At 36.9% G+C, this 72,089-nt stretch overlaps 1 protein-coding gene and 1 non-coding gene across 2 annotated transcripts; one reads left to right on the plus strand and one right to left on the minus strand.

Moving 5' to 3' along the window:
* The first annotated feature begins 10,435 nt into the window (after positions 1 to 10,435).
* LOC112704420 (small nucleolar RNA R71) lies at positions 10,436 to 10,543 on the plus strand. Its single transcript, XR_003155046.1, has one exon. It is a non-coding gene; the product is annotated as a small nucleolar RNA R71 (small nucleolar RNA).
* An 18,556-nt stretch (positions 10,544 to 29,099) lies between these two features.
* LOC112702984 (probable GTP diphosphokinase CRSH, chloroplastic) lies at positions 29,100 to 31,845 on the minus strand. The gene is made up of 4 exons (XM_025754251.3): positions 31,144 to 31,845; positions 29,976 to 30,920; positions 29,550 to 29,834; positions 29,100 to 29,312 (listed from the first exon to the last, which is right to left on the minus strand). Exons 1-4 carry the CDS (start codon positions 31,549 to 31,551, stop codon positions 29,178 to 29,180), a joined length of 1,773 nt encoding a protein of 590 aa, XP_025610036.1. The 5' UTR covers positions 31,552 to 31,845; the 3' UTR covers positions 29,100 to 29,177.
* Between the last annotated feature and the right edge of the window lie 40,244 nt (positions 31,846 to 72,089).

Below are 72,089 nucleotides of genomic sequence, written 5' to 3' on the forward strand. Positions count from 1 at the left end.
CCTTCCATATAGATGTCCATGAGGACTTGGTCCAACATTTGATCAAAGTTGACCCTTCTTGTGAAAGGATGAAGGTCTCCCTGCATCATTGGCAAGTTGAACGCCAACCTCACATTTTTTGGACTGAAATCTAAGTATTTCCCCCGAACCATTGTGAGTCAATTCTTTGGGTTCAGGTTCATACTTTGATCATGGTTCTTAGTGATCCATGCATTAGCATAGAACTCTTGAACCATTAAGATTCTGACTTGTTGAATGGGATTGGTGAGAGCTTCTCATCCTCTTCTCCTAATCTCATGTTAGATCTTCGGATATTTGCTCCTTTTGAGCTTGAAGGAGACCTCGGAGATCACCTTCTTCTTGGCCATAACTCATAGAAGTGGTCTTGATGGACATTTGAGATGAACCTCTCCATCTCCCATGACTCGAAGGTAGAAGCAATTGTCTTCCCTTTCCTCTTTCTAGAGGTTTCTCCAGCCTTAGGTGCCATTAATGGTTATTCAAAACAAAAAGCAATGCTTTTTCCAACACCAAACTTAAGATGTTTGCTCGTCCTCGAGCAAGAGAAGAAAGAAGAGAGTAGAAGAAGAAGAGAAGTGGAAGATGGAGGCTTGAGAGGGTTCGGCCAAGGGGCGTGGAATGTATGTGATATGTGAAAATGAAGAAGGAAGGAGGGGTATTTATAGTGTAAGAGAGGGAGTTGGTTCGTGTGAGAAGGGTTGGGTTTGGGAGGGAAATGGTTTGAATTTGAGTGGGTGGGGGTATGTGGTTTGTATAATGGGTTTATGGGAATTAGGGAATAGATGTGAGTGGTGAAAAGAATATGGGGAAGAGGGTAAGATTTGACAGATGATTGGTGTTTTGAGTAGAATGTTATGGAAAAGTGTGAAGAAGAGAGAGAGTGAGTTGAGGTAGATGGGGATCTTGTGGGGTCCACAGATCCTGAGGTGTCAAGGATTTCTCATTCCTGCACCATTCTGACGTCTAAACGCCCTCTATGTGCCATTCCTGGCGTTTAAACACCGGGCTGATGCCCTTTTCTGGCGTTTAAATGCTGGGCTGAAGCCCTTTTCTGGCATTTATACGCCAGTCTGCCTGCCAGTTCTGGCGTTTAAACGCCCATAATAGTGCCAGGATGGGCGTTTAAACACCCATTTTTCTACCTTTACTGGCATTTAAACGCAAGTTTGCCTGCCAGTTCTGGTGTTTAACGCCCAGAATGGTGCCAGGCTAGGCGTTAAACACCCATTTTGGTATCTTTACTGGCGTTTAAACGCAGGTAAGCTCTTCCTCCAGGGTGTGCTATTTTTGATGCTGTTTTCTATTTTGCTTTAATTTTTGTAGTTGATTTTGTGACTTCACATGATCATCATCCTAAAGAAAACATAAAATAACAATGGAAAATAAATTGAAAGAGTAAATAATATAGATAAATAAAATTGGGTTGCCTCCCAATAAGCGCTTCTTTAATGTCAATAACTTGACAGGAAGCTCTTACAGAGCTTCACAGGTGCTCAGAGCATGATTGTGGCCTCCCAACACCAAACTTAGAGTTTGAATGTGGGGGCTTTGATAAACCACTATTTTATGGTTTATCTTATGCTCAATTGAGTGGTTTTTATCAACTTTTTACCCACTTATTCATACTATTTGCATGAGTTTACGTTTTCCTTCCGGATTTTATGCTATAATTGAAAACGTGCTTCTTTGATCTTATATTTGCTTATTATTAATCCTCTCTTATTACCATTAGATGTCTTGATATGTGTGTTAAGTGTTTTCAGATATTATAGGACAGGAATGGCTTGGAGGATGGAAAGGAAGCATGCAAACGTGGAAGGAATACAAGAAGTTGGAGAAACTACTAAGCTGTCCAGCCTGACCTCTTCGCACTCAAACCGCTATAACTTTAGCTAAAGAGGTCCAAATGATGCGGTTCCAGTTGTGTTGGAAAGCTAGCGTCCACGGCTTCAATTTGATAAATAATATGCCATAGTTGCCCTGATGCTAGGCGACGTGAACGCATGATCCACGTGGACGCGTCGCAGCTGCGAACTTCAATCCGCGCGGCCGCGTGGGCGACGCCTCCGCGTCACTTGCCTGCGACCTGTACGGACCAAAAACCACTGGAAGTGACTTCTGGGCTATTTCTGACCCAGTTTTCGGCCCGAAAAACACAGAATAGAGGCTATAAAGTGGGAGAATACATCCATTCAGATCATGCTTTCATAATTCACTTTTCATGTTTTAGATGTAGTTTTTAGAGAGAGAGGTTCTCTCCTCTCTCTTAAGATTTAGGTAGAGTTTTTAGAAATTAGGATTTAGGACTTCTCTTAGTTTTAGGAGTGACTCTCGATCCCAGGTTCAATGTTCTTTTACTCTATGTTATTTCTTATTTTCAGACATTTGAATGCTTGCTTGTATTAGTTATGTTGCCTATTTGGCTTATGCCACATTCATGATGATTTCTCTATTTAATGATATTTGAGGTATTTCAGTTTAATATTGCTTTCTTTTGTCTATGCTATTGATTATTCCCAATTTGAAGATATTTTATTCCAATAGATTTAATTTCTTTTCTTTTTGGTCTTGGTTAAGAAATCAGTAACTCAGGAGTTATCTTAGCTCAATATAATTGATAATTGTTATCTTGCTAATTAAACTGAACTTTAATAATCCCAACCTTTTCTTAGGAAATAAATAGGATTCCAAGGTCTAACTGATTAGTCCCTTGACTTTCCTTTGCTTTAGCAGAGGTTAACTAAGTGGAATTAAGATTCAACTTTCATTATTATTGATAAGAATAACTAAGTCTGGACTTCCAATTTCCCATACCTTGCCAAAAGTTTGCTTTACAGTTATTTATTTATTTTAATTGTCATTTAAATTATTTGCCATATTTATTCCTCATTCTCAAAACCCCAATTTACAATCTCCATAACCAATAATAAGAACATACTTCCCTGCAATTCCTTGAGAAGACGACCCGAGGTTTAAATACTTCGGTTATCAATTTATTTAGGGGTTTGTTACTTGTGACAACCAAAACTTTTGTACGAAGGGATTTCTGTTAGTTTAGAAGCTATATCTACAACGCGAATATTTTTATAAAATTCTTTACTAGCAAAAATCCTAACGTTAGGCTTTGCTTGACTCTGCATGGAGAGAATTGAATGAAGCTTTTCATGCTTCTTCCCCATGTTTGCAGAAGAAGATCCTTGTGCCTTAAACACAAGGTAGTCCTTATTAACTTGAAGGACTAGCTTTTCTCTGTCCACATCAATCACAGCCTTTGCTGTGGCTAGAAAGGGTCTTCCAAGGATGATGGATTCATTCTCATCCTTCCCATTGTCTAGGATTATGAAATCAGCAGGGATGTAAAGGTCTTCAACCTTTACCAAGACATCCTCTACAAGTCCATAAGCTTGTTTCTTTGATTTGTCTGCCATCTCTAGTGAGATTCTTGCAGCTTGTACTTCAAAGATCCTAGTTTTTCCATTACAGAGAGTGGCATGAGGTTGATACTTGATCCTAAGTCACACAGAGCCTTTTTAAAGGTCATGGTGCCTATGGTGCAAGGTATCATGAACCTTCTAGGATCCTCTTTCTTTTGAGGTAACTTCAGCTGAACCAATGCATTTAGTTCATTAGTGAGCAATGGAGGTTCATCTTCCCTAGTCTCATTTTCAAATAATTTGGCATTCAGCTTCATGATTGCTCCTAGATATTAAGCAACTTGCTCTTCAGTAACATTTTCATCCTCTTCAGAGGAAGAATATTTGTCAAAGCTCATGAATGGTAATAGTATGTTCAGTGGAATCTCTATGGTCTCCAGATGAGCCTAAGATTCCTGTGGTTCCTCAATAGGGGACTCCTTGTAGTCCAGTGGATGTCTGGTGCACGAAATTGTGATAATCAACAATGGCGCCAAAAACTTGGTAACGCTCTCAAATGTGAATCACACTTTGTCACAACTTCGCACAACTAACCAGCAAGTGTACTAGGTTGTCCAAGTAATAAACCTTACGTAAATCTCAGTTAGGCGGATTCAAATGGTTATAAAGGGTTCGAAATTAATAATAAATAAAGCATAAAATAAGATAGAGATACTTATGTAAATCATTGGTAGGAATTTCAGATAAGTGTATGGAGATGCTGTGTTCCTTTTGAATCTCTGCTTTCCTACTGCTTTCATCCAATCCTTCTTACTCCTTTCCATGGCAAGTTGTATGTAGGGCATCACCATTGTCAATGGCTACTTCCCATCCTCTCAGTGAAAATGGTCCAAATGCTCTGTCACAGCACGGCTAATCATCTGTCGGTTCTCGATCATGTCGGAATAGATTCCATTGATTCTTTTGCGTTTGTCAACACGCCCAACAATCGCGAGTTTGAAGCTCGTCACAATCATTCAATCCTTGAATCCTACTTGGAATACCACAGACAAGGTTTAGACTTTCCGGATTCTCAAGAATGGCCGCCAATAATTCTAGCTTATACCACAAGATTCTGATTAAGGAATCCAAGAGATATTCGTTCGTTTTGAGGTAGAACGAAAGTGGTTGTCAATCACGTGTTCATAGGTGAGAATGATGACGAGTGTCACGGATCATCACATTCGTCCTGTTGAAGTGCAACGAATATCTTATAATAAGAATAAGCTGAATTGAATAGAAAATAGTAGTACTTTGCATTAAAACTCGAGGTACAGTAGAGCTCCACACCTTAATCTATGGTGTGTAGAAACTCCATCATTGAAAATATATAAGTGATGGTCCAGGCATGGCCGAATGGCCAGCCCCCATAAACGTGATCAAAGGATCATAAGGTAATCCAAAAATAATCCAAAGATATGGTCAAAAGACGCCTAGTACAATAGTAAAAAGTTCTATTTATACTAAACTAGTTACTAGGGTTTACAGAAATAAGTCTTAGTGCAGAAATCCACTTCCGGGACCCACTTTGGTGTGTGCTTAGGATGAACTTGAGCTTTACATGTGAAGAGGCTTCTCTTGGGGTTAAACGCCAAGTTGTAACGTTTGTTTGGCGTTTAACTCTGGTTTGTGACGTGTTTCTGGCGTTTTATTCCAGAATGCAGCATGGAGCTGGCGTTGAACGCCAGTTTGTGTCATCTAAACTCGAATAAAGTATAGATTATTATATATTGATGGAAAGCCTTGGATGTCTACTTTCCAACGCAGTTGAGAGCGCGCCATTTAGAGTTTTGTAGCTCCAGAAAATTTATTTCGAGTGCAGGGAGGTCAGAATCCAACAGCATCAGCAGTCCTTTTTCAGCCTGAATCAGATTTTTGCTTAGGTCCTTTAATTTCAGCCAGAAAATACCTGAAATCATAGAAAAACACTCAAACTCATAGTAAAGTCTAGAAATGTGAATTTTGCATAAAAACTAATAAAAACATCCCTAAAAGTAGCTAGATCCTACTAAAAATTACCTTAAAAATAATGCCAAAAAGCGTATAAATTATCCGCTTATCACAATACCAAACTTAAATTGTTGCTTGTCCCCAAGCAACTGAAAATCAAATAGGATAAAAAGAAGAGAATATACTATAAATCCCAAAATATCAATGAATATTAGTTTTAATTAGATGAGCGGGACTTGTAGCTTTTTGCTTCTAAACAATTTTGGCATCTCACTTTTTCCTTTGAAGTTCATAATGATTGGCTTCTATAGGAACTCAGAGTTTAGATAGTGTTAATTGATTGTCTTAGTTAAGTATGTTGATTCTTGAATACAACTACTTTTACGAGTCTTGGCCGTGGCCCTAAGCACTTTGTTTTCCAGTATTACCACCGGATACATAAATGCCATAAACACATGACTGGGTGAACCTTTTCAGATTGTGACTCAGCTTTGCTAAAGTCCCCAGTTAGAGGTGTCGAGAGCTCTTAAGCACACTCTTTTTGCTTTGGATCACGACTTTAACCACTCAGTTTCAACCTTTTCACTTGGACCTACATGCCACAAGCACATGGTTAGGGATAGCTTGATTTAGCCGCTTAGGCCTAGATTTTATTTCCTTGGGCCCTCCTATCCATTGATGCTCAAAGCCTTGGATTCTTTTTACCCTTGCCTTTTGGTTTTAAGGGCTATTGGCTTTTTCTGCTTGCTTTTTCTTTTTCTTTCTAAAAATATTTTTTTGCCACTATTTTTTCGCAAGCTTTGTTCTTCACTGCTTTTTCTTGCTTCAAGAATCAATTTTATGATTTTTCAGATCATCAATAACATTTCTCTTGTTCATCATTCTTTCAAGAGCCAACAATTTTAACATTCATAAACAACAAGATAAAAAATATGCACTGTTCAAGCATTCATTCAGAAAACAAAAAGTATTGTCACCACATCAATATAATTAAACTAATTTCAAGGATGAATTCGAAACTCATGTACTTCTTGTTCTTTTGTATTAAAAACATTTTTCATTTAAGAAAGGTAAAGGATTCATGGAATTATTCATAGCCTTAAGACATAGTTGCTAAATACTAATGATCATGTAGTAAAGACACAAACATAGACAAACATATAGCATAAAAACCGAAAACAGAGAAATAAGAACAAGGAATGAGTCCACCTTAGTGATGGTGGCGTCTTCTTCTTGAAGGACCAATGATGTCCTTTAGCTCTTCTATGTCTCTTCCTTGCCTTTGTTGCTCCTCCCTCATTGCTCTTTGATCTTCTCTAATTTCATGGAGAATGATGGATTGCTCTTGGTGCTCCACCCTTAATTGGTTCATATCATGATTCAATCCTTCTAGAGAAGTGTTGAGTTGTTCCCAATAGTTGTTTGGAGGAAAGTTCATCCCTTGAGGCATCTCAGAGATTTTTTAATGATGAGCTTCCTCATGCGTCTCTTGAGATCCATGGATGGCCTCTCTTGTTTGCTCCATCCTCTTCTTAGTGATGGGCTTGTCCTCTTCAATAAGGATGTCTCCTTCTATGACAACTCCAGCTGAGTAGCATAGATGGCAAATGAGATGAGAAAAAGCTAGCCTTGCCAAGGTAGAGGGCTTTTCAGCTACTTTGTAGAGTTCTAGAGAGATGACTTCATGAACTTCTACTTCCTCTCCAATCATGATGCTATGGATCATGATGGCTCGATCCATAGTAACTTTGGATCGGTTGCTAGTGGGGATGATGGAGCATTGGATGAACTCCAACCATTCTCTAGCCACAGGCTTAAGGTCCAGTCTTCTCAATTGAACCGGCTTGCCTTTTGAGTCTCTTTTCCATTGAGCTCCTTCCACACATATGTTCCTAAGGACTTGGTCCAACCTTTGATCAAAGTTGACCCTTCTAGTGTAGGGGCGTGCATCTTCTTGCATCATAGGCAAGTTGAATGCCAACCTTACATTTTTTGGACTGAACTCTAAGCATTTTCCCCGAACCATTGTAAGATAATTCTTTGGATTCGGGTTCATACTTTGATCATGGTTCCTAGTGATCCATGCATTGGCATAGAACTCTTGAACCATTAAGATTCTGACTTGTTGAATGGGGTTGGTCAGAACTTCCCAACCTCTTCTTTGGATCTCATGTCGGATCTCTGGATACTCATTCTTTTTTAGCATGAAAAAGACCTCAGGAATCACCTTCTTCTTGGCCACAACTTCATAGAAGTGGTCTTGATGGACCTTTGAGATGAATCTTTCCATCTCTCATGACTCGGAGGTGGAAGCTTTTGTCTTTCCTTTCCTCTTTCTAGAGGTTTCTCCGGCCTTAGGTGCCATAGATGGTTATGGAAAAACAAAAAGATATGCTTTTACCACACCAAACTTAGAATGTTGCTCGCCCTTGAGCAAAGAAAAGAAAGAATAGAAGAAGAAGAAGAAGATATGAGGGAGAGGAAGAAGCATGTGTATTCAGCCAAGGGGGAAGAGATGGTTGTGTTGTGTGAAAATAAAGAAGGATAGAGGGGTTTATATACTTGAGGGAGAGGGTAGTAGGTTCGGTCATTAGGGAGGGTTTGGGTGGAAAAAGGGATTTTGAATTTGAAGGTAGGTGGGGTTTATGGGGAAGAGTGGATGGATATGAGTGGTGAACAGCTGATGAGGAAGAGAGATTGAGGTGATTGGTGAAGGGTTTTTTGGGAAGAGTGTTATTGGATTGTGTGAAGAAGAGAGAAGGTGAGTTGAGGTAGGTGAGAATCCTGTGGGGTCCACAGATCCTGAGGTGATCCTGTGGGGTCCACAGATCCTGAGGTGTCAAGGATGAATCATCCCTACACCAATTAGGTGTGTAAAATGCCCTCTGCATGCAATCCTGGCGTTTAACGCCAGATTGATACTTGTTTTTGGCGTTAAATGCCAGCTCTATGCTTGTTTTGGGTGTTCAACGCCAGTCTGCAGCATGTTTCTAGCATTGAACGCCAGTTCCATGCTTGTTTCTGGCGTTTAACGCCAGCTCTCCTCAGGGTGTAATCCTGGCATTTAAATGCCAGACTGTTGCTTGTTCCTGGCGTTCAATGCCAGATTCATGATCTGTTCTGGCGTTAAACGCCAGCCAAATGCTCCTTACTGGCGTTTAAACGCCAGTAAGCTCTTCCTCCAAAGTGTGATGTTTCCTCTGCTGTTTTTTATTCTATTTTTAATTTTAGTATTTGTTTTGTGACTCCACATGATCATGAACCTAATAAAACATAAAAATATAGATAAATAAAAATTGGGTTGCCTCCCAATAAGTGCTTATTTAATGTTAATAGCTTGACAGTGAGCTCTCATGGAGCTCACAGATCATCAGAGCATTGTTCAGACCTCCCAATACCAAACTTAGAGTTTGAATGTGGGGGTTCAAAACCAAACTTAGAGTTTGTTGTGGCTTCCCAACACAAAACTTAGAGTTTGATTGTGGGGGCTTTGTTTGACTCTGTATTGAGAGAAGCTTATCGTGCCTCTTTTTTATGTTCACAGAGGGATACCCTTGGGCCTTAAACACAAGGTAGTCCCCATTCAATTGAAGGACTAATTCTCCTCTGTTAACATTAATCATAGCTCCTGCTGTGGTTAGGAAGGGTCTTCCAAGGATGATACATTCATCCTCCTCCCTCCTAGTGTCTAGGATTATGAAATCAGTAGGGATGTAAAGGCCTCTAACCTTTACTAACACGTCATATACCAATCCATAAGCTTGTCTTACTGACTTGTCTGCCATCTGTAATGAGAATGTGGCAGCATGTACCTTAAAGATTCCCAGCTTCTCCATTACAGAGAGTGGCATAAGATTTATACCTGACCCCAGGTCACATAGAGCCTTCTCAAAGGTCATGGTGCCTATAGTATATGATATTAAGAATTTACCAGGATCTTGTTTCTTTTGAGGTAGAGTTTGCTGAACCCATGTATCTAGTTCACTAATGAGCAAGGGAGGTTCACCTTCCCAAGTCTCATTACCAAACAACTTGGCATTCAGCTTCATGATGGCTCCTAGATATTGAGTAACTTGCTCTCCAATTACATCTTCATCCTCTTTAGAGGAAGAATAGTTTTTAGAGCTCATGAATGGCAGAAGGAGGTTTAATGGAATCTCTATGGTCTCTATATGAGCCTCAGATTCCTTTAGGTCCTCAATAGGGAACTCCTTCTTGTCTGGGAGACGTCCCATGAGGTCTTCCTCATTGGGATTCACGTCCTCCCCTTCCTCTCTAGGTTCGGCCATTTTGATTATGTCAATGGCCTTGCACTCTCTTTTTGGATTCTCTTCAGTGTTGCTTGGGAGAGTACTAGGAGGAGTTTCAGTGATTTTCTTACTCAGCTGGCCCACTTGTGCCTCCAAATTTTTGATGGATGACCTTGTTTCACTCATGAAACTTAAAGTGGCCTTAGACATATCAGAAACTATGTTTGCTAAGCTAGAGGGGCTCTGCTCAGAATTTTCTGTCTGTTGCTGAGAAGATGATAGAAAAGGCTTGCTATTGCTGAGCCTATTTCTTCCACCATTATTAAAGCCTTGTTGAAGCTTTTGTTGATCCTTCCATGAGAAATTTGGATGATTTTTCCATGAGGAATTATAGGTGTTCCCATAGGGTTCACCCATGTAATTTACCTCTACCATTGCAGGGTTCTCAGGATCATAAGTTTCTTCTTCAGAAGATGCCTCTTTAGTACTGTTGGATGCATTTTGCCATCCATTGAGACTTTGAGAAATTATGTTGACTTGCTGAGTCAACATTTTGTTCTGAGCCAATATGGCATTCAGAGCATCAATTTCAAGAACTCCCTTCCTCTGAGGCGTCCCATTACGCACAGGATTCTTTTAAGAAGTGTACATGAATTGGTTATTTGCAACCAGGTCAATAAGTTCTTGAGCTTCTGCAGGCGTTTTCTTTAGGTGAATGGATCCACCTGCAGAATGATCTAGTGACATCTTAGAGAATTTAGATAGACCATAATAGAATATATCCAAAATGGTCCACTCTGAAAGCATGTCAGAAGGACACCTTTTGGTCATCTACTTGTATCTTTCCCAAGCTTCATAGAGGGATTCACCATCTTTTTGTTTGAAGGTTTGAACATCCACTCTAAGCTTTCTCATCTTTTGAGGAGGAAAGAACTTAGCCAAGAAGGCCGTGACCAGCTTATCCCAAGAGTCCAAGCTATCTTTAGGTTGAGAGTCTAACCATGTTCTAGCGCTGTCTCTTACAGCAAAAGGGAAAAGCATGAGCCTGTAGACTTCAGGATCTACTCCATTAGTCTTAACAGTCTCACAGATCTACAAGAATTCAGTTAAAAACTGATAGGATCTTCTTATGGAAGTCCATGGAACTTGCAGTTCTGTTCCATTAGAGCAACTAGTTGAGGTTTCAGCTCAAAATTGTTTGCTCCAATGGCAGGGATTGAGATGCTTCTTCCATCAAACTTGGAAGTGGATGTAGTATAGTCATCAAGCATCCTCCTTGCATTATTATTTTTGGCTGCCATCTCCTCTTCCTTTTCGAAAGTTTATGTAACGTTGTCTCTAGATTGTTGTAATTTCGCTTCTCTTAGTTTCCTCTTCAGAGTCCTTTCAGGTTCAGGATCTACTTCAACAAGAATATTCTTGTCCTTGCTCCTGCTCATATGAAAAAGAAGGGAACAGAAAATAATAATAGGGATCCTCTTTACCACAGTAGAGAGATTCCTTTATGTTAGTAGAAGAAGAAAATAATAGAAGAAGGAAAAGGGGAAAATTCGAACTCAGAGAGGAAGAGGGGGTTCGAATTTTAAGATGAAGAGAAGTGTTAGTAAATGAATAAATAAATAGGAAGAGATGAGAGAGAAGAGTTTTCGAAAATTAACTAAAATAAAAGAAAAATATTAAAGTTAAAATTCGAAAATTAAGAGAAGGAATAAAATTAAAATTAAAATTTAAAACAATTAGTTAATTAAAAGAATTTTAAAAAAAGAGGGAGGCATTTTCGAAAATTAGAAAGAGAAAAGTAGTTAGGTGGTTTTAAAAAAGATAAGAAACAAACAAAAAGTCAATTAGTTAGTTGAAAAAGATTTGAAAATCAATTTTGGAAAGATAAGAAGTTAGAAAAGATTTTGAAATCAATTTTGAAAAAGATATGATTTGAAAAAGATATTTTGAAAAGATATGATTGAAAAAGATATTTTGGAAAAGATTTGATTTTTAAAATTAAAATTGATTACTTGACTAACAAGAAACTAAAAGATATGACTCCTATAATTTAGAGATTGAACCTTTCTTAACAAGAAAGTAACAAACTTCAAATTTTTAAATCAATCACATTAATTGTTAGTAAAGTTTTCGAAATTTTGAAGTAAAGATAAGAAAAAGATTTTGAAAATAAATTTTAAAAATTTTCAAAAATAATAAAAAAATGAAAAGATTTGATTTTTGAAAAAGATTTTGAAAAGATAGGATTTTTAAAATTAAAAATTTGACTTGACTTATAAGAAATAGCTAAGTCTTAAAAATTTTTTGACTAAGTCAACTCAAATTTTCGAAATTTATGAGAAAAAAGGAAAAGATATTTTTTTATTTTTGAATTTTTAATGAGGAGAGAGAAAAATAACAAAAATGACTCACAACATGAAAATTATGAATCAAAACACATGATGCATGCAAGAACACTATGAATGTCAAGATGAACACCAAGAACACTTTGAAGATCAAGATGAACATCAAGACTTATTTTTAAAAAATTTTCAAGAAAAGAAAAACATGCAAGACACCAAACTTAGAAATCTTTAATGCTTAGACACTATGAATGCAAAAATGCATATGAAAAATAACAAAAGACACAAAACAAGAAAATTTCAAGATCAAACAAGAAGACTTACCAAGAACAACTTGAAGATCATGAAGAACACCATGCATGACTTTTTCAAAAAAATGCATAAATTTTTAAAACATGCAATTGACACCAAACTTAAAAATTGACACTAGACCCAAACTAGAAACACAAAAATATTTTTGGTTTTTATGATTTTATTAATTTTTTTCGAAAATTAAATTTGGAAAACGAAAAACAAAGAAAAAAAATTTTGAAAGATTTTTGAAAAACTTTTTGAAAAGAAAATTACCTAATCTGAGCAACAAGATGAACCGTCAGTTGTCCAAACTCAAACAATCCCCGGCAACGATGCCAAAAACTTGGTGCACGAAATTGTGATCATCAACAATGGCACCAAAAACTTGGTAGCGCTCTCAAACGTGAATCACACTTTGTCACAATTTCGCACAACTAACCAGCAAGTGCACTGGGTTGTCCAAGTAATAAACCTTACGTGAGTAAGGGTCGATCCCACGGAGATTGTTGGTCAGTTAGGCAGATTCAAATGGTTATAAAGGGTTCGAAATTAATAATAAATAAAGCATAAAATAAGATAGAGATACTTATGTAAATCATTGGTAGGAATTTCAGATAAGTGTATGGAGATGCTGTGTTCCTTTTGAATCTCTGCTTTTCTGCTGCTTTCATCTAATCCTTCTTACTCCTTTCCATGGTAAGCTGTATGTAGGACATCACCGTTGTCAATGGCTACTTCCCATCCTCTCAGTGAAAATGGTCCAAATGCTCTGTCACAGCACGGCTAATCATCTGTCGGTTCTCGATCATGTCGGAATAGAATCCATTGATTCTTTTGCGTCTGTCACCATGCCAACAATCGCGAGTTTGAAGCTCGTCACAGTCATTCAATCATTGAATCCTACTTGGAATACCACAGACAAGGTTTAGACTTTCCGCATTCTCAAGAATGGCCGCCAATAATTCTAGCTTATACCACGAAAATTCTGATCAAGGAATCCAAGAGATATTCGTTCGTTCTGAGGTAGAACGGAAGTGGTTGTCAATCACGTGTTCATAGGTGAGAATGATGATGAGTGTCACGGATCATCACATTCTTCGTGTTGAAGTGCAACGAATATCTTAGAATAAGAATAAGTTGAATTGAATAGAAAATAGTAGTACTTTGCATTAAAACTCGAGGTACAGCAGAGCTCCATACCTTAATCTATGGTGTGTAGAAACTTCACCATTGAAAATACATAAGTGATAGTCCAGACATGGCCGAATGGCTAGCCCCCATAAATGTGATCAAAGGATCATAAGGTAATCCAAAAATAATCCAAAGATATGGTCAAAAGACGCCTAGTACAATAGTAAAAAGTTCTATTTATACTAAACTAGTTACTAGGGTTTACAGAAATAAGTCTTAGTGCAGAAATCCACTTCCGGGACCCACTTTGGTGTGTGCTTAGGCTGAACTTGAGCTTTACATGTGAAGAGGCTTCTCTTGGGGTTAAATGCCAAGTTGTAATGTTTGTTTGGCGTTTAACTCTGGTTTGTGACGTGTTTCTGGCGTTTTATTCCAGAATGCAGCATGGAGCTGACGTTGAACGTCAGTTTGCGTCATCTAAACTCAAATAAAGTATGAACTATTATATATTGCTGGAAAGCCCTGAATGTCTACTTTCCAACGCAGTTAAGAGAGCGCCATTTAAAGTTCTGTAGCTCCAGAAAATCCATTTCGAGTGTAGGGAGGTCAGAATCCGACAGCATCAGCAGTCCTTTTTCAGCCTGAATAAGATTTTTGCTCAGGTCCCTCAATTTCAGCCAGAAAATACCTGAAATCACAGAAAAATACGCAAACTCATAGTAAGGTCCAGAAATGTGAATTTTTCATAAAAACTAATAAAAACATCCCTAAAAGTAGCTAGATCCTACTAAAAACTACCTAAAAATAATGCCAAAAAGCGTATAAATTATCCGCTCATCAACGTCCCATGAGGTCTTCCTTACTGTGAATCACGTCCTCCTCCTCTTCTATAGGTTCGGCCATTTTGGTTGTATTAATGGCCTTGCACTCTCTTTTTGGATTCTCTTCTATATTGCTTGGGAGAGTACTAGGAGGAGTTTCAGTAATTCTTTTACTCAGCTGACCCACTTTTGCCTCCAAATTTCTTATGGAGGACCGTGCCTCAGTCATGAATCTGAGGGTGGTCTTAGATAGATCAGAGATTATGTTTGCTAAGCTAGAGAGGCTCTGCTCAGAATTCTCTGTCTGTTGCTAAGAAGATGATAAGAAAGGCTTGCTATTACCAAACCTATTTCTCCCACCATTATTGTTATTGAAGCCTTATTGAGGCTTCTGTTGATCCTTCCATGAGAAATTTGGGTGATTCCTCCATGAAGGATCATAGCTGTTTCCATAGGATTCTCCCACGTAATTCACCTCTTCCATTGCAGGATTCTCAGGGTCATAAGCTTCTCCTTCAGAGGAGGCATCTTTAGCTTGCAATCCAATCAGATTCTGAGAAATCATATTGACTTGTTGAGTCAATATTTTGTTCTGAGCCAATATGGCATTCAGAGTGTCAATCTCAAGAACTCTTTTCCTTTGAGTCACCTCATTATTCATAGGATTTCTCTCAGAAGTGTACATGAACTGGTTATTTGCAACCATTTCAATGAGTTCCTAGGCTTCTGCAGGCATTTTCAGATGAAGAGATCCACCAGCAGAGTTGTCCAATAACATCTTGGATAATTCAAACAGACCATCATAGAATATACATATGATGCTCCATTCTGAAAACATGTCAGAAGGACACCTTTTGCTTAATTGCTTGTATCTTTCCCAAGCTTTATAGAGGGATTCACCTTCCTTTTGTCTGAAGGTTTGGACATCCACTCTGAGCTTACTCATCTTTTGAGGTGGAAATAATTTGGTCAAGAAAGCATTGACCAGCTTGTCTCAAGAGTTCAGGCTTTCTCTAGGTTGTGAGTCCAACTATGTTCTAGCTCTGTCTTTTACAGCAAAGGGGAAAAGCATAAGTCTGTATACCTCGGGATCAATCCCATTGGTCTTAACAGTATCGCAGATCTTCAAGAATTCAGATAAGAACTGATGAGGATCTTCTTATAGAAGTCCATGAAACTTGCAGTTCTGCTACATTAGAGAAACTAATTGAGGCTTAAGCTCAAAGTTGTTTGCTCCAATGACAGGAATTGAGATGCTTCTTCCATAGAAGTTGGAAGTTGGTGCAGCATAGTCACCAAGTATTTTCCTTGCATTGTTGTTATTATTTTCGGCTACCATGTCTTCTTCTTTTTCAAAAATTTCTGTCAGGTCCTCTCCAGAGAGTTGTGCTTTAGCTTCTCTTAGCTTCATCTTCACAGTCCTTTCAGGTTCAGAATCAGTTTCAACAAGAATATCCTTATCCTTGTTCCTGCTCATGTGAAAAAGAAGTGAACAGAAAAGAAGAGGAATCCTCTATGTCACAGTATAGAGATTCCTTTATATGAGTAGAAGAAGAGAAGAATAGAAAAATGAGGTAGAGAGAAAATAAAGAGAATTCGAACACAGAGAGGGAGAGAGGGTTCGAATTTTAAGAAGAAGAGAGGTGTTAGTAATTAAATAAATAAATAGAAAGAGATGAGAAAGAAGAGAAATTCGAAAATTAATTACAAGAAAAGAAAAATATTTTTATTTTTATTTTAATTATTGGTTAGTATTCGAAAATTAAGAAAAGGAATAAAATAAAATTAGAGTTTAAAACATTTAGTTAATTAAAAAAATTTTTGAAAAGAGGAAGGTGATTTTCAAAAATGAGAAGTGAAAAAGCAGTTAGGTGGTTTTGAAAAAGATAAAAAATAGTAAGTTTTGAAAAGATAAGAAGTTAGAAAAAGATTTTGAGATTAAGTTTTGAAAAAGATATGATTGAAATCTAATTTGAAAAAAAAAATTTAGAAAGATTTGATTTTAAAAATCAAAGTTGATGACTTGACTAACAAGAAACTAAAAGATATGATTCTAGAATTTAAAGATTGAACCTTTCTTAACAAGAAAGTAACAAACTTGAAATTTTTTGAATCAAATCCTTAATTGTTAGCAAGGTTTTCGAAAATATGATATAAAAATAAGAAAAAGATTTTGAAAATCAATTTTTAAAATTTTTGAAAATATTAGGAAGTAAAAATGAAAAAGATTTGATTTTTGAAAAAGATTTGAAAAGATAGAATTTTTAAATTGAAATTTTGACTTGACTAACAAGAAACAATTAAATTTTAAAAAATCTTTGACTAATTCAACCCAAAATTTCGAATTTTATGAGTGAAATAAGGAAAAGATATTATTATTATTTTTTTGAATTAAAGAGGAGAGAGAAAAATACAAGATTGACACAAGACATAAAAATTTAAGAAAAAAAATACATAATGCATGCAAGAACACTTTGAATGTCAAGATGAACACCAAGAACACTTTGAAGATCAAGATGAACATCAAGACTTATTTTTAAAAAATTTTCAAGAAAAGAAAAACATGCAAGACACCAAACTTAGAAATCTTTAATGCTTAGACACTATGAATGCAAAAATGCATATGAAAAATAACAAAAGACACAAAACAAGAAAATTTCAAGATCAAACAAGAAGACTTACCAAGAACAACTTGAAGATCATGAAGAACACCATGCATGACTTTTTCAAAAAAATGCATAAATTTTTAAAACATGCAATTGACACCAAACTTAAAAATTGACACTAGACCCAAACTAGAAACACAAAAATATTTTTGGTTTTTATGATTTTATTAATTTTTTTTCGAAAATTAAATTTGGAAAACGAAAAACAAAGAAAAAAAATTTTGAAAGATTTTTGAAAAACTTTTTGAAAAGAAAATTACCTAATCTGAGCAACAAGATGAACCGTCAGTTGTCCAAACTCAAACAATCCCCGGCAACGATGCCAAAAACTTGGTGCACGAAATTGTGATCATCAACAATGGCACCAAAAACTTGGTAGCGCTCTCAAACGTGAATCACACTTTGTCACAATTTCGCACAACTAACCAGCAAGTGCACTGGGTTGTCCAAGTAATAAACCTTACGTGAGTAAGGGTCGATCCCACGGAGATTGTTGGTCAGTTAGGCAGATTCAAATGGTTATAAAGGGTTCTAAATTAATAATAAATAAAGCATAAAATAAGATAGAGATACTTATGTAAATCATTGGTAGGAATTTCAGATAAGTGTATGGAGATGCTGTGTTCCTTTTGAATCTCTGCTTTTCTGCTGCTTTCATCTAATCCTTCTTACTCCTTTCCATGGTAAGCTGTATGTAGGACATCACCGTTGTCAATGGCTACTTCCCATCCTCTCAGTGAAAATGGTCCAAATGCTCTGTCACAGCACGGCTAATCATCTGTCGGTTCTCGATCATGTCGGAATAGAATCCATTGATTCTTTTGCGTCTGTCACCATGCCAACAATCGCGAGTTTGAAGCTCGTCACAGTCATTCAATCATTGAATCCTACTTGGAATACCACAGACAAGGTTTAGACTTTCCGCATTCTCAAGAATGGCCGCCAATAATTCTAGCTTATACCACGAAAATTCTGATCAAGGAATCCAAGAGATATTCGTTCGTTCTGAGGTAGAACGGAAGTGGTTGTCAATCACGTGTTCATAGGTGAGAATGATGATGAGTGTCACGGATCATCACATTCTTCGTGTTGAAGTGCAACGAATATCTTAGAATAAGAATAAGTTGAATTGAATAGAAAATAGTAGTACTTTGCATTAAAACTCGAGGTACAGCAGAGCTCCATACCTTAATCTATGGTGTGTAGAAACTTCACCATTGAAAATACATAAGTGATAGTCCAGACATGGCCGAATGGCTAGCCCCCATAAATGTGATCAAAGGATCATAAGGTAATCCAAAAATAATCCAAAGATATGGTCAAAAGACGCCTAGTACAATAGTAAAAAGTTCTATTTATACTAAACTAGTTACTAGGGTTTACAGAAATAAGTCTTAGTGCAGAAATCCACTTCCGGGACCCACTTTGGTGTGTGCTTAGGCTGAACTTGAGCTTTACATGTGAAGAGGCTTCTCTTGGGGTTAAATGCCAAGTTGTAATGTTTGTTTGGCGTTTAACTCTGGTTTGTGACGTGTTTCTGGCGTTTTATTCCAGAATGCAGCATGGAGCTGACGTTGAACGTCAGTTTGCGTCATCTAAACTCAAATAAAGTATGAACTATTATATATTGCTGGAAAGCCCTGAATGTCTACTTTCCAACGCAGTTAAGAGAGCGCCATTTAAAGTTCTGTAGCTCCAGAAAATCCATTTCGAGTGTAGGGAGGTCAGAATCCGACAACATCAGCAGTCCTTTTTCAGCCTGAATAAGATTTTTGCTCAGGTCCCTCAATTTCAGCCAGAAAATACCTGAAATCACAGAAAAATACGCAAACTCATAGTAAGGTCCAGAAATGTGAATTTTTCATAAAAACTAATAAAAACATCCCTAAAAGTAGCTAGATCCTACTAAAAACTACCTAAAAATAATGCCAAAAAGCGTATAAATTATCCGCTCATCAACGTCCCATGAGGTCTTCCTTACTGTGAATCACGTCCTCCTCCTCTTCTATAGGTTCGGCCATTTTGGTTGTATTAATGGCCTTGCACTCTCTTTTTGGATTCTCTTCTATATTGCTTGGGAGAGTACTAGGAGGAGTTTCAGTAATTCTTTTACTCAGCTGACCCACTTTTGCCTCCAAATTTCTTATGGAGGACCGTGCCTCAGTCATGAATCTGAGGGTGGTCTTAGATAGATCAGAGATTATGTTTGCTAAGCTAGAGAGGCTCTGCTCAGAATTCTCTGTCTGTTGCTAAGAAGATGATAAGAAAGGTTTGCTATTACCAAACCTATTTCTCCCACCATTATTGTTATTGAAGCCTTATTGAGGCTTCTGTTGATCCTTCCATGAGAAATTTGGGTGATTCCTCCATGAAGGATCATAGCTGTTTCCATAGGATTCTCCCACGTAATTCACCTCTTCCATTGCAGGATTCTCAGGGTCATAAGCTTCTCCTTCAGAGGAGGCATCTTTAGCTTGCAATCCAATCAGATTCTGAGAAATCATATTGACTTGTTGAGTCAATATTTTGTTCTGAGCCAATATGGCATTCAGAGTGTCAATCTCAAGAACTCTTTTCCTTTGAGTCACCTCATTATTCATAGGATTTCTCTCAGAAGTGTACATGAACTGGTTATTTGCAACCATTTCAATGAGTTCCTAGGCTTCTGCAGGCATTTTCAGATGAAGAGATCCACCAGCAGAGTTGTCCAATAACATCTTGGATAATTCAAACAGACCATCATAGAATATACATATGATGCTCCATTCTGAAAACATGTCAGAAGGACACCTTTTGCTTAATTGCTTGTATCTTTCCCAAGCTTTATAGAGGGATTCACCTTCCTTTTGTCTGAAGGTTTGGACATCCACTCTGAGCTTACTCATCTTTTGAGGTGGAAATAATTTGGTCAAGAAAGCATTGACCAGCTTGTCTCAAGAGTTCAGGCTTTCTCTAGGTTGTGAGTCCAACTATGTTCTAGCTCTGTCTTTTACAGCAAAGGGGAAAAGCATAAGTCTGTATACCTCGGGATCAATCCCATTGGTCTTAACAGTATCGCAGATCTTCAAGAATTCAGATAAGAACTGATGAGGATCTTCTTATAGAAGTCCATGAAACTTGCAGTTCTGCTACATTAGAGAAACTAATTGAGGCTTAAGCTCAAAGTTGTTTGCTCCAATGACAGGAATTGAGATGCTTCTTCCATAGAAGTTGGAAGTTGGTGCAGCATAGTCACCAAGTATTTTCCTTGCATTGTTGTTATTATTTTCGGCTACCATGTCTTCTTCTTTTTCAAAAATTTCTGTCAGGTCCTCTCCAGAGAGTTGTGCTTTAGCTTCTCTTAGCTTCATCTTCACAGTCCTTTCAGGTTCAGAATCAGTTTCAACAAGAATATCCTTATCCTTGTTCCTGCTCATGTGAAAAAGAAGTGAACAGAAAAGAAGAGGAATCCTCTATGTCACAGTATAGAGATTCCTTTATATGAGTAGAAGAAGAGAAGAATAGAAAAATGAGGTAGAGAGAAAATAAAGAGAATTCGAACACAGAGAGGGAGAGAGGGTTCGAATTTTAAGAAGAAGAGAGGTGTTAGTAATTAAATAAATAAATAGAAAGAGATGAGAAAGAAGAGAAATTCGAAAATTAATTACAAGAAAAGAAAAATATTTTTATTTTTATTTTAATTATTGGTTAGTATTCGAAAATTAAGAAAAGGAATAAAATAAAATTAGAGTTTAAAACATTTAGTTAATTAAAAAAATTTTTGAAAAGAGGAAGGTGATTTTCAAAAATGAGAAGTGAAAAAGCAGTTAGGTGGTTTTGAAAAAGATAAAAAATAGTAAGTTTTGAAAAGATAAGAAGTTAGAAAAAGATTTTGAGATTAAGTTTTGAAAAAGATATGATTGAAATCTAATTTGAAAAAAAAATTTAGAAAGATTTGATTTTAAAAATCAAAGTTGATGACTTGACTAACAAGAAACTAAAAGATATGATTCTAGAATTTAAAGATTGAACCTTTCTTAACAAGAAAGTAACAAACTTGAAATTTTTTGAATCAAATCCTTAATTGTTAGCAAGGTTTTCGAAAATATGATATAAAAATAAGAAAAAGATTTTGAAAATCAATTTTTAAAATTTTTGAAAATATTAGGAAGTAAAAATGAAAAAGATTTGATTTTTGAAAAAGATTTGAAAAGATAGAATTTTTAAATTGAAATTTTGACTTGACTAACAAGAAACAATTAAATTTTAAAAAATCTTTGACTAATTCAACCCAAAATTTCGAATTTTATGAGTGAAATAAGGAAAAGATATTATTATTATTTTTTTGAATTAAAGAGGAGAGAGAAAAATACAAGATTGACACAAGACATAAAAATTTAAGAAAAAAAATACATAATGCATGCAAGAACACTTTGAATGTCAAGATGAACACCAAGAACACTTTGAAGATCAAGATGAACATCAAGACTTATTTTTAAAAAATTTTCAAGAAAAGAAAAACATGCAAGACACCAAACTTAGAAATCTTTAATGCTTAGACACTATGAATGCAAAAATGCATATGAAAAATAACAAAAGACACAAAACAAGAAAATTTCAAGATCAAACAAGAAGACTTACCAAGAACAACTTGAAGATCATGAAGAACACCATGCATGACTTTTTCAAAAAAATGCATAAATTTTTAAAACATGCAATTGACACCAAACTTAAAAATTGACACTAGACCCAAACTAGAAACACAAAAATATTTTTGGTTTTTATGATTTTATTAATTTTTTTTCGAAAATTAAATTTGGAAAACGAAAAACAAAGAAAAAAAATTTTGAAAGATTTTTGAAAAACTTTTTGAAAAGAAAATTACCTAATCTGAGCAACAAGATGAACCGTCAGTTGTCCAAACTCAAACAATCCCCGGCAACGATGCCAAAAACTTGGTGCACGAAATTGTGATCATCAACAATGGCACCAAAAACTTGGTAGCGCTCTCAAACGTGAATCACACTTTGTCACAATTTCGCACAACTAACCAGCAAGTGCACTGGGTTGTCCAAGTAATAAACCTTACGTGAGTAAGGGTCGATCCCACGGAGATTGTTGGTCAGTTAGGCAGATTCAAATGGTTATAAAGGGTTCGAAATTAATAATAAATAAAGCATAAAATAAGATAGAGATACTTATGTAAATCATTGGTAGGAATTTCAGATAAGTGTATGGAGATGCTGTGTTCCTTTTGAATCTCTGCTTTTCTGCTGCTTTCATCTAATCCTTCTTACTCCTTTCCATGGTAAGCTGTATGTAGGACATCACCGTTGTCAATGGCTACTTCCCATCCTCTCAGTGAAAATGGTCCAAATGCTCTGTCACAGCACGACTAATCATCTGTCGGTTCTCGATCATGTCGGAATAGAATCCATTGATTCTTTTGCGTCTGTCACCATGCCAACAATCGCGAGTTTGAAGCTCGTCACAGTCATTCAATCATTGAATCCTACTTGGAATACCACAGACAAGGTTTAGACTTTCCGCATTCTCAAGAATGGCCGCCAATAATTCTAGCTTATACCACGAAAATTCTGATCAAGGAATCCAAGAGATATTCGTTCGTTCTGAGGTAGAACGGAAGTGGTTGTCAATCACGTGTTCATAGGTGAGAATGATGATGAGTGTCACGGATCATCACATTCTTCGTGTTGAAGTGCAACGAATATCTTAGAATAAGAATAAGTTGAATTGAATAGAAAATAGTAGTACTTTGCATTAAAACTCGAGGTACAGCAGAGCTCCATACCTTAATCTATGGTGTGTAGAAACTTCACCATTGAAAATACATAAGTGATAGTCCAGACATGGCCGAATGGCTAGCCCCCATAAATGTGATCAAAGGATCATAAGGTAATCCAAAAATAATCCAAAGATATGGTCAAAAGACGCCTAGTACAATAGTAAAAAGTTCTATTTATACTAAACTAGTTACTAGGGTTTACAGAAATAAGTCTTAGTGCAGAAATCCACTTCCGGGACCCACTTTGGTGTGTTCTTAGGCTGAACTTGAGCTTTACATGTGAAGAGGCTTCTCTTGGGGTTAAATGCCAAGTTGTAATGTTTGTTTGGCGTTTAACTCTGGTTTGTGACGTGTTTCTGGCGTTTTATTCCAGAATGCAGCATGGAGCTGACGTTGAACGTCAGTTTGCGTCATCTAAACTCAAATAAAGTATGAACTATTATATATTGCTGGAAAGCCCTGAATGTCTACTTTCCAACGCAGTTAAGAGAGCGCCATTTAAAGTTCTGTAGCTCCAGAAAATCCATTTCGAGTGTAGGGAGGTCAGAATCCGACAGCATCAGCAGTCCTTTTTCAGCCTGAATAAGATTTTTGCTCAGGTCCCTCAATTTCAGCCAGAAAATACCTGAAATCACAGAAAAATACGCAAACTCATAGTAAGGTCCAGAAATGTGAATTTTTCATAAAAACTAATAAAAACATCCCTAAAAGTAGCTAGATCCTACTAAAAACTACCTAAAAATAATGCCAAAAAGCGTATAAATTATCCGCTCATCAACGTCCCATGAGGTCTTCCTTACTGTGAATCACGTCCTCCTCCTCTTCTATAGGTTCGGCCATTTTGGTTGTATTAATGGCCTTGCACTCTCTTTTTGGATTCTCTTCTATATTGCTTGGGAGAGTACTAGGAGGAGTTTCAGTAATTCTTTTACTCAGCTGACCCACTTTTGCCTCCAAATTTCTTATGGAGGACCGTGCCTCAGTCATGAATCTGAGGGTGGTCTTAGATAGATCAGAGATTATGTTTGCTAAGCTAGAGAGGCTCTGCTCAGAATTCTCTGTCTGTTGCTAAGAAGATGATAAGAAAGGCTTGCTATTACCAAACCTATTTCTCCCACCATTATTGTTATTGAAGCCTTATTGAGGCTTCTGTTGATCCTTCCATGAGAAATTTGGGTGATTCCTCCATGAAGGATCATAGCTGTTTCCATAGGATTCTCCCACGTAATTCACCTCTTCCATTGCAGGATTCTCAGGGTCATAAGCTTCTCCTTCAGAGGAGGCATCTTTAGCTTGCAATCCAATCAGATTCTGAGAAATCATATTGACTTGTTGAGTCAATATTTTGTTCTGAGCCAATATGGCATTCAGAGTGTCAATCTCAAGAACTCTTTTCCTTTGAGTCACCTCATTATTCATAGGATTTCTCTCAGAAGTGTACATGAACTGGTTATTTGCAACCATTTCAATGAGTTCCTAGGCTTCTGCAGGCATTTTCAGATGAAGAGATCCACCAGCAGAGTTGTCCAATAACATCTTGGATAATTCAAACAGACCATCATAGAATATAAATATGATGCTCCATTCTGAAAACATGTCAGAAGGACACCTTTTGCTTAATTGCTTGTATCTTTCCCAAGCTTTATAGAGGGATTCACCTTCCTTTTGTCTGAAGGTTTGGACATCCACTCTGAGCTTACTCATCTTTTGAGGTGGAAATAATTTGGTCAAGAAAGCATTGACCAGCTTGTCTCAAGAGTTCAGGCTTTCTCTAGGTTGTGAGTCCAACTATGTTCTAGCTCTGTCTTTTACAGCAAAGGGGAAAAGCATAAGTCTGTATACCTCGGGATCAATCCCATTGGTCTTAACAGTATCGCAGATCTTCAAGAATTCAGATAAGAACTGATGAGGATCTTCTTATAGAAGTCCATGAAACTTGCAGTTCTGCTACATTAGAGAAACTAATTGAGGCTTAAGCTCAAAGTTGTTTGCTCCAATGACAGGAATTGAGATGCTTCTTCCATAGAAGTTGGAAGTTGGTGCAGCATAGTCACCAAGTATTTTCCTTGCATTGTTGTTATTATTTTCGGCTACCATGTCTTCTTCTTTTTCAAAAATTTCTGTCAGGTCCTCTCCAGAGAGTTGTGCTTTAGCTTCTCTTAGCTTCATCTTCACAGTCCTTTCAGGTTCAGAATCAGTTTCAACAAGAATATCCTTATCCTTGTTCCTGCTCATGTGAAAAAGAAGTGAACAGAAAAGAAGAGGAATCCTCTATGTCACAGTATAGAGATTCCTTTATATGAGTAGAAGAAGAGAAGAATAGAAAAATGAGGTAGAGAGAAAATAAAGAGAATTCGAACACAGAGAGGGAGAGAGGGTTCGAATTTTAAGAAGAAGAGAGGTGTTAGTAATTAAATAAATAAATAGAAAGAGATGAGAAAGAAGAGAAATTCGAAAATTAATTACAAGAAAAGAAAAATATTTTTATTTTTATTTTAATTATTGGTTAGTATTCGAAAATTAAGAAAAGGAATAAAATAAAATTAGAGTTTAAAACATTTAGTTAATTAAAAAAATTTTTGAAAAGAGGAAGGTGATTTTCAAAAATGAGAAGTGAAAAAGCAGTTAGGTGGTTTTGAAAAAGATAAAAAATAGTAAGTTTTGAAAAGATAAGAAGTTAGAAAAAGATTTTGAGATTAAGTTTTGAAAAAGATATGATTGAAATCTAATTTGAAAAAAAAATTTAGAAAGATTTGATTTTAAAAATCAAAGTTGATGACTTGACTAACAAGAAACTAAAAGATATGATTCTAGAATTTAAAGATTGAACCTTTCTTAACAAGAAAGTAACAAACTTGAAATTTTTTGAATCAAATCCTTAATTGTTAGCAAGGTTTTCGAAAATATGATATAAAAATAAGAAAAAGATTTTGAAAATCAATTTTTAAAATTTTTGAAAATATTAGGAAGTAAAAATGAAAAAGATTTGATTTTTGAAAAAGATTTGAAAAGATAGAATTTTTAAATTGAAATTTTGACTTGACTAACAAGAAACAATTAAATTTTAAAAAATCTTTGACTAATTCAACCCAAAATTTCGAATTTTATGAGTGAAATAAGGAAAAGATATTATTATTATTTTTTTGAATTAAAGAGGAGAGAGAAAAATACAAGATTGACACAAGACATAAAAATTTAAGAAAAAAAATACATAATGCATGCAAGAACACTTTGAATGTCAAGATGAACACCAAGAACACTTTGAAAATCATGATGAACATCAAGAACATATTTTTGAAAAATTTTTAAGAAAAGAAATACATGCAAGACACCAAATTTAGAAATTTTTAATGCTTAGACACTAACAAATAAAAAATGCATATGAAAAACAAGAAAAGACACAAAACAAGAAAATCACAAGATCAAACAAAGACAATCATCAAGAACAACTTGAAGATCAAGAAGAACATATGCATGAGTTTTCGAAAAATGCTAAAAAAAATAAACACATGCAATTGACACCAAACTTAAAATTTGACTCTAGACTCAAACAAGAAACACAAAAATTTTTGATTTTATGATTTTATTATATATATATATATTTATATATATTTTTTTTTGAAAAATTTTTGAAAATTAGAAAAAAAATTTTGAAAGATTTTTGAAAAATTTTTTGAAAATAGAACAAGAAGAAAATTACCTAATCTAAGCAACAAGATGTACCGTCAGTTGTCCAAACTCGAACAATTCCCGGCAACGGTGCCAAAACTTGGGTACACGAAATCGTGAGTTCACACTTTTCTCACAACTCCGCGAAGCTGACCAACAAGTGCACTGGGTCGTCCAAGTAATACCTTACGTGAATAAGGGTCGATCCCACGGAGATTGTCGGCTTGAAGCAAGCTATGGTTATCTTGTAAATCTCAGTCAGGTGGATTCAAATAGTTATGAGGTTTTGATGATTAAAAAAAAGAAATAAAACATAAAATAAGATAGAGATACTTATGCAATTCATTGGTGGGAATTTCAGATAAGCGTATGGAGATGTTTTGTTCCCTCTGAGCCTCTGCTTTCCTATTGTCCTTAACCAATCATGCGTACTCCCTTCCATGACAAGGTGTATGTTGGTGGATCACCGTTTTCAATGACTACCATCCGTCCTCTCAGTGAAAACATATCCGCTACGATTTTTCGCATGCCTAATCAGCTGTCGGTTCTCGATCGTGTTGGAATAAGATCTATTGATCCTTTTGCACACTGTCACTGCGTCCAACAGTCATGAGTTTGAAGCTCGTCATAGTCATCCCATCCCAGATCCTACTCAGAATACCACAGACAAGGTTTAGACTTTCTGGATCTCAATGCTGCCAATTGATTCTAGCTTATACGACGAAGACTCTAATCTCACAGAATGGAAGGCTCTGTTGTCAGGAGAGGCAATCATGCGTCGTGAACTAGGAGGCCAAGAGATACACACTCAAGCTCTTGCAGATAGAACGGAGGTGGTTGTCAGGCACGCGTTCATAAGGGAAGATGATGATGAGTGTCACGGATCATTACATCCATTAGGTTGAAGTACGAGTGAATATCTTAGAACAAGAATAAGCGTGAATTGAATAGAAAAACAATAGTACTTTGCATTAATTCATGAGGAACAGCAGAGCTCCACACCTTAATCTCTGAGGTGTAGAAACTCCACCGTTGAAAATACATAAGTGATGAAGGTTCAAGCATGGCCAAATGGCCAGCCCCCAAAACGTGATCAAGAGATCAAAAGTGATCCAAAGATAGTCTCAAAAATGATCTAAAGATATGAATACAATAGTAAAAAGTGCTATTTATACTAAACTAGTAAACTAGGTTTACAGAAAATGAGTAACTAAGTGTAGATAGTGCAGAAATCCACTTTTGGGGCCCACTTAGTGTGTGTTTGGGCTGAGCATTGAAGCTTTCACGTGCATAGGCTCTTCTTGGAGTTTAAACACCAGTTTTGGTGCCAGTTTGGGCGTTTAACTCCAGCTTTGGTGCCAGCTCTGGCGTTTTACACTAGAAAAGGGTCTCTGGTGGGCGTTTGGCCGCCAGTTTGGGTCATCAAATCTCGGGCAAAGTATAGACTATTATACGTTTCTGGAAAGCGCAAGATGTCTACTTTCCAACGCAATTGAGAGCGTGCCAATTGGGCTTCTATAGCTCCAGAAAATCCACTTTGAGTGCAGAGAGGTCAGAATCTAACAGCATCTTCAGTCCTTTCTTAGCCTCTGGATCAGATTTTTTCTCAAGTCCCTCAATTTCAGCCAGAAAATACCTGAAGTCATAGAAAAATACACAAACTCATAGTAAAGTCCAGAAATGTGATTTTTACATAAAAACTAATAAAAATATACTGAAAAGTAACTAAAACATATTAAAAACTATGTAAAAATAATGCCAAAAAGCGTATAAATTACCCGCTCATCAATAACAGCTGCTTACACGTCACTCTCTTTCTTCCTCTTACTCAGGGAAGAGCCCTGGAGCTTATCATATGATTAAGTCATGGGAAGAACAAGCAGATGTCACTCGTTCTTACATCGACAAAGCTGCCAAGAGGATGAAAAAATGGACAGATAAGAAGAGGAGGCATGCAAGCTATCAAGTGGGAGACAAGGTAATGATCAAACTTCTTCCACAACAATTCAAAGCCTTTCGTAAAGTTCATAAGGGTTTAATCCACAAATACGAAGGGCCATTTGAGATCATTGGACGTGTTGGGGAGGTTGCTTACAAAGTACAACTCCCTCCCTCTATGAAGATCTACCCGGTCTTCCACGTGAGTATGCTTAAACTATATCATGGAGACCAAGACGAATCGAGTGGAGGTGACTCGAGTTGTGCTCCGCACGTGGTAATTAGATCCTTTAATAAAGAAATCGAAAAGATCTTAGCTAATCGCATCGTGCGACGAAGAGGGGTACCACCAAGTATCCAATACTTAATCAAGTGGAAAAGGCTCCTGATAATTTTATCACCATTTTGCCACCATCGGCCGCTACCGAACTAACGTCATACCACCACTAACTGCCGTCGGACAAGCACCTGATCTTCGTTGACCACCTCTTTTTCTTTACCCTAAACCCTTCTTTCATATTAAGGCTAAACATCTCATCTTTGCAGACCTATTTTGGTAGCCAAAACCCACCTATTTAAGTGGTTAAACAGGCCTATCCAACGGGTTCAACCCATTTTGACAGCCCTAAGGGAGCCGAGAAAAACTGCTCATTTAGGCCCATCTTGCCTGCAACCGTTAGTAACTTATTTACATGGCAATACCAAAAAAAAAAATGAAACTTATTTACATGGCAATTATATCAGTTATCTGGGACTAGCTTAAGCTGACGACCAGGACGAGGACGATTGGTGGTTGTTATTATAATATTGGTTGTTGGATTGGTGTAAGAGAGGTCATCGTGGGTAACCTTTCATAATAATATCATAAAGTTTTGTTCATATCAATTGGATGCAGCACTAACTCGCAAGCCTGTTTCCAAACTCCTTACTATATACATGAATCAAACCACTGTCATCTGCCATATGAAGCTTATCATTCAACAATTTCTTGTATTGATCATCTCTAGCCTCTAAACAACGCACCAACTCAACCTGCAAAATCAAATTAACCAAAAGAAAAAAAGGTTACAATTGACAAGAGAGGAGAATCAGCTAGCTTTATGGCAACAAACCAGAAAATGGTATTTACGTAGAAAGAAATATCCATTCACAAATAATCTATTCACCAATTAGTATAATTGTCACAATTTTCTGAAAAGGGCACGAAGATGCAAAGAATAACATAGAATAATCAAAGATTTCCCTATTCATGAAAGAGTATGAAATCACCTGCTTTTGGAACATATGGAATTCATCAGAGCTCAGGGAGCCATCACTGTTTGAATCAAGGAGTTGCATCATCTCTCGGGCATCTTCTCCTGGTGCACCGAGCTCTTCTATTACCTCTGTAAGTTCCTCTATGCTAATTTTACCATCTCCATTCTTATCAAGAAGCCGAAACACTCTATCCCTCTGGTCAATTTCAATCCCCTTATGGTTTGTGTTTGGAAGATCTTTAAGTCGCAGAGCTGCCAGCTCAGCTGCAGCTAGCATGATTGTCTTCAGACGCCTTGCCTAAGCACCAACAAATAACTTACATGAGTTCCCAAATAGTTCTCACAGTAAATTCTTTTAGTAAGTAAAATAAGTCATTTAAGTTTAAAGAATCCATGCAAAGTTACATATTTAATTATTAGACGTGCAAAAGACACCGACCTCCACCGGATCAGTAAGTCCTGCCTTGTATAATGAATGTGATGCCGTTCCACCAACAGCTAACCTGTCCATCTGAGTTGTTCTGATCTGTATTTCCATCAATGGTCTGGTCCTACCATTGTCACTTGCATCTACCGCCACATGTAAGCTTTTATATCCATTAGGTTTGGGGCTGGCAATATAATCTTTTGTCCGATGAGGAATTTCTTTCCACATAGATTGGATGATTTGATGAGCTCTGTAGCATGCCCTCTCACCAGCTTCCGATGCACTATCTCCAGCTCCAGCTCCAGGCTTTGGATTTAATATCACTCGCAGGCCAAGCACGTCATTTACATCTTCTGGCTTCCGACCATCCTTCAAGAGCTTCTTCATCGTACTGTAACGACTTTTATACCGACCTTCAACTGATATATCATCAACCAGTGCTGTGAGCAAGGTATCGGCTTTTAGCGCTTGGAATAGCTCTTCCCTATATATATCAATAATTGATCTACCCCCTGTTTCATGACTTTGCAACCAGGTATCAACATACAGATAAGAATAAGGAAATAGGTACTGAAATGAGAGATCTTCCAATTCAAGTGATAAGTGATTAGTTCCCACAGCATGAGCAAGAGGAGCATATATTTTCATAACCTCCAGAGAAAGGATCTGCTGCTTATATCTTGGTAGATAATCGAGATGCCTCATCATGTCAAGCTTCAGAGCCAAGTCCAAAATCAGGGCCCTAATGTCATAGTAAATCAAGCAGAACTTCCTCAACGCAGCAGCATTATCATCATCCAGAACATCAACTCTGTATGGGATGTTCTTCAAACGCAAACTCTCGTGCAGCAGGTGCGCAGTGCCAGTACCGATTTGGTTGCGGATTTCATGTATAGTCACTTCACCCACCTCGAAGACCTCTCTCAAAATCCCAGCAGAGATAACCTCAGCATCCATCTGTATTCACATTAACTATAAAGAGACAATAAAAAGGGCAACGATATAACAGATTGCTCAAAAACATAAGTAGTCACAACTCAGCTAAAAGGGAAATAAATGCACTGATATGTAAAATTGCCAAACATGTTCACCTCAGCATTCCTTAACCGAACACATTCGAGAATATTGCTAAGTCCAAAACAAAGAAGTTCAATCACTATATCGATTTAATTTTGTTTACCTGGAGATCGGCGAGGACGATGGCAACGGATAAGGCTTTGGAGAGAGGGGAACGGCCATCAGGGGAAAGAGGGCAATTTTGCAAGATTGGAATGGAGAGTTTCAGGGACTTGAACAGCACACGAGATGAGCTCGTTGACAGCACGTTCATCCTTTCCGTCAGCTCATTGAATGCTCCGATGAGTTCCACCACCATCTTCCCGCCGGCGTGCTCCGGCACCGCTATCGACGGAAGAGGCAGGGCGGCGTCAACGTCGGCCGAGCATGCTTCCGGAGGCGGGAAACGGCGGCGGCGGAGGGAGAGTAGGTGGTAGGTGGGGAGAAGAGAGGAGGTGGAGGTGGAGTTGGAGAGACAAGAGTGAACGGGAACATCACGAGCAGGGTGCAGGTGCAACCGCAGTAGCTCCATTAAACTCGATCTCTCTCTCCCCTTGAAGAAGATGATTACAGTTTTCGATTACAAGTTATGTGGTGGCTACCGTTTCCGTTTCCATTTTCGTTTTCTGGCTTCAGCTTCGGTTTATTGGTTACCTCAAAATATTGACGTTATACTGGGCCATACTGAATTCTCTTTCCATGGTCTGTTTTTTACCTCATAAATAAATATACTTTTTCAAAAAAATCATATTTAATGATGTATGAATTATAAATATATATTTTTGTATTTGATTTGTTATCAAGTTTGCATAGCGCCTGAAAAAAAAATTTACACGTATCTTGTTTTTCTTTTTTGGTGACTTTTCTAGTGATTTTTCTTTTTTACTTGCATATCTTGTTTATACGGTAAACATAATAAACAATAATTTTATGTATTTTATTTGAAAACAAGTAATGGACAGTTGCTACTTATCTTATTGTGATCGATAGCGAAAAAAAAGTCAAAATTTTTTTATTTATAATGATAATAAAATATCAATGGTTAAATTTTTTTAACCAACTCAGCCAAAATTACACACACCAACTTACCAAATTTTTCTTCTCCTCATTCTTACAAATGGTTAGTAAGGAATATTATGCTAATAACAGCAGACTTTAGGGTTAACCAGGATAGAGTTTTATTTAAAGGGAGAGTCTATGGTATTAATTTTTTTTTTTTTTAAAGTCATAAGGCTCAACACATTAAAGTGGAGAAACTAACCAAACATAAAAGACATAAACGCGACAGACAAAGCAGCCGATCTACTGACACCCCCGACTAAGTTAACAACCCAAAAAAAAAAAAAAAAACACAACCATTCCACTCTATGTAGCTTAACTCCGTCTTTGTCTGAATGGAGTCAATACTTGCCCGTGTATTCTTGAAGATTCTGGCATTACGTTCTAACCAGATGTTCCAGATCACCGCAAAGAATGCCCTCATCCACAGCTTCTGTCCTTTTTTTCTGCCTTTCATGCCAATCCAACTCCCAAAGAGTTCTTTCATAGTTCCAGGAATAACCCAATCTCTACCAAATGATCGCAACCAGTAGCACCACACCTGCCATGTTACCTCACACCGAATAAATAAATGCTCCACATTTTCTACCCCCTTGTGGCACAGGACGCAAATATTATCGCTATGAATATCAACTCCTAGCATAGTTAATCTCTCCTTAGTATTAATTCGACCAACTAGCACAAACCATCCAAACATCTCAATTCTTAGGGGTACCAAGCCTCTCCATAGTGTACTGGTGAAGCTATAGCTCGTGATCTCATCTGACAACGTCTCCGTTTGGATTACTTGCAGAAAGGATTTCATGGAAAAGACACCTATGTTATCATATTTCCACACCAAACTATCCTCGTTCTCAGGTGACATCTTCACTGGCCTTAGTCGCTCATGCAGTTGATGTACAAGTTCTAGCTCCCATTGGAACAGCTCCCTTCTCCATTGAAAGTTCCATATCCACTCTAATCCATCCCAGAAGCCACAATCCCCAATCACAAATCCTTGTTGGCTTGAAATAGAGAAGAGTCTTGGGAAATTCACTTTTAGTGGACCTCCCTGAACCCAATTATCTTCCAAAAATCGGGTTTTCTTACCGTTGCCGACTTCCATTGCTAGACCACTAACCATTTTATCCCGCACCCTTTGCTCTTTGAAATTTAGCTGGCAGATGTCCTTCCAAGGCCCCCTTTTGACTGGTACAGTCTGATTAGCTAGCATTACATTAGGGGACATCTTGTTGCAAGAACATACAATCTTTTTCCACAGCAGGCATTCTTCCTTTGAAAACCTCCACCACCATTTAAACAGTAGTGCTGTGTTCCGAAGCACCACATCCCCCACCCCCAAGCACCCCCTTTTTCGGAGCCTGGACCAACTCCTATTTGACCATCGGGATGCCATAGGTACCATCCTCCTTGCACCACATAAAGTGCCTTTGTAAAGCAATCAGCTTGGTTGCCACCGTCCGTGGCATCTTATACAAGCTTAGGTAATAAATGGGCAAGCTATTCAGTACTGATTTAATAAGAACAAGCTTACCTGCTTTATTCAACATCTTTGCTTTCCATAAGCTGAGCTTCTGTTCCACCTTATCTATGATTGGTTTCCAGGTCTTTACTAACCGCGGATTAGCTCCCAAGGAAATCCCAAGGTATCTCACAGGCAACTCTTTCTTTTGGCACCCCAGTAGGTCACACGCACGATCTATCCACCCCTACTCACAGTTCACCGGGATCAGATTCGACTTCTCAAAATTAATGCTCAACCCAGACATCAACTCAAAACACCGCAACAACCGTTTATATTTTACCACTGTTTCCGTCTCTGGTGGGCAAAATAAGATTATGTTATCTGCAAATTGTAGGTGTGACAACTCCACATGGTCCCCCCTACTAGTAATGGTGCAATGCGCCCGTTCCTAACTGCGTCCCCCAGCATCCGATGCAATACATCCACGACTAGTACAAAAAGAAGTGGAGAAAGGGGGTCTCCTTGTCTTAGTCATCTTTCCATCTTGAAGGGTTTAGACGGTGTCCCGTTTATCAGAACTGACATAGTAGCCGTGGTAACACACTCCTTTACCCAATTCCTCCACCTTTGGCCGAAACCCATCTTCTGTAACACAATATCAACGAAACTCCATCGTACTCTATCATAGGCTTTTTGAAAATCCAGCTTAATGATAACCGCTTTCTTTTTACGCTCCTTCAGCCAATGGACTGTCTCACAGGCTATGAGTGCTCCATCATGAATTTTCCTACCCTTTACAAATGCAGTCTGAGTCTCACCTACCAACCCCGGCATCACTGACCTCATCCTCCTCACCAACACCTTCGAGATCACCTTATACAAACAGCTTACCATACTAATCGGCCGAAAGTCCTTCACCTCCTTTGCACCTTCAATCTTTGGGGCTAATGTCACCCAAGTGACGTTTGCATCTGTAGGTAGCTGCGCAGTTTGGAAAAAACCTAGTACAACTACAATGAATTCCGGACCAATGCCATCCCAGCACTTCTTTATGAAGTTCATATTATACCCATCACTCTTTGGGGCCTTAGATGATCCGCAGTCCCACACTGCCTCCTTAATTTCCTCCTCTGATGGCATGACCTCCAATGTCACAGCCTCATCTCTACCAATCTGTTTTACCAACCCATCCCTGAATCCAATCCTCGAAGCATATTCCTGTCGATATAAATCCTTGTAAAACCCCCTAATGGCCCCTTTAATCCTTGCCTGATTCTGCACAAGTCGTCCATTTAACATCAGAGCCTCAATCCTATTAGACCTTCTTCTAGCAGAGGCAATGGTATGGAAGTACCTAGTATTCTTGTCCGTGTCTGCCGCATGCTGAGAACGAGACATCTACTTCCAGTGAATTTCCTTCCTGACGTACCATTTTTCACAAAAGCACACCAGCGCCTTTCGTCTAGCCTCCGTTGTACCATCATATATCCCAGAACTTACTAAATTGTCCAGCCTTGTGATCTCCTCCTCAAACATCACCAGTCTCTTATCCATTTCTCTAAAAGTATTATTGTGCCATTGCCGCAGAGGACCTGATAAAGCCTTCAGCTTCCACATGAATTGAGCATCTCCCAAGCTTCTCCACTCATTTTTCACCATACGCAGAAACCCGTCATGCGTAAACCAGGAATCCAGACTTCTGAACGGTCTAGGGCCTCCTGTTAATCTTGTACCTTCCACAATTAATGGGCAGTGATCAGACAACCCCCGCAGACCACCTTTTAGCCGAATGTCCGGGAACTTCTCAGTCCACTCCACATTGACCAGCACCCTATCAAGCCGACTACAGGACCGACCCCGAAACCATGTATATTGCCTATCAATAAGGGGTAAATCTATCAGCTGCATATCATTCACCCACCTCTTAAACTCCTCCGACGATGCCGGCAAGCTAGTTATCCATTTTCACTCATCTAGTTGCAGAATTTCATTAAAATCCCCTAAAAAACAGAAAGAAACCTGATACAAGCCCGCAACATAACTCAGTTCCTCCCATACCTCTCGCTTCTCCTCCCTCCCATGTGCCCCGTACACCAAACAGAAAGCATACAGGAAATTGGATTTTGGTAAAACCCCTTCCACGCACAACCACCGTTCACCTTTATGACAATTCTAAACTTTAAATTCTACCTCATCCCACATTAATAGTAGACCTCCCGCCACCACTTCCGATTCCACAAACTCCCAGCCAACAGAACTATGACCCCATAGCCTTGCAACATCATATTTAGTAAGCGTTACTCTTTTTGTTTCAATCAATCCTAGCATGTTCAAGTTATACTTCTTCTTCAAGGATTTCACCATACTCACTTTTCCGTCCCCTCGCAACCCCCTAATATTCCAACAGCTTACAATCATTTAACCATAGCTTTACTCACCTTGGTTTTATTCTTTTGCCTACTCCTTCTCGCTTTTTCTTTTTGCTTCTACAACTTTCGCTTTCCCACTAGTTTCTCATTTTGTGCTTGCAAAATTTCCATTATGTCTTCTTCCTCGTCATACAAGATTGCTCCGGACTCCACTGCAAGTGCCCAGGTTGCTGCATATTCCTGCGTCTGTTCTTCCTGCGTCGTCCTCCCTCCAGTATCCCCCTGAATCCCTTCCTCTCTCTGATCTCACACATGCTGTTTCCCCAACTGATTCCTCCCCGTTCTCCCCCTCCTGAGCATCACATGCTGCTGTGCGGTGTGCTACCCTCTTGCTGCCCTCACCAGTTACCCCGTCCAGGCTCGCCGGGGAACACCCACCAGGATTCATGGCTTCTCTTTCCCCTGCAGCATCCATCTTCCCCTGACCGCACGATCCAGCACGGCCGTTCCCCCTATCCCTGCGACCCATCGCACTTACCACCAGGGGCCTCCTCCGCACTGTGAACTCCTGCCACCAGATCCGACCCGGCTTCGCGAGCTCCAGCCTCCGCGGGTCTCCCCTCGTAGTTGATTCCCCTGCCCGTGGCGTCCACCTCCTCGACGGTAAACCCTAGCCGTCCACCCGCGTCGCTGAAGGTCGCTGGTGCACGAATTTGTAATCCGTACAACTAACCAGCAAGTGCACTGGGTCGTCCAAGTAATACCTTACGTGAGTAAGGGTCGATCCCACGAAGATTATTGGTTTGAAGCAAGCTATGTTTATTTTATTATTCTTAGTCAGGATATTAATTAAAATTATCAGTTGGAATTATTAGAAAAATAAAAGAGTGTGAAATAGTTACTTGTTATGCAGTAATGGAGAATATGTTGGAGTCTTGGAGATGCTTTGTCCTCTGAATTTCTGCAATGTAATATTCAACTCAATTGTTTGTAAAGTCCATCCATGGCAAGCTGTATGTAGGGTGTCACCATTGTTAGTGGCTACTTCCCATCCTCTCAGTGAAAACGGTCCAGATGCTCTATCACAGCACGGCTAATCAGCTGTTGGTTCTCGATCATGTTGGAATAGGATCCATTGATCCTTTTGCGTTTGTCATCACGCCCAGCAATCGCGAGTTTGAAGCTCGTCATAGCCATTCAATCCTTGGATCCTACTCAGAATACCACAGACAAGGTTTAGACTTTCCGGATCCTCAAGAGTGGCCGCCATCAGTTCTAGCTTATACCACGAAGATTCTGATTAAGGAAGCTAAGAGATGCTCATTCAATCTGATATAGAACGAAGGTGTTTGTCAGGCACACGTTCATGGATTGAGGAAGGTGATGAGTGTCACGGATCATCACCTCCTTCACAATTAAGCGCGAATGAACATCTTAGATAGGACACACACACGTTTGAATGAAATAGAAACAATTGCATTAATTCATTGAGACGCTGCAGAGCTCCTCACCTCCAACAATAGAGTTTAGAGACTCATGCTGCCAAAGAGTGTATAATTCAGATTTGAAAATGTCATGAGATACAAGATAAGTCTCTAAAAGTTGTTTAAATAGTAAACTAGTAACCTAGGTTTACAGAATATGAGTAAACTAAGATAATTGGTGCAGAAATCCACTTCTGGGGCCCACTTGGTGTGTGCTGGGGCTGAGACTAAAGCTATCCACGAGCGGAGGCTTTTCTTGGAGTTGAACTCCAAGTTATAACGTGTTTTGGGCGTTCAACTCCGACTCATGACGTGTTTCTGGCGTTTAACTCCAGACAGCAGCATGTACTTGGCGTTCAACGCCAAGTTACGTCGTCTATCTTCGCGCAAAGTATGAACTATTATATATTGCTGGAAAGCCCTGGATGTCTACTTTCCAACGCCATTGAGAGCGCGTCAATAGGACTCCTGTAGCTCTAAAAAATCCATTCCGAGTGCAAGGAGGTCAGGATCCAACAGCATCAGTAGTCCTTTTTCAGCCTAACTCAGATTTTTGCTCAACTCCCTCAAGTTCAGCCAGAAAATACCTGAAATCACAGAAAAACACACAAACTCATAGTAAAGTCCAGAAATATGATTTTTTCCTAAAAACTAATAATATTTTATTAAAAACTAATTAAAACATACTAAAATCTACATGAAATTACCCCCAAAAAGCGTATAAAATATCCGCTCATCACAACACCAAACTTAAACTGTTGCTTGTCCTCAAGCAACTAGATAAATAAAATAGGATGAAAAGAAATTAAGAAGTAATAATATCTTAGAGTTTTAAATGGAGCTCAGATTCTTATTTAGATGAGCGGGGCTTGTAGCTTTTTGTTTCTGAATAGTTTTGGCATCTCCCTCTATCCTTTGAAATTCAGAATGATTGGCATCCATAGGAACTCAGAATTCAGATAGTATTATTGATTCTCCTAGTGTAATATGTTGATTCTTGAATACAGTTACTTTATGAGTCTTGGCCGTGGCTCTAAGCACTTTGTTTTCCAGTATTACCACCAGATATATAAATGTCACAGACACATGACTAGGTGAACCTTTTCAGATTGTGACTCAGCTTTGCTAAAGTCCCTAGTTAGAGGTGTCTAGAGCTCTTAAGCACACTCTTTTTGCCTTGGATCACGACTTTAACCACTCAGTCTCAAGTTTTTCACTTGGACCTGCATGCCACAAGCACATGGTTAGGGACAGTTTGATTTAGCCGCTTAGGCCTGAAACTATTTCCTTGGGCCCTCCTATCCACTGATGCTCAAAGCCTTGGATCCTTTTCACCCTTGCCTTTTAGTTTTAAGGGCTGTTGGCTTTTATTCCTTTTCTTGATCCAATGATTTCTTGTAAATTTTTTTTCACTGCTTTTTCTTGCTTCAAGAATCAAATTCATGATTTTTCAGATCATCAATAATATTTTTCGTGTTTCTCATTCTTTCAGGAGCCAATATTCATAAAATTCAAGATAAAACTTATGCACTGTTCAAGCATTCATTCAGAGAACAAAAAGTGTTGTCACCACATATAGTTAATTATAATTTTTATTATTAAGAACTCGAAAAAAATAAATTACTCCTTCATTCTAATTATCTACTATTTTATTCATGCCTGAAGATGATGAGAAAAATAAATTATAACTTAATTGGAAATAAAACCAGAATAGATATACTAATTACTACTACTACTACTATATATGTCTCCTAAGGTAAATTTATATAATAACAGTATCACAGAGTTAAAGCTAAAATTAGAACTCAACAACCTGTGTTTTGAGAAGTGGATGTTCCTCTGATCTGTGGGGTGCTTGGTCCTTCAAGGATTAATTTCTGGCGCTTCAGCTCCCTTAAATCACGCCCTTGCTCTTCCTGTTCCTTAAGCAGTTTGCAAAGCATGCTACTTTGATTGTTCTGTTCTTCCTTTATTTGGTTCATAGCTTCTTGCAATTTGAAAATAGATGCCTCAAGATGTTCCCAATATTCGAATTGAGGAAGTTCTGGGAGGACTTCTTGTGCTCTCCTCTTGATTGGATCATCCTACAGCTGTTGTCTTTCCATTGATATTTTAGTGATTGGCCTCTCAACTGAAATATATTCTGTTATTCCCATCTTCACTCCGGCATCTCTGCAGAGCATAGAAATTAAGCTTGGATAGGCCAATCTGGCGTTCTTGGAATTCTTGTTTGCTATTTTGTATAGTTCACACGAGATCAGTTGATGAACTTCTACTTCTTTACCCAACATGATGCAGTGAATCATCACTGCTCTTTTAACAGTAACTTCAGAACGGTTGCTGGTGGGTAATATGGAACGCCCAATGAAATCCAGCCAGCCTCTGGCTACTGGTTTGAGATCTTCTCTTTTGAGTTGATTTGGGATGCCAGTTGTGCTGGTGGTCCACCTGGCTTCAGGGATGCATATATCCTCTAGAATCTTGTCCAGACCTTTGTTTACCCTCATCATTCTCCTATTAAAGGAGTCTGGGTCATCCTTCAGTTGAGGAAGCTTAAAGATCTCCCTGATTTTGTCAGGATGGGTATGAACAATCTTTCCTCTGACTAAGGTCCGATGGTCATAGAGGGCAGCTCCAATTATTCTTTGCCTGTCTGTCTGCCATAGATTAGCATAGAACTCCTGAACCATGTTCCTTCCCACTTTCATTTCAGGATTAGCTAGGATTTCCTAGTTCCTGTTTCGAATTTATTCTTGGATCTCCGGATATTCATCTTCTTTCAGATCAAACTTGACTTCCGGGATCACTGATCTGTGACTCATTATTTTGTAGTAATGGTCTGAATGTTCTTTAGTTAAGAACTTCCCTTGATTCCAAAGTGGCTTTGGAATATTCTCTTTCTTGCCTCTTGGGTTGGGTTGTTTTCCTATAGGGGCCATGATCAAAGTGAGAATGTTTTTGTGATCACGGATAAGCACACCAAACTTAGAGGTTTGCTTGTCCTCAAGCGAAAGAAAAGAAAGAAGAGGAATAGGAGGAGAGCAGGTGTGGAATGGTGGATGATGAGAGGGGCGCCGAAAGTGGATATAAAGGGAAGGGGTGGGTATTCGAAAATAAGAAAAAGATATAAGATAAAAGATATGATTTATAAAAGATAAATATGACAAAAAAATGATATAATTTAAAAAGATATGAATGATATTTAAAAATAAATTTGAAATTTATAATTTGAAAAAGATTTTAAAAGATAATTAAGTTGGGAAAGAGCTTGGAAAAAGAGTTGGATTGGATTGAAAATCAATTGTCTTTATGGATTAAGATGCATGTAAAATCTTTGAAATAGGGATTTCAGAAATTAGAGATTTTAGAAATTAGGATTAAAATTTTTGAAATTGAAGGATGATATTTGGAAACATGTTTATGCACGAAATCATGAATTAAAACATAAAAATTAGAAAATATTTGAAGAAAAACGAATTTTATCTCCTCCCCACCATCTTGGCGTTAAACGCCCAAACGCTGCATGTTTTGGGCATTTAACGCCCAATTGATGCTTCTCCTGGGCGTTCAACGCCCAACTGTTGCTTCTTTCTGGCGTTGAACGCCAGGAAGTCCTTTGTCACTAGGCGTTTTTCTAAACGCCCAGGATGCTGTAGTTCTGGCGTTAAACGCCCAGAAGGTGCTTCTTTCTGGCGTTCAACGCCCAGAAGATGCTCCTTTCTGGCGTTTAACGCCCAGATGGCTACGTGGGCGCTTCTTTTGGGCGTTCAACGCCCAAAATGTTTCTTACTGGCTTTTTCACGCTAGTGAGCTTCCAAATTCCCTTGTAACTCTGTGAATCCAATCAATTGCTATTTTACCTTGAAGATACTTTGACATATACCTGTAAAATTTAATTAATTAATCAAAACGAATAAAATTAAATTTTGTGATTGGCTGGGTTGCCTCCTAGCAAGCGCTTCTTTAATGTCGTTAGCTGGACTATTACTGAGCTTTAATTAAGTCTCAGTTTTGAGCATTCTTGCTCAAAATTGCTTTCAAGATAATGTTTAACTCTCTGTCCATTAACAATGAACTTTTTGTTAGAGTCATTATCGTGAAGCTCTACGTATCCATATGGTGATACACTTGTAATTACATATGGACCTCTCCACCGGGATTTTAATTTCCAGGGAATAATTTGAGCCTATAATTAAATAGCAGAACTTTCTGCCCCGGTTCAAAGACTCTGGATGACAATTTCTTATCATGCCATCTTTTTGCTTTCTCTTTATAAATTTTTGCGTTCTCGAAAGCATTGAGTCTAAATTCCTCTAGCTCATTTAACTGGAGCAATCGTTTTTCTCAAGCTAACTTGGCATCAAGGTTTAGGAATCTGGTTGCCCAGTAGGCCTTGTGTTCCAGTTCCACTGGCAAGTGACATGCCTTTCCATACATAAGCTGTTATGGAGAGGTCCCTATAGGGGTCTTGAATGCTGTTCTGTATGCCCACAGAGCATCATCCAAGCTTCTTGCCCAATCCCTTCTACGGTTAATTACAGTTCGTTCCAGGATTCTTTTGAGTTCTCTATTTGAGACTTCAGCTTGCCCATTAGTCTGTGGGTGATATGGAGTAGCTACCCTGTGGCTAACTCCATAACGAACTAAATCAGAGTAAAGCTGTTTATTACAGAAATGAGTGCCCCCATCACTGATCAATACTCTAGGGGTACCAAATCTGCTGAAGATGTGTTTCTGGAGGAATTTTAACACTGTTTTAGTGTCATTAGTGGGTGTTGCAATAGCCTCTACCCATTTGGATACATAATCCACTGCCACCAGAATGTAAGTGTTTGAGTATGATGGTGGGAAAGGTCCCATGAAGTCAATACCCCATACATCAAACAACTCAATCTCCAAGATTCCTTATTGAGGCATGGCATAACTGTGAGGTAGATTGCCAGATCTTTGGCAACTGTCACAATTAAGTACAAACATTCGGGAATCTTTATAGAGAGTAGGCCAGTAGAAGCCACATTGGAGGACTCTTGTGGCTGTTCGCTCACTTCCAAAGTGTCCTCCATACTGTGATCCATCGCAATGCCATAGGATCTTCTGCGCTTCTTCTTTAGGCACACATCTACGGATTACTCCGTCTGCACATCTCTTGAAGAGATATGGTTCATCCCAAAGATAGTACTTTACATCCGTGATCAATTTCTTTGATTGCTGCCTACTGTACTATTTGGGTATGAATCTCACTGCCTTGTAGTTTGCAATGTCTGCAAACCATGGCACTTCCTGAATGGCAAAGAGTTGCTCATCCGGAAAGGTTTCAGAGATCTCAGAAAGAGGGAGGGACGCCCCTTCTACTGGCTCTATTCGGGACAGGTGATCTGCTACTTGATTCTCTGTCCCTTTTCTGTCTCTTATTTCTATATCAAACTCTTGCAGAAGCAACACCCATCTGATGAGTCTGGGTTTTGAATCCTGCTTTGTGAGTAGATATTTAAGAGCAGCATGATCAGTGTACACAATCACTTTTGATCCTATCAAGTAGGATCTGAACTTGTCAATGGCGTAAACCACTGCAAGTAGCTCTTTTTCTGTGGTTGTGTAATTTTTCTGTGCGTCATTTAAAACACGACTGGCATAGTAAATAACGTGTAGAAGCTTGTCATGCCTCTGTCCCAATACTGCACCAATGGCCTGGTCACTAGCATCGCACATCAATTCAAATGGTAATGTCCAGTCTGGTGCAGAGATGATTGGTGCTGTGACCAATTTAGCTTTCAGAGTCTCAAATGCCTGCAGACACTCTTTATCAAAGATAAATGGCGTGTCAGCAGCTAGCAAATTGCTTAGAGGTTTGGCGATTTTTGAAAAATCCTTTATAAACCTCCTATAGAATCCTGCATGCCCCAGAAAGCTTCTGATTGTCTTAACATTGGCAGGTGGTGGTAATTTTTCAATTACCTCTACTTTAGCTTGATCCACCTCTATTCCCTTGTTCCAAATTTTGTGCCCAAGGACAATCCCTTCAGTCACCATAAAGTGACATTTCTCCCAGTTTAAAACCAGGTTAGTCTCTTGGCATCTCTTTAGAACAAGTGCTAGATGGTCAAGACAGGAGCTGAATGAGTCTCCAAATACTGAAAAGTCATCCATGAAGACTTCCAGAAATTTTTCCACCATATCAGAGAAAATTGAGAGCATGCACCTCTGAAAGGTTGCGGGTGCATTGCACAGGCCAAATGGCATCCTTCTGTATGCAAATACTCCAGATGGACATGTGAATGCCGTTTTCTCTTGATCTTTTGGATCTACTGCAATTTCATTATAACCTGAATATCCATCCAGGAAGCAGTAGTATTCATGACCTGCCAGTCGTTCTAGCATTTGGTCTATGAATGGTAAAGGAAAATGATCCTTTCCGGTAGCTGTATTGAGCCTTCTATAATCAATACACATACGCCACCAAGTAACTGTTCTTATAGGAACTGGTTCATTTTTTTCATTATGAACCACTGTCATGCCACCTTTCTTAGGGACGATTTGGACAGGGCTTACCCAGGGGCTATCAGAAATAGGATAAATAATCCCATCCTCTAGTAACTTAGTGACCTCTTTCTGCACCACCTCCTTCATGGCTGGATTCAGCTGCCTTTGTGGTTGAACCACTGGCTTGGCGTCACCCTCCAGTAAGATCTTGTGCATGCATCTGGCTGGGCTAATGCCATTGAGATCACTAATGGACCACCCAAGAGCTGTCTTGTGTGTCCTTAGCACTTGAATTAGTGCTTCCTCTTCCTGTGGCTCCAAGGTAGAGCTTATGATTATAGGAAAGGTGTCGCCTTCTCCCAGGAATGCATATTTTAGGGATGGTGGTAATGGTTTGAGCTCGGGTTTAGGAGGTTTCTCCTCTTCCTGAGGGATTTTCAGAGGTTCTACTATTCTCTCTGATTCCTCCAGATCAGGCTGAACATCTTTAAAGATGTCCTCTAGCTCTGATTCGCGACTCTCAGCCATATTGACCTCTCTTATCAGAGAGTCAATAATATCAACACTCATGCAGTCATTTGGGGTGTCTGGATGTTGCATGGCTTTGACAACATTCAACTTGAACTCCTCCTCATTGACTCTCAAGGTGACTTCCCCTTTTTGGACGTCAATGAGGGTTCGACCAGTTGCTAGGAAAGGTCTTCCTAGAATGAGAGTTGCACTCTTGTGCTCCTCCATTTCCAGTACCACAAAGTCGGTAGGAAAGGCAAATGGCCCAACCTTGACAATCATGTCTTCAATCACGCCTGATGGGTATTTAATGGAGCCATCAGCAAGTTGAAGACATATCCTGGTTGGTTTGATTTCTTCAGTCAAACCAAGCTTTCTGATAGTAGATGCAGGTATTAGGTTGATACTTGTCCCAAGATCACATAAAGCTTGCTTGGTACAAGTATCCTCTAATGTGCATGGTATCATAAAGGTTCCGAGATCTTTAAGCTTCTCAGGTAAGCTTTTCAGAATGACTGCACTGCATTCTTCAGTGAGGTAAACTTTTTCAATCTCCCTCCAATCCTTCTTATGACTTAAGATCTCTTTCATGAACTTAGCATAAGAGGGTATTTGCTCAAGTGCTTCTGCAAACAGAATCTTTATTTCAAGAGTTCTGAGATAGTCTGCAAAGCGGGCAAATTGCTTATCCTATTCCGCTTGGCGGAGTTTTTGAGGATAAGGCATTTTGGCTTTGTATTCCTCAACCTTAGTTGCTGCAGGTTTATTGCCTGTAGAAGTGGGTTGGGAAGCCTTTTTAGAAGGGTTGTTATCAGCACTTGTATGTGACTAATCCCCTACTGGCGTTTGAATGCCAGGGATGGAAGCTGGAGTGGCATTAGACGCCACTTCCTTATTTGTTACTGGCGTCTGAACGCAAGAACTGTGCTCCCCTTGTGCGTTCAACGCCAGATTCATGCTTGTTTCTGGCGTTGAACGCCAGAAATGAGCATGGTCTGGGCGTTCAGCGCCAGACTTATTCCTTTCTGGGCTCTGATTGTCCTCAGAGGGATTTTGAGTAGCCATTTGTTCATTTCTTGGCTTCCTGCTGCTTTGAAGTGAGGTATTTAATGTTTTCCCACTTCTTAATTGAACTGCTTGGCATTCTTCTGCTATTTGTTTTGACAGTTGCCTTTCTGTTTGCTTTAACTGTACTTTCATATTCCTGTTAGCCATTCTTGTTTCCTGTAGCATTTCCTTGAATTCGGCTAGCTGCTGGGTTAGAAAGTCTAATTGCTGATTGAATTCATTAGCTTGATCCACAGGACTGAGTTCAGCAATTACTGTTTTAGCTTCTTCTTTCATGGAAGATTCACTGCTTAGGTACAGATGCTGATTTCTGGCAACTGTATCAATAAGCTCTTGAGCTTCTTCAATTGTTTTTCTCATATGTATAGATCCACCAGCTGAGTGGTCTAGAGAAATCTGAGCTTTTTCTGTAAGCCCATAGTAGAAGATGTCTAATTGCACCCACTCTGAAAACATTTCAGAGGGGCATTTTCTTAGCATCTCTCTGTATCTCTCCCAGGCATCATAAAGGGATTCCTTATCTCCTTGTTTGAAGCCTTGGATGCTTAGCCTTAGCTGTGTCATCCGTTTTGGAGGGAAATAGTGATTCAGGAATTTTTCTGACAGCTGTTTCCATGTTTTTATGCTGTTCTTAGGCTGGTTATTTAACCACCTCTTAGCTTGATCTTTTACAGCAAATGGAAACAGTAATAATCTGTAGACATCCTGATCTACTTCCTTATCATGTACTGTGTCAGCAATTTGTAAGAATTGTGCCAGAAACTCTGTAGGTTCTTCCTTTGGAAGACCGGAATACTGGCAGTTTTGCTACACCATGATAATGAGCTGAAGATTCAACTCAAAGCTACTAACTCCAATGGAGGGTATACAGATACTACTTCCATATGAAGCAGTAGTGGGGTTAGCATATGACCCCAGAGTCCTCCTGGACTGTTCATTTCCACTTAGTTCCATGATGGAATAAAGGAGATGATATGTATGTTGATATTATTTATTTTATAAAAATTTATTTTATAAAATAAAATAAAAATAAAATAAACAAAAGAAATTGAAAATATTTTGAAATTGAATTCTGAATTTTTATATAAAATTTTCGAAAATGTAGTTCAAAATTAGTTAGAAAAGATATTTTTTTTTGAATTTTGAATTTTATGATGAAAGAGAAAAACACACAAAAGACACAAGACTTAAAATTTTTAGATCCAATGCTCCTTATTTTCGAAAATTTTGGAGGGAAAACACCAAGGAACACCAAACTTAAAAATTTTAAGATTAAAACACAAGAAAGACTCAAGAACACCTTGAAGATTCACAAGAACACCAAGAACAAAAGAAAGAACACCAAACTTAAAATTTTTAGAAAACCAAGACAAATTTTCGAAAATTAAAGAAAAATTAACAAGGAAACACCAAACTTAGAGTTTGGCACAAGATTCAATCAAAGAAAAATTATTTTTGAAAAAGATTCCAAAGAAGATACCCAATTATCAAGAACAACTACTAATGCTCCAGCCAATTGGGCAGTAACTTCAGTGTTGATTTTAAAGATGTATTACATTTATGGATGAAAGTATAAAATTTTTGAAAGTTAATGTTTTGAAAAAGTACAAGAAAAACAAGAAAAGACACAAAACAAGAAAAACTCAAGATCAAACAAGAAAAATAAACAAGAACAACTTGAAGATCAATGAAGAACAAAGAACACAAGTTCGAAAATTTAAAGAAAAATATAAAATATACAATTAACACCAAACTTAGAACAAGACACTAAACTCACAAAAAATTAACAATTAATTAAGAAAAATAATATTTTTGAAAAGAAATTTTTGAAAAGAAACTATCCTATCAGGATTTAATGACTCTATAACAATAAAAATAAATTATTCCTAATCTAAGAAATAAAATAAACCTTTAGTTGTTCAAACTCGAACAATCCCCGGCAACGGCGCCAAAAACTTGGTGCACGAATTTGAAATCCGTACAACTAACCAGCAAGTGCACTGGGTCGTCCAAGTAATACCTTACGTGAGTAAGGGTCGATCCCACGGAGATTATTGGTTTGAAGCAAGCTATGTTTATTTTATTATTCTTAGTCAGGATATTAATTAAAATTATCAGTTGGAATTATTAGAAAAATAAAAGAGTGTGAAATAGTTACTTGTTATGCAGTAATGGAGAATATGTTAGAGTCTTGGAGATGCTTTGTCCTCTGAATTTCTGCAATGTAATATTCAACTCAATTATTTGTAAAGTCCATCCATGGCAAGCTGTATGTAGGGCGTCACCATTGTTAGTGGCTACTTCCCATCCTCTCAGTGAAAACGGTCCAGATGCTCTGTCATAGCACGGCTAATCAGCTGTTGGTTCTCGATCATGTTGGAATAGGATCCATTGATCCTTTTGCGTTTGTCATCACGCCCAGCAATCGCGAGTTTGAAGCTCGTCACAGCCATTCAATCCTTGGATCCTACTCGGAATACCACAGACAAGGTTTAGACTTTCCGGATCCTCAAGAGTGGCCGCCATCAGTTCTAGCTTATACCACGAAGATTCTGATTAAGGAAGCTAAGAGATGCTCATTCAATCTGATATAGAACGGAGGTGTTTGTCAGGCACACATTCATGGATTGAGGAAGGTGATGAGTGTCACGGATCATCACCTCCTTCACAATTAAGCGCGAATGAACATCTTAGATAGGACACACACACGTTTGAATGAAATAGAAACAATTGCATTAATTCATTGAGACGCTGCAGAGCTCCTCACCCCCAACAATGGAGTTTAGAGACTCATGCTGCCAAAGAGTGTATAATTCAGATCTGAAAATGTCATGAGATACAAGATAAGTCTCTAAAAGTTGTTTAAATAGTAAACTAGTAACCTAGGTTTACAGAATATGAGTAAACTAAGATAATTGGTGCAGAAATCCACTTCTGGGGCCCACTTGGTGTGTTCTGGGGCTGAGACTAAAGCTATCCACGAGTTGAGGCTTTTCTTGGAGTTGAACTCCAAGTTATAACGTGTTTTGGGCGTTCAACTCCGGCTCATGACGTGTTTCTGGCGTTTAACTCCAGACAGCAGCATGTACTTGGCGTTCAACGCCAAGTTACGTCGTCTATCTTCGCGCAAAGTATGGACTATTATATATTGCTGGAAAGCCCTGGATGTCTACTTTCCAACGCCGTTGAGAGCGCATCAATTGGACTCCTGTAGCTCTAAAAATTTCATTCCGAGTGCAGGGAGGTCAGGATCCAACGGCATCAGTAGTCCTTTTTCAGCCTAACTCAGATTTTTGCTCAACACCCTCAATTTCAGCTAGAAAATACCTGAAATCACAGAAAAACACACAAACTCATAGTAAAGTCCAGAAATATGATTTTTGCCTAAAAACTAATAATATTTTATTAAAAACTTATTAAAACATACTAAAATCTACATGAAATTACCCTCAAAAAGCGTATAAAATATCCGCTCATCAGTCGCACCTTCCAACTCTCTCAGAGGATGACCCGACCCACCTCTGCCCCCAAGAGAACCTGATTTCTGCCCCTGCCCAAGCCCAATATCTGGCCCACTCTCTACACTCCTTTTGCCCAAATCTCTTAGCCCTCTTTCAGAACAATTTTCTGTTGGGCCACTCCACTTAAAGCCCAGTCCAACCCCCACTATATTCCTCTTCCTATCATGTGGATACAAAGGGTGGCCTACATGATGCATGCCATCATGCCCCGCTTTGGTATACTTAGCATGTCCTTCCATAAACCCTCTTCCCCCAGTACCACAGAGCTGCGTCACGGTTCTCTCGGATTCCACCTCATAAACCCCCTCCAACCTCTTAGAATCCTCTTCTCCTACTTTCTTGGTACTACTAACTGACTCTGGTACATTCAACCCAAGTTTGAAATTCAAGTACTCAACGTCCATATCATTCAAAAGCACATCATCAATTACTATTCTATCCTTGGCGGCCTCAGCCACCGATGCCCCACCTTCAACCAGAGCCGCCACTAGATCCCATAGCAATGGCACCATCTTCAGAACACCTCCCTGAATGTCCACAGTGCCATTCCCATCACAGACTAGGGGGCTCTCCTCCACACTGTCCTCCTCAGACGCCTCCAAGTCCACCTCCTTCACAAAAACGTCGAAAACGGAGTTCCCAACAGAGAGTTGAACCCACTCTCGAATGATATCAAACACCCCCGTCTCTACTCGGACCCGTCCAATCCTGAAAGAAGCCCCTTCCTTGGTTGGCACATCACACTGTATCACCTCACCCCACTTCCCTCCAATAGCGTTAACTGTCTCCTGCGACCATACATGTAGTGAGATGCCGTAACATTCGAGCCACACTTTTCGAGTGTCACACCGATCCGATTCCCCCCAACGCCATGCCCTATGGAACAGACGCAACAACGTATCCAGTTTGATATCAAACGCTTCGTCCGCATGTTGAACCGTATCAAAGGTTAGCAGCACTTTCGACGCCCCGATCTCTCTCACGTCCACAACGTGTGGCATATTTACCTTCACTGTTTTCTTCAGGGATGTTGGGTCAAAAGGTTTTAATGTTTTCCCCACCAGGCTTCTCCTCAACCATTCCATATTAGCTTCAACGATGGGCACCTCAAGTCTCTTGGAATTAGTCCGATTCTGATTGATTGCCGCTTGGTCCTGTACCGGGTTTTGCACGACTCCTTGCTCAGTAGCCACCTCTTTCCCACGATGAGATTCCTTTGGACCTCCTCCCAGATTACATCTTCTTTGGACATTCACCGGTCGATCCCCTCACCTCCCCTTGCCTTCTAAACTTAGCTTCTCCAACAGTAATCACCTTCCCTCGTAATCGCCACTGGTTCATCTTTGCAATGGCCTTCAACACACCTCCTTTGGCCGTATACCGAACAAAAACAAATAGATAAACCATTCCACTCTTTCATTTTCTGCAAAGATAAATGTCGTTAATCTTTCCCGTCCAGCAAAACAAATGGTACAATTCTCTTCGTGAGATATCCTCCGGAAGATTATCCACAAACACAGAGAAAGAGTCATGTTCCAACTGTTGATATGCTTCTCTATTCCAAATTCTAGGATCAACCCTACTTCTATTACTGCTAGTGTTTCCCCCTCACGGTCTCTCGCTCTCATGGTCGCTCAACTACTTCTTTATGTGGGAAAGTTTTGTTAAGATAAAAACATTTCACAAAGAGTTAGCTAACTTGGCTCTTTTTTTTTTTTGGGCATTTGGAAAGTTTCTTTGTTAACATATGTTTTCTTATGCATATATAGGTGATGAAAGCAGGCGAACTAATCACGATTTGCGCTTCCTAACTACCGAAACAGAAAATTGCAAAACCAAATAACCAATACATGAAAAGATGAAAAAGCTACTGGGAAAGGCTTTTGGTTATTGGAGGTTGATACCTTGATATATACTTCATGTGACCACCATAAAACTCTTTCTATCTCTCCTTTAATTTCCACTCTATGGTATTAATTTTATATTATATTGTCAGTAGATGATATATTAAGAGACTGCTACATATATAAATTTTAGAGCTATTTAAAATGTGGTTTATAGTTTTAGTACGATGGATCAAGAAATTATTTTTTCTGTTAATTATTAAATATAAATTAAAAACTAATATTTTAAAAAAATAAAATAATAAATTATATAAATTATACCTTTGTAGTTATGTGAATTTTGGGCTACATTATAGAAATGATATGTAATTATGTATTATTCTTTTAGATACGGTTAAATATAGAAAAAAAATTTTGAAACACCAATAAATAAAATCAATTTTAATAGTTTGAATTAGATTTATTTTAAAATTATCTCAAATTATCTCCAACGATAGCTTTCTATTTTTTTTCTTTTCCTTTGATTTCGCCTTTTTTTATACTTCAAAATTACAATTTTTTTTTTGCTTTTGTTGGTTTGGACTTAGAATCAAGCATTATTTAATTGAGCTCCGCTAGGAAACCAATTAGGATCCAGCCAACTTCTGCTAACTTTCTAATGGATTGGATCTTTTGAAACTCATCTTAACAAAAATAAGTTGATATATATGGATGTTTCTTCTGCTAAATATTATGATGTTTCTTTTTCATATTAAATAGATGTTTTTTAATGTATTTTTTGAATTTTTTGTATTGCAAATGTGGATATTTATATTTTTTTTAAGAATTATATGATTTTTTTAATCCTATAGCTGGACATTTCTTTTGTTAAACATTATGATATTTTTTATATTAAATGAATTTTGTTATATATATTTTTGTAATTGTTCAAAAACAGCCCGTGCTCCACCATTCCTTCTTTTTTGAAGGACTCCTGAAGCTCCGCAAAACTGCACCACTGAACTTATCATCGCAAAGAATCCTTCCAACTGCACCAGCCTCCATAGCCACAAGGCTCTTCTCAACTCTCGTGGTCTCGCCTCTACTACAAACCAATATTTTCTCCTTCGACTTCTCTGGATCAATTGTTCCTATCTTGCACAGAATACTGCACTACAACCACAACAAGAAACAATTTATTATATCTTCGGAATCGAAAAAATTAAATTCAAGAATAGGTTATTGGATTCTTGTATTAGGTTAATCAATTGTCCCTATCTTTCACCCTGAGAGTATATACAAGATTAGAATTGATATCATCGTCTGAGTAAAAGATTGAACCTTCAGAAAATTTTTGTTACCTTGAAGCGCTTTCCATTCTCGAGTTCAACAACAGCGCTTGGAGGTAGAGATGCCGATAAGAGAGAGAATTTGTGTGTATTGTTGGAGTGTGTAGGTTAATATGGAAGAGAAGAAAAAGGTTTTTATAGTTTTTAATAATTAATCAGTTTCTAATTATTTAAATTTTGAATTTAAAAAATTTAAAATTAATTATTAATAAATATAATTAATTGAATTGTTCAATTTTTGGCTGGTTACACACTTGATTCCTTATACTTTTCCTATTTAATTAACAAGTATAACTCTAAATATAAATATTAAAATCTAAAACTTGATGATTTGAATGGCCTTCATTTTATTGAGTTTGAAAAATTTATAATTTTAAAATTATACTTAATTTAAATATGGTTTATCAATATAAAATAAGTTTTTATTTTTCTTAAAAAAGAATTTTTGTTTAGTTATTCATTTTTTTAATTTAATTTTTTTTAAAAAAATAAATAAAATGACAAATTTAAGTCATAATATTTTGAATATTATTTGGATAATTTTAAAAGTCTATTTTATGTTGAAAAGTTATATTTAACTTAATTGTAATTTAAAATTTTATTTTTCTCAAAAAATGTTAGATTTTTTTGTGCTAATATTTTTTATTAATATTATTTTTATATTATTAGAATTTACAATTTAGAGTTTAAGTTTTAGAATTGAGTAATTAATATGTTAGTCAAATATTTACTAAAAACTAATAAAATTTATTGGTCACTTAGCACCGGTCTTTTTTAAATCCAATTAAATAAATTTAATTCAAACTATCAAAATTATTTTGCGAATAAATTAATTTTATTTATTTTGTTTTAAAAAATTTTTCTACATTTAACCCTTCTCAACAAATATTACATAATTACATATCATTCTCATAATGTAATCCAAATTTACGTAATTAAGAGTGCATAATTTATATAATTTATTATTTTATTTTTGTAAAATATTAATTTTTAATTTATATTTAATAGTTAACAAAAAAATAACTTCTTGGCCCATCACCCTAGAGTTATACACTACATTCTCAAGGTCCTTAAATTCACATATGTGGCAACCTCTTAATATGCCACCTATTGACAACATAATATGTTGATTTTTAGGGTAAGCACTATAGAATCTCCCTTATTTAAATGCTTGCCCTACATAGATGTACGCATGTGTGAATACTTTTTTGGTAGAATTGAAGAATCTCATATTATTCAATATCTATGATGCACGGACACTGATACGAACATGGGACACGATACGACATAGGACACGCTGATACGCGAATTCTAAAATTTTATAAGATACGGGGACACGTATATATATAAAATATAAAGTATTTTTTAGATAAATTGCAATGATATTTTGATATTTTATTGATATTGAAATATAAATTAATTTTTTAATTATTTTTAATGTATTATTTTAATTATATCAAGTATTTAAAATATTTTTTGTTTTAATAAATAATAATATATACTATATCTAAATTTATTTCAAGAATATATGTTAAGAAAAAGACTGGACACGCTGACACGTGAATATTTTATGGTATTTAGATATGTCAAAATGTGTCCAGAGAAGAATTTTTTACTTTTTATTAAGACACGGTTGGACACAGCAGACACGCGTGTCGGACGAGTGTCGATGTGTGTCGTGTCCAAAATGTGTCTGACACACGAACATGACAAATTAGTCTAGTATTGTGAGTGAAAAATTAAAATTATAAAAAAAGACAAGAAAAATACTTATAACAAAAATTCAAGCACTTATCTTAAAGGTTTCGCCCTAAGGTTGGGCCAAACGTACTAGAAATTGAATTGGACCTCATTTGGATCCAAGGCCTACAATATAATAAACACCTTAAACATCAACATTTCAACCACTCCCCCTCCCCCAATTAGAGAGAGAAGCGATGAGCAAAAATTAAAGCTCACGGATATCGGCAAGTATACTGGATTGTTCAAGTAATACTACAGTGAGTGGATATCGTTCCCATAAAGATTAAAGGATTGAACAAGCAAATATTAGATTAAATACCTAATTAGATTAAAAGAACCTGGATTGAAGAGAGAAAGATTGTGTCCTATTGAGAGCTTGAGAACCTTGAATGCTTACAGACAAAGAGCTTGAATATTGATTGAGAGAAGACAATAAAGATGAAAGTCAAGGCTTTCAGAGATGCTTATACTTTTAGAGAAATCAAACCTTGTTTAATTATCTTGAAGTTGCAAAGATCTTTCATGACAAATCTTTAGTAACTAATTTTCAATTTCTTGGCTCTTCAGTTTCTCAAGCATTAATTAATTGTCAATTAATTAATCAAGAGATTAAGCACAAAAACTGGTTTTTTTTAGATTCAAATAAGATTTAAAAGTAGTCCTTAGATCGAATTATATGTCACATATTCAAGCGAGCCCTTTCCAGTTAAATCTTAGAAGAAAGCACAATTTTCAAAAGTTGTTCTAATCCAAATTATATGTCACTTATTTAAAATTAGAGTGATTGAAGATCATGTATGTGTCGCACACTAATTGAACCAGTATTCCTAGCCGAATTCAAAGAGTCATGTAAAAGGATTTCCAAGCTTTAATTCAAATATCAAAATTTTCAATTATAATAAAAGAATTCAAAATAGATTAGCATACCTTTCGATACCACTAATCCGAATGAAGAACAAATAATTCAATCATAAAATAGATCAATACAAAATTTCAAAAATAAAATAAATGTAGATTAATAACCCATAGAAAAACATAAACAGAGCTCCTAACCCTTTGATAGAGGATTAGTTACCCAAGAAAAAATGAAAGAAAAAAATAAGAAGAAAATATATTGAGAGACAGAATAGGATTTGGATCCGAAGATCCTCTTCCCCAGGTTGCCTCTCTTGTGGACAAAGTTTACATATTTATATCCTAATTCTAGAGTTCAACTTCAAAACTATCCTAATCTTATCTTTCGAAAAGAAAGATAAGATAACCATCTACTGACTTCAAATTCAAATAAAAAACAATAATTCAAATTAGATCTTAACAACCAAATCTTTTATGTTTTTAGAAAGAACTAATAACTAATCTTCTAGAGTTTTGAATATCTTGGATGTGATTAAAGCTTCTAATAATATGGATAATTAAGATTGGGTCTTAATTATTGCATCTTGAGAGTTGTAATTATGTTTAATCCGGGTTTGTATAAGAGAATATTCGGCAAAATATCCAAAAACACACTCCAGGAGAAGCAGGTCTACCGGGCGTGGAATGAGGCTGCCAGGCGTGCTGGAGCTTGGATGGGCTCCACCAGGCGTGTGTCCTTCCCCGCAAGACGTGCGTAGATTTAACTCCTTGTGTCACACTTCTATTTCTTGGCCACACTTGTATTCCTTGGGCCACACTTTTGTTGCCTTTGTGTTTTCTTTGAAAAAGCCTTGATTCTTGCTAGTTTCTTAGCTCAAAACTCCTGAAAACATAAAAATACTATCCCAACTTCAAATATTTGATTATTCATTAAATTCTTTTAAAAAACATAAGAAATTTGATTAAACCTAAGAAAGTAAATGAAAAATAACCCCAAAAACCGCTTAAAATGACTTGTTATCAAGAAGAGAGGTGCCCTAGAGCAATATTCATCTATCTCACTAAAATTCACATAACTTCCAAAACATAGCACTGTTGCAACAAATACTCCCAATAACCTTGAGCAATTTTTGATTCTCTCCTTCAATTTGCATTTTGGGTATGTGGTGTTGAGATTTTTGTGGTTTTGATGTTTAGGAGAAGCTTAACCTTGAGTTCTAGCAGAGTTTTGACTCACGAACACGTGGTACAAGGTAAGAAAATTCTTTCCCTATGATTTTCCTAATATGTATGAAACCGAGCTTGAGAATGTGTAAAATTGCTTAATTAGATTGAATAAGAGTGATGGCTTGCTTGGGTTGAGTTGGTGTTGCGAAATTGGAGTTAGGCTTGCTTTTGGAGCATTTGGTGGAGGCTTGGTGCCATTGATTGAGGCTTGGGTGTGATCAAGAAGAGAATACAAGTCATTTAAAACCGTCTTTGATAAGGTACATGTTTTAATTTTGGGTAGACATTATGTAAGGTTATGTGAAAATCTAGCTTAAAGGCCTTAGGATAGTGTTGAATGATGATTGTGGTTTATTTGAATGACATTTATGGCTTAGTACGAATGATTATTGTGAATTTATGGTTGAATGATAATATGTTATGATATGAAATTGAGCAATTGAGTTTTGACTAGATATGTGTATATGTGTGATTGATTGTGGACATTAATTGTGGTTGGATTGCCTAATATGGCTAATGATGTGAGAAATTGGGTCGAAGGCCGTGATTGGATGAAGTGAACCCTTATGGTAAGTTATGAGCCTCATTTGACGTGTTAGGAAGGTAAAATTGTATTGCGGATTGTGATTATGAATTGTGTGAATTGGTTTGATTATGATTTTGAGTGAAAATTGATGAAAGATTGAAAATGGTTAATTGATGGGGATTTGACGGTTTTAGGTGTTGAATGGCTAGGATGAGAGTTAAAAATTGATGATTTAGTATAGAGGGTGTTTGAAGGTTAGATTACGTTGTTTTTGAAATGAAATGAATTGAGAAAAAAGTTAAATTGACATTATGCAAAATTTGGGTAAAATTGGGTTTTTGACCAACTTTGACGGGTCATAACTTGACGCTTTGAGCTTAAAATTGAGTGAAACTTGTCTTGAATTGAAATTGGTAATGAGAGATTTAAAATTGTCTAAGGACGGATGAAAAACATATTTTGTAGCAAAAGTTATGAATGTTTGAAAATTGCGGTTAAAAATTGAATTATGTAGAATTTACAGAACTTAGGGGCAGTAGCAAGTTCCGCGCGTACGCAGGCATGGTGTGTACGCATGACCCCTTGTGCATATGCACAAGGTATGCGTATGCATGAATGTGAATTTTTGCAAAACCAGACTAGGGTTTCGCACGTACGTACGAGGCATACGTACACACAATTACCCAATTTTGGCCAAAATGCTATTTTTGAACTATTTAACCTTTCTAACATGTTTATAACTCCATTTAACCTCCGTATAGATTTGAATAACTAACTGATAAGCCTTGAATATACTGGGGAGGGATATAATAAAATAAATTGATTAATTTTTGGATAACCATGTGGTTAACTGGATGAAAATATTGCGGGATTGAGGTTTGTGCCGCTCGCTGTGAGGACGATGGTTTCATCCCGCTAACAGAATAATGAGGTTGATTGTTAATGAATGAATGGGGTTAATGAATCTAATAAGTTATGAAATTGATTAAAGTTAATGATTATTAATTAATTACTTGGTTAAGATGCAAGGATTTGGTTTGTTCTAACACTACAACAAATATGGCCATTAGCAATGCCAAATTTTGCAACACCTTAAAACCGTTCTCGTAGATAGGTTTAGACAATGATTTTTTATAGTGTTACTGTTGAATTCAATTTTTTTATTATTTTATAGCAACAAATTAAAACCGTTTTCTTTAACTATTTTAAAGAATGGTTTTATAACAGTTACCATGATTTGTATTTAAGCAAAGGTTTTTTTATCGTTGTTTGAATAATTGTACAAAGAAAACGCATAAAAACTGTTGCCAAAATGCTACACTTTAAAACTGTTTTATTAGATGGTCTTAGACAACGATTTTTACAGTGTTGCTGTTGAAGTTCAATTTTTTATTATGCTACAGTAATGAAATAAAACCGTTCTATTTGACTATTTTAAAGAACAGTTTTATAACCATTACAACAATTGTTTATGAAGCAACAATTTTCTAATATTATTTAAATAATTATACAAATTAAATAATACGAATAAAAATAATTTTAAATAATCATATAAATAAGACTATTTTTTCTATAAATACTGAATTTATAAATACTAAAAAACTATTATTATAACATAAAAAATATTTTTTTGAAAAAATAAAATTAAAATAAATTTATAATAAATATTATATATTTATTGAAAATTTTTCTCTCTAAGATAATCAAGGACTCTGATCTCTTCAAAAAAAAAAAAAAAAATCAGAGCGCGCTCTTCCTTCTTCCACCATCAACGTAACCCTAACCCATACCAATTCAGGCCATTAGACTCAGAGCTGTAACAACCCAAGTTTTCAGAAAATTAAATAATGAGTTATTTATAATTTATTATAATTGTTGAGAATTTTATTTTAAGAAAATTATTTTAATGAAGATAATTAATTAGAGTTTCATGAAAATTGAAGTTTAAATTAATTAGAATTTTATTATAATCTTTATTATAATTGAATGTTTCACATAATTTCAATAACTAAAAATTAGAAAGAATTATATAATTTAAGTTAAGCAACTTTTATTACAAATAATTTATGATTTAATTCGAGTTCCTTATTTTTAGAAAATAATATGTTAAGAATGATTAAATTGATTTTATAAATATTGAGTTTAAGCTAAAAATTCTTGCGTAATTTTATTATAATTGGTTATTTTATAAATTAAAACTAAAGTTCTAGCGATAGAAAAATAATGAAAAGTTATATCACTTAATTTGAATAATTAATATTTTAAATTTAAATTATATTTTATAAAATGGGATTAATATGTTTATTCTATAATTTAAATTAAAAATAATTAATTGAACTTAGCAATATATTGATAAATAGTATTCTTAAATATTTTAATAGCGTACAATTAGCTTTAAACTTATTCTATCATCTAATTTTATCAAAATATCTATTCATATTTATCTTTATTCCTTTATAAAATCCCTAATTTCTAACCTATATTCCTCAAATCCCTAAATTCCCAATTAAAAACCCTAGAACCCCATCCCTTTCTGAGAAAACGCAAAGAAGAGAGAAAGAAGCTAAGGACCGTGGGAAAGAGAAAGGGAGAAGAGGGAAAAAAGGTCACCGGCGGGGGAGGGGGAGACCGCCGCCGTCGTTGCCACATGACGCGAGGAGTGGGAGAGCTCGCACCGCACCTTCATCGCTGTTGGCCCGTCGAAGCTAGCGCGAGAGAAGAGAAGAAAGGGGAACTGTCTCGCACCATCGCCGTCGCGCCTCGCTACCATCACCGTGGAAACCGCCATCATCCTTGATTCGTGCTCGCCAGAGGAAGCCGCTATCGCCGATGAGTTGTCGCCGCTGTGAAGCGTGCGAGAGGAGGGAAGTTGTGCGTTGTTGCCGTCGCCGTTTCTGCTAGGGGTTGTCGTCGCCAATTGGTTTCGTTGCTGCTGAAGAAGAAGACGCGTCCGAGACCAGGGAGAGTGATACGCGAAGGAGGCTGTGACGGAGAAAGAGGACACGATGTCTCATCGCCGCCGCTGCCGTTGTTTCCATCACCGTAGGTTACTCTGCCATTGTTATTCTATTCTGATTTTTCCTGGTAGCATTGAGTTATGTTCTGTTGCCATTATTTGATTTGGTAATTAATTCTCTAAAAATGTTGTTCTGGTTTTATTTTGATTTTAATATTAATTTTATATTGATTTTGTATAATGTTGTGTGATTTTGATTTGGAATTGGTTCTCTGGAAATGCTATTTTGATTTTAATTTGATTTTAATATTGATTTGGTATAGTGCTATTCTGATTTTGATTTGGTAATTGGTTATCTGATAATGTTGTTCTGATTTTGTGTTGTTTTTAATATTGATTTTGGTCAATGCTCTATTTTCGTCATTGATTTAAAATAAAAAAATATTACCACAATTATTTTGAGTCTCTTTGAACTGTTCAATGCAAATAAATTTGATTTTGTTGTTAATTTTTGGATGTCATAAATCAAAAAAGTGTTTTGGTTCACTAAGTATAGTGAATTTGTCTATTTGTGCCGGTAGATAGGTTGAAGGTGCTTTTGTTACGTGGTAACGAGTGTGTTTGGTGGGTTTTGTTTGATTTATAGGTATGCTAATACTAGTGTATAGTCATGGAAGTGATAGTAACATTAGTATTAGAGTTATAGTTATGAATTGCTTATGTTTTTATTCTTTGTTTCTGTTGTAATTTGTCTCTTTAAAACCAAAAAGGCAATCAAATAGTGCATCTCTCTGTAGCTACCACTATCTTAGACATTGAGCTACACTACAGGTAAAGAGCAATTGGATGAGAATGAAGGAGATAATATAGAGGAGTAGGACAAGGATTATATTAATCCAACTGAGGCTGAGGTCATAGACAATACTGTGAAAGGTAAATTTTTGGTCTCCTTAAAATATTTTATGACATCATTTCTCTTTAAATTTATTGCTGTGAAAGATTTATATATAATGACTTCTTTGTATAATAGGGATATATTTTAATAAATAATTTATTGGATCTATTAATTGGTGGGGCGGCAGGGTGGGTTGAAAAAGAGTGTTTGTTGGTGAGCATGATGATGAAAATGGTTGTATGTGAGGACATGGCTTTTTGTTATTTTCATTAATAAGCACGAATAATTTACTTGAATTAATTAATTTGAGCTAGGCTTTCAATAAAATCAAGACTCAAGTTACATAGCAAAACCCGAACAAGAAAATCAAAACTCAAGTGTTAAATAGTTAGTTTTCTTATAGCAGTTGTGAGAGTATGTGGCTTTTACTTGGTGTACTAGGCTATAAATAACTCTCTCTATGTAATTGAGGTGTAATTGCTATCATTTTTCTAAATAATAGTTCAGTTTACTTTCACTGCAAGCTATCTGTTTTTTTAGCTTTTGCATCTTTTCTATGTAGTCCTAATTCATTCTTTCTTCTTTCTTCTTTGGGAAAGTTTCTAGTTGTTTGTCATTCATTGAGTTAAGAGAGAAAGCTTTCACAAATGATGCCGGTATCAATTTAAGCAAAATAGATATTGCTCATAACTTATTATAATATTTTTAAATTTTTTTTTATTTCAATTTCACATTTCAGTTGACGTAAAATTATTATGTTTGTGTAGCTACATATGGTGGGCTAGTTCCTCACACACGCACAAGTTCATACTTTAGTTCACATATATATATATTGTTGCATATGATGGGCTATTTTCACATTACAATTTATATTTTATCAAGTGATAAATCTGTCACTGAAATGAGATCAATATCTGAATAGGATTTGTACTCATTAATTGTACAAGAAAAGGTACATGTAAATACTATGATATGATATAAGAAAAGGATCTCTTTGACTCTTTTTACACTTTGACTTTAACTTTAGAAGCAAATTCCAGTTTCCTGCGTAATTGGAATAAATCATTAGCAATAGTGAAATTATGGAATTTTATTCATTTGGCTAAATGGATGAAGCTATTTTTTTAATTAAATATATATAAATCAATAAGAGGGATGGTATACAATGCTAAAAATATTAATGTTTTAGTCTCTTTGAATATATTATAGTAATTTTAATTAATCTCTTTGTATAGAGACAACAATGAAGAAAACACGAGGACCTACACAATGCTTGAAGATTCATGCAAGACAGTTGGAAGATAGAGAAGAAATTACTCTAGATATTGAAAGAGAGGCAATTGGTCCTACTGATGAAGCTGTAAACAACTTGAGAAAATTTTTTTGCATAGTGGCAAGGAATTTAGATTTTTGTCCATTAATTTACACAAACTGGAAGGGAATTAAAGATAAAGAAGCTATTTGGGAATATGTTCAAGTGAGAATATTAGTCTCGTTTTTTTTAGAAACTTAAGGAAATGTACACATATTTTATTCTTACTAGCAAATAATATAATGTAATTGTGGATCTTACAACAATTTTTATAAGTCAATTTTGATGGGAAATTGATGCACGAAATTGTGATCATCAATGACGCCATCAACATGGTACGCTCAATTGCAATCTCAACTCTTTATCACAACTTCGCACAACTAACCAGCAAGTGCACTGGGTCGTCCAAGTAATAAACCTTACGCGAGTAAGGGTCGATCCCACGGAGATTGTTGGTATAAAGCAAGCTATGGTCATCTTGTAAATCTCAGTCAGGCGGATTCAAATGGTTATGGAGGATTAATAATTAAAAGATGAATAAAACATAAAATAAAGATAGAGATACTTATGTAATTCATTGGTGAGAATTTCAGATAAGCGTATGGACATGCTTTGTCCCTTCCGTCTCTCTGCTTTCCTACTGTCTTCATCCAATCCTTCTTACTCCTTTCCATGGAAAGCTGTATGTTGGGCATCACCGTTGTCGATGGCTACAGTCCCGTCCTCTCAGTGAAAATGTTCAACGCGCTCTGTCACAGCACGGCTAATCATCTGTCGGTTCTCAATCAGGTTAGAATAGAATCCAGTGATTCTTTTGCGTCTGTCACTAACGCTCAGCCTTCAGGAGTTTGAAGCTCGTCACAGCCATTCAATCCTCGAATCCTACTCAGAAAACCACAGACAAGGTTTAGACCTTCTGGATTCTCTTGAATGCCGCCATCAATTCTAGCTTATACCACGGAGATTCTGATTAAGGAATCCAAGAGATAAACATTCAAGCCTTGTTTGCTTGTAGAACGGAAGTGGTTGTCAGGCACACGTTCATAAGTGAGAATGATGATGAGCGTCACATAATCATCACATTCATCATGTTCTTGGGTGCAAATGAATATCTTAGAACAAGAATAAGCTGAATTGAATAGAAGAACAATAGTAATTGCATTAACACTCGAGGTACAGCAGAGCTCCACACCTTAATCTATGGTGTGTAGAAACTCCACCGTTGAAAATACATAAGTGATAATGGTGATCATTGGCTTCGGCCCCATAGAGGGAACCAGAAGAACCAAGATGAAAATACAATAGCAAAAGGTCCTATTTATAGAGAACTAGTAGCTTAGGGTTTACAAAAATGAGTAAATGACATAAAAATCCACTTCCGAGCCCACTTGGTGTGTGCTTGGGCTGAGCATTGAAGCTTCTATGTGTAGAGACTTTTCTTGGAGTTAAACGCCAGCTTTTGTGCCAGTTGGGGCGTTTAACTCCCACTTCTGTGCCAGTTCCGGCGTTTAACGCTGGGCAGTCTTGAGCTGATTTGGAACGCCGGTTTGGGCCATCAAATCTCGAGCAAAGTATAGACTATTATATATTGCTGGAAAACCCAGGATGTCTACTTTCTAACGCAATTGAGAGCGTGCCAATTGGGCGTCTGTAGCTCCAGAAAATCCACTTTGAGTGCAGGGAGGTCAGAATCCAACAACACTGCAGTCCTTTTCAGCCTCTGAATCAGATTTTTACTCAGGTCCCTCAATTTCAGCCAGAAAATACATGAAATCACAGAAAAACACACAAACTCATAGTAAAGTCCAAAAAAGTGAATTTTAAATAAAAACTAATAAAAATATAATAAAAATTAACTAAAACCTACTAAAAACATACTCAAAACAATGCCAAAAGCGTATAAATTATCCGCTCATCAGAAATGTTCAATTATTTTTCTTTAGTGACTTGATTCAAATAGTTTAGATTATTTATTGACACTCAATAAAACCATTGCCAAAAACGACACCAATATTAATGCTTTAAAATCGTTGTCTTAAACGACTACAAAATGGTAATGGTATTAAAATCGTTGCCAAAAAATGACACCAACAGTAACGCTTTAAAATCGTTGGCTTTATGAATAATAAAACTACAACAGTTTAAAATCGTTGCCTATTCAGTTATGATTTTAAACCGTTGGATCATGAAAGAGAACGGTTTAAAACCGTTGCTTATTGAGTAACAGTTCGAAACCGTTGTTTAAAATTTTCTTTCAAAACCGTTGTCTTTGCCAGTAACTTTAGCAACGATTTTTTTGTTACCGTTGCCTTAGGTAAAAAATCGTTGCCTTTGAGCATTGGCAACGACTGCATATACCACAGGTCAAAAACCGTTGCCAAAGCATTGCCCAAAGTTTTAAGAACGGTTTTTCAATCTACGACAATGATTTTTGACCGTAGCGAAAACCCTTATTTGTTGTAGTTACTTGTTCTGGGTTGAAAGTTGATATACCTGAATAAGATGCAAGGGTTATGGTTTATCTCACCTGCTCCGGGTTAAAATTTTAAACCTGCATAGGTAAGATGCAAGGATTGTGGTTTGTCCCACTTGCTCTGGATTAAGTGCATATGGTGGCCTTGTTGTAAGACTCCAGATTTTTACAAAGTAAAATATGAGCTATTTGAGATTTGAACTTTATTTTAGGAAAGACAAGAAAAATATTTAGAATAAAACCTGACACTTATCTTAAAGGTTTTGGCCCAAGATAGGGCCAACGAACCCAAAAATCAGATACGAACCCATATTAGGCCTAAGGCCAAGGTTTATAAGCCTTTAATCCTTCAAAATTCAGTACACTCCCCCTTCATTCACACACATTCAGCACAAAGAAGAGAGAACAGAGGAGAAGAGGAACCCTAGGTGCACTATTCACCACTTCACAAAATTGCTCATAACTTCCTAACCGTAGCTCCGATTAACGTGCCATTTATGGCCATGCGTCACTCTCCTCATTCTCTTCAATTCTATCTAAATATTATGGTGAGTAAATCTGAAATCACTGCTCCATTTTTGAATTCTTTCCTGTTTTGCATTTTTGGGGTATATGGTATTGAAATATTGTGATTTTGGTTCTTTAGTGGTACTCTAGCATGGATTCCAAGTGGGTTTCATCCTAAATTCGAATGGGATAAGAGTTTCTTGCTTGTTTTTAGTGTTTGATGTGATTGTGGAGCAATTGTTGAGGCTTGGTTGGCATTTAGCAAGCTTGGTTTGGTCGGAAAGAGAGAATTTAAAGGTTGAAAACTATCGTCAACAAGGTAGGTTTTTTTAAACCATTTTATTACCAGAAATTATTAGAAATTGATATCGATATGAAAATTATATTTTTGGTGATTATGTGAGTCTCATGAATTGGTATGTTTGTTAATGATTGTGAATGGATAATTGTTGATGTGTTTGAATGATGAATTAGTGTAAATGTTGTGATATTAATTATCTCGTGATGAGCTATAGAATTGAATTGAATAAGGTTCGATGTGAGAATTTGGGTCTAAGACCGTATTTGAGTAAGTTTTGGTAAGTTTACATTAGGACAACATTGATTTGATGATATTGATAAAGGTTCAATATTTGCCTTGCTTGGATTTGTGAATTGGTATGATTACTGATTGGAATATAAACTTGTAGGGAAATGAAGATTTGGTTTGGATTTGGTTGGGTTTAAGTATTGATATGAGCCATTGTGTATGGGAGATGATGGTTGAAAAAGGGATTGGAATGAGGAATGTTTAAAATTGATTTTTGTGAGGTTTGGCTGTTGATGAATTGGAAGATAATGTAGAGATAAAACTTGAGAATAAGGTGAAATTGGGTATTAATGATTTTATAGATTGAAATGGATAGATACGTTTTATGTTGACCTATTTAGGGTAAGAAATTTGGCTATTTTGATCTTGAAAGAGTTAAAATAGAAGTTTTGTGAAAAGAGCATTATGCATAATTTTGGGTAAAAATGAGTTTTTGACCAACTTCGACGAGGCATAACTTGGGGCTCGGAGTTTGGATTTGAGTGAAATTGATATTGAATTAAAATTGGAGAAGAGATATCCAGAACAGTCCAAGAATGGGTGAAAAATGAATTTTGCACCAAAAGTTATGAGTTTTGTAAAATTGGGATTTAGAATTGAATTATGCAGAAGTTGCAAAACATTGGCGTCATGCATACACACAACTCATGCGTACTGTAAGAACCAGAAATTTTCGTGTAAAACCGTTTTAATAAAATAATAATTTAATTGCTCGAAATAGGTTCAAAAATATTGAAGTGATATTTTGAAAATAAAAAGGTGAAATTTGAAATCAATGGATTTTTCTGAGTAGGAAAATGTATCTTTTGCAAAATATTTTTATAAAAATGTGTACCCGTGCTTAATTTGGTAGTACCGACTCTAGTCTGTTTGGTACCACATATCTTGAGAAAATAAGATTTTGAAAATTGAATTTATTATTTTGAAAAGACAAAAATAATTTAGAATTGAAAACTGGGTACTAATCTTAAAGGTTTTGGCCCAAAGTGGGCCAAACAAACCTAAAACACTAATAGGTTGGACCTGGTCCAAACCGGGCCCAATGCCCTATATATATATATATATATATATATATATATATATATATGCATGTTTAATGAGCTTTCAGCTCATTTTATCCCTAAAAACAAGAAAGGGAGTGCAGCTTTGAGAGAGAAGAGAGCAAAGGGTTTGGTCACTATTCATCCTCTACTTCCGGTCACCATAACTTGAGTTACGGAGTTCCGATTGACGAGCTATTTGCGACTACGTGAAACTCTTGTTGAGCTCTTCATTTATATCTAAACAAAGTGATAAGCAACTCAAATCCCAAGCTCTAGTTTTTTGTTCTTTGACAAATTTGAGTTGTGGCTTTGTTAAATTGAGATTTTCATGGTTTTGTTTGTTTAAGGGTGATCTAGTATTGAAATATTGTTGGGTTTTATAACAGCCCAGACCACCCGCTAGCATGATATTGTCCGCTTTGGCACACAAGGCCTCACGGTTTTGCCTTTGACGATAGGGATGATAGCCGAAACCCCCCACACTCACTCATCAAAATGCGTCATGCTAGGGAGAGGTTTTCACACCCTTATAAGGCATGCTTCGTTCCCCTCCCCAACCGATATGGGACCTTACAAAAGCTCTTTGCCCCAGCGGCGCTAAACGCCGAGATTGGTGTTTAGCGCAAGTATCGTGTTTTGATGCTCCACGGAAGACTTAGTTTTTGGTTTTTAATTCATTTTTAAATTAAGAAAATATAATTTTTAGGGTTTATAATTTTAATTTCAAATCAATTTGGATCAGATATAAAATGAGAAAAGATTCATGTATTTGGGCTCTCTTCTCTTCTTCTTGGTCATTCCGTATTTTTCAGACTTTTACACCCCTAGGTTTTTCTCTGAGTCATGAGCAAATAAACCTCCTCCGTTAAGGTTAGGAGCTCTGTTATTTTAATGGATTAATACTATTGACACTCTTCTCTTAATCAATACACTGTTTTATTTTCAAGGATTGATTTTGTTCTTCTTCCTAGGGATTAGAGTATATTGGAAGATAACTTTTTTTGTACTTGAATTCTTGTTGAATCTTGGAAACGTTAAATCACTTGAATAACAACTTGAAATAAACTTCTCATAATTCTCTAATTGACTGGACTTAACGTGATACGTGACATATAATAATCTTATCTTTGGGTATTTAGGATTTATGTGGCTCATAAACTAGGATTGGACTTAAACTTCTAATTTAAATTAAGTTCCAAGGAATTAGTGGTTGGTTTGGTTAGAAGAGATTAAATTGCTAAGGAATTAGGGTTTAATCAGTTACGGATTGACATGAATAGAACCATTGCATGATTAAAGTGAGTGATAAGAACTATTAATCTGGAAATTTTCACTTACCGTTTATTACTTGCTTTCTTAAATTCTCTTATTCATTGCTTTATGATACTTGGAACACAAAACACTCAATTTGGCTTGTCTGGCTAGATTAATTATTCAATTATTGTTTCTTAATCCATTAATCCATGTGAGATCGACACTCATTCACTTGAGTTATTACTTTGTATGACCTGGTGCACTTGCGGGTTAGTTGTGGTATTCGAAAATCTGCACCAAGTTTTTAGCGTCGTTGCCAGAGATTAACTGTGAATGACAACTACTCATTGCTTGATTACCTAGATTAGATGTTTTATTTCTTTAATTTGCATATTTTTCTTCTTTAATTTTTGAATTTTTTGTGTTAATTTTCCTTAGTTTTATTCATTTTATTTTCTTATTTTTCTTTTCTTTGTTCCAAAATTTTTCCTAGTTTTTGAAAATTCTTTTTCCTTTTATTTAGTTTATTTTATTTTATTTCTTTTGCATAGTTTACCTCACCGGGTATTTTCTTCACTCTGACGTAGAGATTTCCACTTTTTCTTGTTTACTATTTTTTATGAGTAGGAACAGGGACCAGTAACCTTTTCTTAATTTTGATCCTAAGATTGAAAGGACCATTAGAAGATGCCAATAGCAAGCTAGAGCTTATAGAGATATTGAAAGTCTCAAAGCCAATTTCGAAGAGGAAACTGAAGAAGTCACCTGATGACTGCGCATCATGTTGTGTTTTTCTATGCTTTTTCATATCAAAATTTAATTAATCATGCTTAATTATTGAGTATTTTTGTGCTTAAGTCATAGATTACTTTCATCTCTTTTATTTGATCTATTTTGTAGAAAATAGTGGAAAAAGAAGTAAAAAGCACAAAACAATCATGAAAGAAGAAGGTGTGGCGTTAGTGGCCACGTTTATGCCACTAACGCTAATGTCAACGTAGGCGAAGCAAAGAAGAGCAGCGTTAGTGGGTGGCGCCAGCGACAAGGGCTACAATGGCAAGATTGGAGATGTTAGTGGCCACGTCCGTGCCACTAATGCCAGCAATAACGCTAGAGCAAGGAAGACTTGGGGTGTTAGTGGCAACGTTAGCGCCACTAACACCATTACTAATGCCTGCGACCCTTGGTAGCCTAACCTTGTCTTCTTCAAAGGAGCATAACTTGAGCTAAAAAGCTCCAAATGAGATGATTCTAGTAGCATTGGAAATTAGGAATCTAGAGCTTTCCAAGCATATATGGCACTACATGGTGAACACTAAATTTGAGGGAGAAAACCTGCCCTGAAAGAGCAAAGATGAACATGGTATCAACCTGTAGTAAGGACGGCTGACCTCTTCACCTTCCAAGGAGTATAATTTGAGCTACAAAACTTCAAATGATGTGCTTTTAAAGACAATGGAAAGTAGACATTCAAGGCTTTCCAATAATATATAATATTATGGGGGTGGACATTAATTTTGAGCTTCAGAACCTGGCGATTATTAACGCCGTTAACACTGGCGTTAGTGGCAGTGTTAAGCACACTAACGCCAGCAACAACGCCAGCGACCTTATTCCATTCAAAGGAGCATAACTTGAGTTACAGATTTTCAATTGAGGTACTTTCAGTTGCGTTAGAAAGTTGACATTCAAGGATTTCCAGTGATGTATAATAGTTTATAGTGATCATGAAATTGGAGTACAAAGAATAGGCATCTTTAAGCCCCAAAAACACCAACTTCGGAGCAAGTCATAACGTTAGTGTGACTAACGCCAGCACCAACGCCAAGCCACTCTGGACCTCAATTTGATGCACTTCTCTCACTCAAGTCCACTTTAAAGCTCAAGCAAATAAGCCCACAATTGTCAACCAATCAAGCCCACAAGAAGGATCTAGAATAGGAATTTTCATTTAACTATAATTTGCTTTTAATTTCATTTCAATTTGTAACTTAGGAAAGCCTATATATAGTTATTAGATTTCACAAGGGATGGAATACAACACCACTGGGAGGGGTCTTCGGACTCTTCCTTCCATACTTCTTTTCTCCTCCACTTTCTTTCATACCCACTTTTGTAAATATTTTAGTTTCCTTACCATTTACTTTCTTGCACTTTATTGCTTTCCTTTACTTTCATGTCATTTACATTTCTTGTTGATTATCTCTTAATTATGATTGTCTAACTAGAATAATCAATCAACTATTGCTTGCTTAATCCATTAATCTCTGTGGGATTCAATCTCACTCTATTGTGAGTTTTTACTTGACGACAAATTCGGTATACTTGCCGAAGGAAGTTTGTAGAGATACAAAATTCCACGTATCAAGTTTATGGCGCTGTTGCCGGGGATTAATTGTGATTAACAAACTACCGGTCGGCTGATTACCTAAATTAGACATTTTTCTTTTGTTTTTGTTTATTTGATTTCTTTTGTTTCTTTATTTTCTTTTGCTAACTAACTTTTTATGTTATTGCCTCACTGGGAATTTCCTCAATTGTGACAAGAGAAATTCCAATCTCTATTGTCTTGGTGATTATGTTAGTTACAGAGAATTTGCAAGAAAGAAGGGAGTATCCATCATATTTTGGTCAATCAAATTTCATTGGAAATTTTCCACCACCACAGAATGATTCACGTTATTATGCTCATAGTGGGTAGGAATATCAAGAATATGAAATGGAGTACTTCCCAGAGCCACAAAATGGTCCATATTTTGATGAAATTGATCACTACTCAAGTTGTAGCGGGAAAGATCAAAATCAAATAGATTGCACTCATTCATACCCCATTTATCAAGAGCCATCACCTCTTAATTATTCAACTTCACCTCCTAGTTTTACATGTCCAAATTCTTCATCACTTGAGCATGCCTCATTACAAGATTCCTTCCCAAATCAATACAATCATTTCACCACCCACAAAATTCATTCCACTATACACATAACTCTTTTCATAATCCACAAAACCCATATCATTACCCACAAGAGTCATATCACTCTCAGAACATGCAACCACAAAACAACCAATTCCATTCACAAGCCAACTTCAACCAACCATCATAACCTACACAACCTCCCTTAGATAGACTTGCTAGGATTGAACTCTTCCTTGAAGAACTTATAAAGGAAAACGAAAGATTTATAGAGGAAGAGAAAATAGCAAAAATGGACCATGAAGAAAAAATGAGACAGTTAGCACAACCCTATAATGGAGAATTAACCGATCTCTTTCCTTGGCTAAGGGAAGAATACAATAACACAAGAGGAGTAGTGCTAAGCAAGGAGGATGAAGATCAAATGATGGGTCCAAGGGAGGAATTGGAAGAACAAGAAAAAGAGGCACCCATACCAAGTGAGATTCCAATGAAGGAGGAGGAGGTTGTGAGAGTATATAAGCCTAGGGCCCCATATCCACAGAGGCTACTTAAGGTTACAAGGCAACATGCAAACTCACTCCCAAAAGACTCAATGCAAAATCATACAGAAAAAAGGGAGGAAGTCAATCAAAGGAGTCCACACTCCAATGAAACAGAGAGTTGCATAAAGGGTGAGCTTATTGAACCACTAATTCAAGAAGCTCTTGATGAAGAGGATGCTCCAACCACAACACCCAAGTCTTGATATCAAAGAAGTGAATGTAATAAAGACAAGCACTAAAAAGAGGATTGTGACCAGGCTACAAAGGACAACATCCATGAACAAGAAGAGGTCAACAACAAACAATCCCCCCTAACCCAACAAGCAATTTCACTCAAACTAACAACAAAAGAAAACTTGCTAGGAGGCACTCAAAACATGGGACATTAACTAGATCCTCCTTCCCCTTGAGGTCATTCCTCTTAACCAATTGGAAGAAGAGGAAAAAAGTTGTGAATAACATGCCAATCTAATGACATTAAAAGAGCGCTTGTTGGGAGACCCAACAGTAGGTAACATTTTCTTTCCTTGCTTAGTTTACTTTCAAATAATTTGACATATGATTGCATTCTAAGATTGGTGTTGCCATGCAACAATTTGGTTTTCAATCTTCACTAGGTACTTGCATCATTCTAAAATAAAAGTGTCACACTAAGTTTGGTGTTGCCACTTATCCTTTATGCAATGTATCATTGGTGTGGTGATTTTACAACCACAGACTAACCGGCAAGTGCACCGGGTCGTACCAAGTAATACGAGGGTCGATCCCACGAGGATTGATGGATCAAGCAACAATAGTTGATTGATGAGCTTAGTCAGGCAAACAGAAAATGATTTTGAGATGTTCAAAAGGTTTAAGTTGAAAATATCAAAAGGCAGGCACGCAAGTAAATAAGTTGAAAATAAAATATTGGAGAAACAGTTAAGGTTTCAGAGTTATCTATTTTTCTGGATTAACTTTTCTCACTAACTATTTTAATCATGTAGGATTTAATTTATGACAAACTATATATGACTAGACCCTAATTCCTTAGACCTTTCTAGTCTCCTCTAAAATTCGTCAACAGCCAATTCCTTGGTAAATTAATTCCAATTAGAGGGTG

The sequence above is a fragment of the Arachis hypogaea genome, chromosome 7 (genome assembly GCF_003086295.3).
Source record: "Arachis hypogaea cultivar Tifrunner chromosome 7, arahy.Tifrunner.gnm2.J5K5, whole genome shotgun sequence".
In the NCBI taxonomy this organism is placed as follows: Eukaryota; Viridiplantae; Streptophyta; class Magnoliopsida; order Fabales; family Fabaceae; genus Arachis; species Arachis hypogaea.

Bases quoted from the DNA above. Each gene is read 5' to 3' on its own strand.
- LOC112702984 (XM_025754251.3), bottom strand. From the start codon at position 31,551: ATGGAGCTACTGCGGTTGCACCTGCACCCTGCTCGTGATGTTCCCGTT. The intron at 29,835-29,975 runs GTCGGTGTCTTT...GTTGGTGCTTAG, and splicing joins GACTTACTGATCCGGTGGAG to GCAAGGCGTCTGAAGACAAT. The intron at 29,313-29,549 runs GTGATTTCATAC...TTGATTTTGCAG, and splicing joins TCCATATGTTCCAAAAGCAG to GTTGAGTTGGTGCGTTGTTT.